Source organism: Solanum dulcamara, chromosome 10 (genome assembly GCF_947179165.1).
Source record: "Solanum dulcamara chromosome 10, daSolDulc1.2, whole genome shotgun sequence".
NCBI classification, from domain to species: domain Eukaryota; kingdom Viridiplantae; phylum Streptophyta; class Magnoliopsida; order Solanales; family Solanaceae; genus Solanum; species Solanum dulcamara.
In genome coordinates this window covers 30,117,841-30,189,929 of record NC_077246.1, presented here as the reverse complement: position 1 = coordinate 30,189,929, position 72,089 = coordinate 30,117,841, and the positions used below count along the sequence as shown (strand labels likewise).

General features: G+C 36.0%; 1 protein-coding gene and 1 pseudogene across 4 annotated transcripts; both read right to left on the bottom strand.

Annotated features, from left to right (window-relative positions):
• Positions 1 to 24,990: 24,990 nt before the first annotated feature.
• LOC129870405 (uncharacterized) lies at positions 24,991 to 70,321 on the bottom strand. Of its 4 annotated transcripts, XR_008762081.1 has the most exons (16): positions 70,012 to 70,321; positions 69,762 to 69,930; positions 66,206 to 66,285; positions 65,804 to 65,842; positions 52,406 to 52,424; positions 50,287 to 50,340; positions 49,332 to 49,459; positions 49,185 to 49,256; positions 47,412 to 47,497; positions 42,908 to 43,017; positions 41,419 to 41,469; positions 31,109 to 31,167; positions 29,701 to 29,806; positions 26,576 to 26,620; positions 26,424 to 26,498; positions 25,347 to 25,405 (listed from the first exon to the last, which is right to left on the bottom strand). XR_008762081.1 is itself a non-coding variant. In XM_055945185.1 (15 exons), the coding sequence occupies exons 1-15, from the start codon at positions 70,165 to 70,167 to the stop codon at positions 25,250 to 25,252; spliced, it is 1,299 nt and encodes a 432-aa protein (XP_055801160.1). In that variant the 5' UTR covers positions 70,168 to 70,318; the 3' UTR covers positions 24,991 to 25,249. The 4 variants fall into 4 exon arrangements, 2 of the variants coding, with proteins under 2 accessions (XP_055801160.1, XP_055801161.1); XM_055945185.1 differs by lacking the exon at positions 29,701 to 29,806 and having other exon boundaries at positions 24,991 to 25,405; positions 70,012 to 70,318; XM_055945186.1 differs by lacking the exon at positions 29,701 to 29,806 and having other exon boundaries at positions 24,991 to 25,405; positions 49,185 to 49,253; positions 70,012 to 70,318.
• Positions 66,455 to 66,551, bottom strand: LOC129871834 (U6 spliceosomal RNA; annotated as a pseudogene).
• Positions 70,322 to 72,089: the final 1,768 nt, after the last annotated feature.

The following is a 72,089-nucleotide window of genomic DNA, read 5'->3' as shown; positions in this document are numbered from 1 at the left end:
TGGACAATCAAGGTCACAAAAAAATCAATGACATAATGAAAGGGTGTACAAGGCCAACTTAACTAATAAAGCACTAGCAAGACGACAAGGCTTCAACTAAATCATATATACAATAAGCCGACAAGACTATAAATAGAACCTGATTAGGAAATGGTCCCAACAACACCAACAACTATATTCTAAACTCAAGTATACAAAACCTACAGACAACCAATAGCTCTAGAGAGAGTGGAGCTTACCATTCCTTAGTTGACGCAACACCCTCTATTGCAAAGGCCAATTATGACTTCCATTTGAACCTGTAGCATGACATGCAGTTTCTCAGGAAATCGGGACTTTAGTACAAATGAAAATATACTGGTATGTAAGGAGGAAAGTGAAATCATAAATAGTTGAGATAAAAAGGGTAATAGAGATACCACCTTAAATTGAAAGTTTGATAGCTTCCATGACTGACATCTGACCTCATAATAATCAAATATGCATGGTATGCTTATGTAATCGTATACCGTGAATACATATATATATTGATGTAAATACATGACATACCCAACCAAATGCTAGCAATGGCTATCTCTTTCGATAGCTAAACAGTATCATATTTCCAACATGTTGAAATCTATACAATATACATAGTCTTATGGAAAAATAGGCCCATTTCCATTTGATTATAGCTCGGATTCCATGCATAACATGCCGTGTATAATATGAACTTTGAAAGAACATAGTAGGCCATAAAAACAACTTAGCCAATCTTGGCTCATTAGTGCTCTTATTCTCATAATCATGTAACCACTTCGTATAACATGCAAATGTCTTGTAGAACCTTATATTTTTTACAATAAACTTGCACACTTAACTCGACTTTAGGAAGGTAACTTAAATTTGACGTTGTTCATAAAGAGCTTAAAGTGATTAAAGAATGTCATCGTGACTTCATTTAACTTTCATATGACTCGAAGCTTTGGACTCGGCTTCAACTTAGAAAATTAATCACTTGGAAACTAAAAGGAGACTTGATAGACGACTTGATTTACTATAAATGACTCCAAATTGGTGATAATATGTGCCTTTTTAGCTTGACAAGTATATAAACAAAAGAAATAGAGTACAAGATCTAGACTGAATATAATTTTCAAATAACATTTTCGTAAGAGCTTCTGACGAGAAAGAATGGTTTAACAATCCCTCTTAGATACAACATAATAGGTCTCCATCATTTTAGCAATAGCTTGATAATAGACACAATGAATAAAAAACTCTATGGGAAATAACTTTAACCATCAAACATACTTCACAATAGTACAAGCACAGTTATGATACGATAAAGTCAAGATATAAGATCAGTTGACATCCCAATGCCCTTCACAGAGGGTCTTCCTAGTAATAAAAGAGTAAAAATGACTCGTTTAATAGATTTATAATTCTTGGGGTTCGTGTGATATGAAATAGAGATTTTACTTGAACATACCTCGAATGCATGCTTAAATAACTTGATACAAACAATTGATTCTCTTTCGATAATTGAATAATTCTTGAAAAGCATTTTCCTCCACAATTTCCTTTATACGTGAACCTACCAATATACACCAGCAATTTATGAGAACTTATCATTTGTGAAGATTGAATTAGACTAGTAAATTATATGTGTGTATAATAACACATAGTTTTGTTAGTAAGAATAATTGATGAAAATAGTTTTGAAGTACAGATGTACCCATGTGTACAGTAAATAAAAAATGGTTGGCTTTTCATTACCAATTTTTACTAATTTAATAAATGCAATGTTAAATAAATTATGTCACACTTAGGACCGTTGTCTAGTGCCTCTATTTGCATGTGGAAGTAGAGGTGGCATTCCCCCGTCTTTCCTTATTCCATTATATATATTCGAATACTGCGTAGTTTTGTGATAAAATACATATAACTTTTTGAATATATCATAATTAATAGAAAATTATTTTGGATGAATCTTATCTCTTTACATAACTTAATTTACTATCTACATTAAAATATTAATAATTTATTAAACTCTTATAAAATAAATACGTATGCAATAAAGAATTTCAACAAAATATTTAGAATATATTAGGAAGAAACTAAAAACATATTCTTATCAAAATTCAATTTAAAACCCATATTTTTGAATACAAACAATGTTATACTAAAAACTTTAAATTTAGACTTTTAAGCCTTCAATAAGGTACGAAGGTCAACGGTAAGCAACTGAGATATTACAAAGAAGCCTGAACTATGCCCCTATCATTGTTATGCTCAGAAGTGTATAGGATGGCTTCGAGATGTGACCCTCCAATATGTGTCAAGGAAAGAAAATAAGAAAGTAGACGCCCTAGCTGCCCTCGCTTTAACTCTAACTCTTCTAGATAAAATGCAAGTTAATATCTTCCAAAATGGGTAGTACCACTTCCAAATGAGGATGAATATTCAAAAAATGAGCTTGAGCATCTCGTCGCATTTTCTGAGGCCGCAAAGGAAGATTGGCAACAACATATTACCGACTATTTGTGTTATGGGATACTTTCAGAAAATTCTAGGAGAAGGACTGAGATTCATCATTGTGTGCTTGATTCCTATACTACAAGGACACATTTTATAGATTATCATTTGAGGGACTACTCTTGCAATGTTTGGGAGGGGAAGAACAAATCCAATCTATACAAGAAGCGCACTTAGGAGTATGTGAATCACATCAATCTAGACCAAACTTCCACTTCCACATAAAAATAACAGGGTATTACTATCGAACCATGGTGAAAGATTTCTTAGACTATGCTTGAAGGTGCAAATCTTGTCAATTTCATGCAAATTTCGCACATCAGCAGCCTGAAGTATTAAATTCCACTATCACATCTTGGTTATTCGATGCTTCGGGGTTGGATGTTGTTGGATCACCGCTGTCACACGCCGAGTCTACACCCTAGGCATGGAAGGCACTTGAAAATTATTAATAGTTCCCAAGTGAACCCTTGGCCTAGCTGACTACTAAGCGGAAGACTTTCACTTGATAAAGATTGTTTAAAAGCAGTGAGCAACTTAAATACTTAGAGAAATCTCGTAATATGTCTGAAAATATTCTGGATAGAAATAAATAATTGCTTAAGACATAGTCTCTAAAAAACTGAAAGTAAACCTCTACTCAGACTCAAAGTAAAAGTATTAAATGCATTATTACTGAAATTCATTTCGAATCATAATGATTATACTCAAAATCAATGAATGAATATTTCTCAAAGTCAAAATCATGATCAAACTCTTAATCAATTAAATGATTTAATGTATCATTATTTTATCTCAATTTAATGCATAAAATATAAATAATGTGAATATACTCAACTGGGGTTCACGTGAATGTAGGCATGACCGATAATTCAAGAAATAAAATTATGGAAATTATCACAATGTATTTATATATACAAAGAGCTCAATAAAAAATTACATAGATAAGCCAAGAACTGCATTTGACAGGATTGAAACAAGAACTAAATTCAATACTTGATTGAATAAAGATGTAGAACACAAGGACGAACTTATTCACACATTGTGATTAGCCTTATATACCTGCAAGATTAATGATCTAAGAAAAACTTGAAGAATTTGGTTGTAATGCTTGAACCCTAGCTTTTCTCCTTCTCTCCAATCCTTTCTCTCAAAATATTCTAAGTGTTAATGAGATAAAGGACTCATCGGGGATAGATAAGGAGCTTATTTTAGTCACAAAATGTCATGTTTTTAGTTTGAAAGAGGTGGAAAAAGACTAAGCTACCCCTCACTTAAAATTGGGCTTGGGCTATTAAAGGCTCTTCTACAGACCGTAGAGCTTTCTACGGACCATAGAATACCGATCATAGAACCTGGCTGCCAAAATAGGACTACACTATTTTATAGTGCATTGGATCTATGAACCCTGTTTATGAGTCATAGACCCTATGATGGATCGTGAACATGAATCATAGAACTTTACTGATGATTTTGGGGATTGGAACTACGGACCGTCTTATGATCCATAAATTTCTTACGGGTCGTAGGACCCTTATATGGGCTTTAGTGCACATTCCAGTAGATACTAGAATGTGTCACTTGACTCTATGAGTGACTCTACTGATCATAGAATCTCTTACGGGTCATAAAAGTGGTTCTTGACCACTATAATTTGGCTAACTGTGGAGGGGTTCTATGATACCCTCCTACGACTCGTAGGACTTCCTATGAGTTGTAGGTCCTCTTGTAGCTCAGTGACAGAGCACTATTTTCTAACTTTCTCTAGGCTCCTCGAGATTAATCTAAGTTAGAATAGTATGGGGCGTTATAATATCTCTCCCTTGGGATCATTTGTCCTCAAATGATGTCCAAGCTAAGAATGTAGTTAATGCACGAATATAATGCAAGAACTCAAAACTCATACTCAATACTAACAACTTAAATACTTAAGAAAGCACTAAACTCTGAGATAGGAATAGGGATATTACCTTTAACATTGATATTAGGAGGAACGAATAGATGCAGGTACTTGGCTATTATATCCTCTTCGGCTGAATTTACAAACTTGAAGATCATGAATTTCGACATGAATCTCCTCATAGGACAAGCTATCTTTCACACCAATGATTTATGTAGGAACAATGAGTGAAGGTTTTCCCAAACACTTCTTAAGAATCAAAATGTGTAACACTGGATGAACGACCACTAACTCTGATGGAAGCTCTAACTCATAAGAGACATTACCAACTCACATGATAATATAATAAGGACCAATGTAACGGGGACTAAGCTTCACTTTCTTACCAAATCTCATAACACCTTTCATGGGCGAAACTTTCAAATACACTCAATCATTCACCTCAAACTTTGAGTCTGTCCTCCTAACATCAGTTCAGGACTTCTGATGATTTTGCGCATTTTTAACCTCTCTTGAATAATTTTCACTTTCTCCATAGCTTGATGAACCAAGTATGTCCCTATCAACTTAGTTTCACCAACTTTAAACCAACTAATTGGTGATCTACATCTCCTCCCATAAAGGGCCTCATAAGGAGCAATTTGAATACTCGAATGAAAGATGTTTTTTTATAAGAAGAATCAATAAGAGGCAAATGGTCATCCCAATTACCTTTGAAATCAGCTATAAAAGCTCTCAACATATCCTCAAGATGCTGAATTGCACACTCTTCTTGACCATCTGCCTGAGGATGGAAAGCGGTACTAAGATTTACCTTTGAACCCAAACCTTTCTTAAATGACTTCCAAAACTAAGCAATTAATTGAGTAACTCTATCTGAGATGATATACAAGGGAACTCTATGAAGTCAAACTATCTCTCAAATATACAACCTCGCATAATCATCTGCTGAATCTGTAGTCTTAATAGGAAAGAAGTGGGTTGATTTGGTCATCCTATCTACAATCACCCAAATTAAATCATGTTGTCTATGAGATTACGATAAACCTGTGATGAAGTACATATTGATCATCTCCCACTTCCACTCTGAAAACTCTATATTCTGAGCCATACTACAAGACCTTTGATCCTCAACTTTGACTTATCGGCATTTTAGGCACGTATAAACAAAATCTGCTATATCTCTTTTCATACCATTTCACCAATAGACGTTTCTTTAAGTCGTGGTACATTTTAGTACAACTAGATGAATTGAATATCTGGAGCTATGAGCCTCTGCCATTATTCTATCTCAAAGACCATCAACACTCGGAACACTAAGTCTACCTTAATGTAGTAGAATAGGGTCATCACTTTCTGTTTGTTAGCATCTTCCTTCAATTGTAGTAGAATAGGGTCTTAGTCTTGCTTTTCCTTTACTTTCACAACTAGTGAAGATTTAGCCCCATTTTACACAATCATACCAACCTCATTTGAGTCCACAAGAAGAACTCCCATATGTGGAAGTATATGCACTTCTTTAGACAACTCTTTCCTTTCTTCCTAAACATGTGCAGTACTCCCCATGGACAACCTACTAAGAGCTTCAGTAACAACATTAGCTTTACCTTGATGATAGAGAATACTCATGTTATAATCCTTGATCAACTCAAGCCATATCCTCTGACTCAGGTTCAATTCTTTCTAACTATACACATTTTATAGGCTCTTTTGATCAGTTAACACATCCACATGCATGCCATAAAGGTAATGACTCCAAATCTTGAGAGAAAATACTACTACTGCCAACTCTAGATCATGAGTCGGATATTTCGTCTCATGGATCTTAAACTATCTAAAAGCATATGCTGTAACTTTACAACTCCATCAAAACACAACCCAATCCAACTCTGGATGCATCGCAATAAATCACAAAACCATTTGTTCCCTCGACTAAGGACAAAATTGGAGCAGTAATCAACCTAGTTTTCAACTCTTGGAAACTTTTTTCACAAGCATTGGACTATTGGAACTTAATATTATTCTGAGTCAACTTAGTCAATAGAGACGATATGGATAAAAATCCCTCAACAAACCTCCTATAGTAACCAACCAAACCCAATAAACTTCTTATGTCTGTCAGGAATATAGGTCTAGACTAGTTCTTTACCGCCTTGATTTTCTGTGAATATACTCGGATACCATCACTAGAAATAATGTTTACTAAGTATTCTATCGATACAAGCCAAAACTCATAATTCAAAAATTTAGCATACAACTCTCGATCCTTAAGAGTTTGGAGAATAATGCTGAAATGGTTGGCATGTTATTCCTCGCTTCTAGAGTAGATCAAAATGTCATCAATAAACACTATAAGAAACATACCTAGATACTACTTGAACACTCTATTCATGAGGTCCATGAATGCTGAAGTAGCGTTAGTCAAATTGAAGGGCATAACTAGGAACTCTTAGCGACCATATTTGGTTCTAAAGGATGTCTTCAAAATGTCACTTCCTCTCACTTTCAACTGATGATAACTGATAAGAGGTCTATCTTAGGGAAACAAGTGGCATCCTAAATTTGGTTGAACAGGTCATTGATTCTTAGAAGAGGATACTTATTCTTTATGGTGACCTTGTTCAACTAATGATAGTCAATACACATTCTAAAGGAACCATCTTTCTTTTGCATAAATAGTACAAGAGCGCCGTAAGGTGACACTCGGCCTAATGAATCCCTTCTCTAAAAGATATGTTAACTGCTTTTCAACTTTTTTAACTCAGTTGGAGAAATTCTATGTGGCGGAATAGAGATAGGTTGAGTATCAGGAAAAACATCTATCCCAAAATCTATCTCCCTATTAGGAGGGACTCTAGGTAAATCCTCAGAAAAGACTTCAAAAAACTCATTTATGACTAGAATTAACTGAAGGGATGGTGTCTCCACATTATCATATATAAATCTAATAGTGTGGTAGATACACACCTTAGAGACTAACTTTCTATCCTTAAGGTATGAAATGAATTAATCCTTAGGCATTGCTGGACTACCTTTCCACTCTATTACAGGCTTATTTAAAAGTAAAAATTTGATGAGTAGAGTTCTACAGTCGACTGAGGCATAACAGGCATAAAGCCAGTCCATACCTAGAATGACATCAAAATCAACCATATCCAAATCAACTAAGTTAGTTGTGGTGTCCTTAAGGTAGATAGAAACTGTGCAATTTCTATAGACTCTTTTAGCTAAAATAGACTTACCAATAGGAGTAGAAACACTGAAGGTCTCTAAAAGATGTTTGGTATGGATCCCAAACTTCGTAGCTATATATAGAGTCACAAAGGACAAAGTTGCACCTGGATTAAGTAAAATATATACATCAAGAAAAATGACTTTAAGCATACCAGTGATGATATATGGCAAGTTCTCATGATCTTGGCGACAAGTCATGGAATACAGATGGTTTGAACCATCGTCTGTCCATGAAGTAGTACCCTTTTGGGCCACTCTACCTAAAAATGTCACAGATGATGATTGGGCCTTATTTCCCTACTCTACTTTCCCATTGGACAATCCTTCAAAAATTGACCTACCTGACCACATTTATAGCAACCATTCGAACCGATAAGACGTTTCTCCAAATAGTTCCTACCATACTTACCATACTACAGATGTCGGGAAGACCCTTGAGCCACGTTCTTTGTGATTAAGAACCCTAAGACCTAAATTTCTGAGGCCTTTGATCATTTATGTTTCTAGGTGTAGGCACACTAGCCGATAATGGTGCAGGTCTAGATGGCTTTTGCTAAAAAGGTTGGTGATTCCCATTTATGGTCCCTACTTGCCTGTCTCATGGTTTGATGTCTTAGCTCTCTTATTGTGAAAATTCTCCCTATCCTTTAGTTTATCCTCCTTCACTTGCTGCACATGAATTATCAATCTAGGTGTTACCATATCCCCAATTAGCATAGCTGCCTTACCCTTCTTGATCAATAGATGAGAGAGTATCTACACAAATAAGCTCATTCTACTTCTCATGTCAGCTACCATTTCTAGAGCATAACAGGATAGTTTGGTGAATTTGAGGTTGCACACTCACATAATACTGTTTCAAGTTAAGGAATTCTCTTACCTTGTCTTCCTTGAGCTCTCGAGGAAGGAAATATCCCAATAAGGCATCTTCAAACATATCCCAACTTAAGAGTGGTGCATCATCTCCCCTTGTCTTCTTCCACTGATCGAACCATACTCCTGCTACACCCTAGAGCTAATATGTAGCTAATTCAATATGCTCTACATTAGTGATATGCATAACCTAAAACACCTTTTGTAGCTCGTACACAAAGTTCTCAGGATCCTCATTGAGTGCAGACCCTGTAAACTCCGATGGATTCATTCTTAAGAACTCATGAACTCTTGAAGTATCTAGAGCATCCTGTCGGCCTTTTCCCTATCGGTTAACTTGAGTTGTCATATCCTTAGCCAACATCTAAATAGAATTGGAAAAGTCAACATTGGTAACTTCGGCATGGGGTGGCTACTCAACCGGCATAACGGGAACCCTTAGTCCCTCGAGAACTTGAGGCTCTTGTTGATTTCCATCCTATCTGGTAAAACGTCCTTTTCTCCTAGTTTACATTGGGCATCCTACTTCTCTTCTTGGAGGCATGTTCTATAACACGTGAATGCACAAATTTAGAAGAAGCTTTTATAGACTTAAACTATATCTCACGACCTGCAGTATGAAAGAAGGGAAACTTTTCTTAAATGGCCATAGTCCCTCATCTATAGAAGTGGGTCCCTGACAACAATAAGCAAGATCATACTGACATGGCTTCACAGACTTCCTAGGATACTTGAACTCTGTACTTTGATACCAAGTTTTTCATGCCCCGTGTCTACACCCTAGGAGTGGCGGCACTCGAAAACCATTACTGGTTCCCAAGCGAACCCTTGGCCTGACTGACTACTAAGTGGAAGACTTTAACTTGATAAAGATTGTTCAAAAGAAGTGAGAAACTTAAATACTTTAACAGATCTCATAATATGTCTGAAAAATAATCTAGATAGAAATAAATAAATCTTTAAGACATAATCTCCTAAAAATTGAAAGTAAACCTCTACTTAGTCTCAAAGTAAATGTTTAAATGCATTATTACTCAAACTGATTTAGACTCGTAATGATTATGTTCAAAATAGGTGAATAAAGACTTTTCAAACTCAAACTTATGCTCAAACTTTTTCTCAATTAAAGAATGCAATATATCATTCTTTTATCTCAATTTAATACATAAAATATAAACAATGTGAATATACTCAACTAGGGTTCATGTGAATGTAGGCATGAACGATGATTCAAGAACTCAAATTATGGAAATCATCAAAATATATTTATATATGCAAAGAGATCAATAAGGAATTAATTAGATAACTCAAGAACTCAATTTGATGGGATTGAAACTCAAACTCAAACTCAATACTTGAATAAAATGAGGATGTAGAAAACAAGGATGAACTTATTTCAAATTTATGATTAGTCTTGCATACCTAGAAGATCAATGATCTAAGCAAAACTCAAAAAAAATGGTTGAAACGCTTGAACCCTGGCTTTTCTTCTTATCTCCAATATTTTCTCTCAAAATATTATAAGTGTTAAGTGAGAAAAGGTTTATTGGGTACTAATAAGGGAATTATTTTAATTCCAAAATGGTGGGAAAAGACCAAACTACCCCTCACTTAAAATTAGATCTGGACCATTACGGGCTCTTCTACAGACCGTAGAAGATTGGTCATAGAACCAGGGTGCCAAAATAGGACCCCACTAATTCGTGGTGCATTGGGTCTACAGACCCTCTTTATGGGTCGTAGACCCTATGACGGCTCGTGAATGTGGATCGTAGAACTTTATTGAAAATTTTAGGGCTTGGGACTACGGGTCATCCTACAATTGATAGAAATTCTTATGGGTTGTAGCACCCTCTCGTGGGATTCATTGCATATTCCAGTAGCTACTAGAATGTGTCACTTGACTCTACGAGTAACTCTACGGATCGTAGAGTCTCTTACGGATCATAAAGTAGGGTCGTAGAAGTGGTTCTTGACAACTGGAATTTGGCTAAGTGTGGAGGGGTTCTACGAGCCCTTCCTATGACTCATAGGACTTCATACAGGTCTTAGGTCTTCTCGTAGCTCACTGACATGCACTATTTTTATTCAATTTTCTTCAAGAATTCAAGAATCTGAATATATTCAATTCAATTTGCAAGTTCATAATCAAGTTTTTGTCTATAATTTTTAAATTGTGATTTTCAAATTATGAATAGTTAAACTACATAACTCGGTTTGTGGGAACCATGATGAATTATCGAAGTAAGTTAATGTAAAAAGTGATTCTTGAATGGTTTTTATGCATATATGGGTTTTTCCTTCGCTTTAATTGCTTTTACCGGTTTAAATGTTAGAACTCTTCTTATTCTTACTTGCCGAACCAAAGAGGTAACGAATGGAAAATGGATTATACAATGGAAATTTGAGACTATCAACCTCATCTAATAGTTTGACTGGACCAAAAAATAGCTAATTTGGGATCAAAAGTAAGGGTTAGTAAACATTAGACCCATAGACAGACCAAGTTGCGTAGTGAAATTCACTTATTTAGGGACCAACACTTAGGTGAACTTAACTTATTGATCTTCCATGCTAAAAACTAAAATAGCTCACTAATGCAATATTCTTGCTGACTTATAAAATCACGTGGAATACATTCCTAGTTACTTCTAATAATCTAAATACAAATAAATATTTAGTTCCAAGCTATTTTTATTCTTTTTATTTTTATTTCAATTTAAATCAACCCCCTTTTAAAAAACAACTATCAAGTTAAATTTTGATATTGATAATATTCTTCCATATTCTCGATGGGATCGATCTCGACTCATAATTGAGTAAATATATTTCAAATAACCATTTATATTTTTTTTTGAGAAGTATATTTGGACGTTATCAATTATAATATTAAGTTAACATTTCAAGCCAAGTCTTCAAAAGATAAAATATTTTGACAAGACTTGAAGCAGGGGGCATTTATAACCATTTAAAATTTATTTGATATAAATTCACAAAATGATTCAAATTATTTTAAATTCAAGATATATTAGTCCAAAAAATATAGTGAATTAATATAATTGAATTAATTATTTGAGTCTAATTAATATGGATTTAATTAAAGTCCAGTTTTGCTGGACTAGTCCACTGATTTGTTCTACAAATGATGAGCCCACTTTACTAATCCCAAAATCGTCATATCTTAGAGGCCTATTTTACTGCCACGTGTCAAATCATGTGGCATGCTAAGTCAAAGATAGAAGACAATAGGATCATGCCATCTCACTTAAATCTAATTGGCTGAAGTAAACTTGTTCTTATTACTACTCCTCTGCCATATAACTTAAATTTGATTGGCCGAAAGGAAGCCTTTTCTCAATATAATTTCTCCATTCTACAACTATAAATAGGTCCTTATAATTAAGGAATCACACAAAAATTCTAACAAGAAGCTAAAGAGAGCTCGAGGATCAAATGCCACAGATTTCTCTAAAAGCTACAAGTTCAGCAATTCAAGCATCCAAACATTAAAGTTCAAGAATAATTCATGATCAAGACCACTAGATTCAAGAAAAAGCACCCACACATTCAAGTTCAAAAATAATTCAAGATCAAGAACAATAGATTCAAGCAAAAGCCCTTGAATACAAGTACAAGTTAACATCAAGTTCAAGAACAAGCAAGATCAAATCCATCAAGTTCAACCAAATTCAAAATCAAGTATCTAATCCCTTGAATATATGTTTGAAAGGATGAATCAGAGGATTTATAGTTATTGTAATACTCATATTTTGAAATTAAATAAATACGATTGTGGCAATATTTTTCGTACTTGATTATTATTTTCTCGACGCAAATTTTATTGTCTATAAATGGGTTGGTTATTTTTATCATCTCAATTTTTTGGGTATTTTATAATGGATAATTGAAATTAAATTTTATAAAGCCATCCCAATTACATCGGTTAAATTTTGGGTTTTTTACTGTTAAAATATCTCCTCAAAATACATCATTACTAAAATATTTCTTTCACAAATGTGTTCTTGAAGAAGCACTTCAATTCTTCACCAAGAAGTCAAGAATGTAAAACCTTGTCACTTTATTGTTTGATCTAAAACTTTCAATAAAAGAGTTTGCATAAGTTTTTTTATATTGTTTGATGGAGTATTTGTGAGGCCCCGAAAGTTGAAAGGTCGGAATTTTTAAGTTAAATAGGAGAAATGTGAAAATTGGAGCCTGAGTGGCCCTTGGCGATTCACCAAGTTGGAAAGGAGCTTGCCCCTTTAGTCTAAAAGAATATGCTTAGGGAAGGAACTTTTGGTGAGTAAGAGTGAGGTTTGGTGACACGCCAAACATGTTATGCGAGCTAGATGATCTCGCCAATAAGTGTAGAGAAATTGGCAAGTTATGGAAAGATTGGGCGAGGGAAAAGTAACTTTAGCGACACGCCAATTGGGATAGGCGTGTTTAGATCAAGCTCGAAAAAGGTGCATGGGACATAGGTTCTGGACGTAGTAACTTTTGGAGAGAAGGCTCTTAAATGGCGAACTGCCAAATTGGCAAGTCTCTCATTCAGAGTTTTGATTCACGTTTTAAGTCCTTGCTCAATCATGGCAGCTCAAGATAATCGAGGGGTAGTTTATTTCATGAACACAATTGTGGATATGTTTGTGAAAAGGGTTCATGGTTTCATAAGGATGAGTCCCTAGGGGTTTCATGGATTTAAAGTCAACACAGATCCACAAGAGTTCGTAGAGAGTATTCATAAGACTGTATAAATTATGGGAGTTAGTCTGATAGAGATGGTGGAGTTGGATATGTACTAATTGAAATAGGTTGCTAAGATTTGGTTTGACCAATGGAAGGTGGATAGGGCCAAAGAATCGGACCCTATCACTTGGGATGAGTTCAAAGAAGTGTTTTTTGACCGTTTCTTTCCCCTTGAGCTAAGGAAGGCGAAGATCCAAGAGTTTATTAACTTTTGGCAAGGTAACATGAGTATGAGAGAGTATGCTCTTAAGTTCACATAATTGTCAAAGTATGCACCGTTCATGGTATCCGACTCAAGGGCCCGAATGAGTAAGTTTATATCGGGTGTTTCAGACTTTGTGTCCAAGAAATGTAAAACCTCCATGTTAATTAGGGATATGGATATCTCAAGGCTCATGACCTTGCCAAAAATATTAAGGATGAGAATCTTGGGAGAAGGCAAGAGAGACTAATAGGGTAAGGACCAATAGTGGTAACTTTTCACACTCTGGATTCGGAAATGGTGTTCGTCCTTAATTTCTCCAAGGGTATTCGGGCCAAAATTCTTCAAAATCTCCTTCACCAAATTTTAATAAATATAGGGTGTCTAACCCTAAAGTCCAAGGAGGATCCCCAAGTGGCCAAGTCATCCCTCAATGTAAGAAGTGTGGAAGGAATCATGAAGAAGAATGCTTAGCAGGTTCGAATGCATGCTTTAGGTGTGCCAAGACAAATCATAAAGCTAAGGATTGTAGAAGTGGTAGTCGAACCCAAGCTCAAACTCTGGCTATAGGGAATCTGGCTCAGTAGGGTGCTACTACGGATGCTGGTGGCAGTCAGCACCACAACCGATTCTATGCTCTTCAAACTAGGAAGGATTTGGATGAGTCTTCTGATGTTGTGACGGGTATGTTGAAAGTCTTTGACTTTGATGTTTATCCTTTATTAGATCTTGGTGCTACTCTATCTTTTGTTACTCCTTACTTTGCCATGAGATTTGTTGTTGATCCTGAGATTTTGATAGAGCCTTTTTTAATTTATACTCGAGTTGATGATTCGGTCATGTCTAAGAGAGTCTATAGAGATTTTCTGGTCTCAATTTCTCATAAAGTTACACCATTTGATCTTATAGAACTTGATATGATTGATTTTGATGTAATTCTTAGTATGGATTGGCTTATACATGTTATGCTTCCATATGTTGTAGAACCCATATGGTCAAGTTTCAATTTCCTAATGAGTCAGTCTTAGAATTGAAGGTTAGTAATTCCATGTTTAAAGGAAAATTCATCTACTACCTAAAAGGTCAGAGAATGATTTTCAAGGGTTGCATTTTTCATCTAGTTTGGGTTAGGGATACAAATTCTAAAGTTTCTACTCTTGAGTCAGTTTTGATTGTTAATGAGTTTCAAAAATATTTCCTTGATGATCTCTTAGGTGTCCCTCACGAAAGGGAAATAGACTTCGGTATCGATCTTCTCCCTAATACCAAACCTATCTTTATTTCTCCTTACTATATGGCCTCGGTAGAGCTTAAGGAGTTAAAGGATCAATTAAACGACTTGCTGGATAAGGGTTTTATTAGACCAAGTATCTCTTCTTGGGATGCTCTGGTTCTCTTTATTAGGAATAAAGATGGTTCTCTTCAGATGTGTATTGACTATCGACAATTGAATAAGGTCACTATTAAGAATAAGTATTCCGCTCTAAGGATTAATAACTTGTTCGATCAACTTCAAGGAGCAAGTTATTTTTCAAAGGTTGATCTTTGATCGAGTTATCATCAACTCTAAGTAAGGGAATGTGATATTCCAAAGACAGCATTTAGAACTCAGTATGGCATTTTGAATTCTTGTTTATGTCTTTTGGACTAACAAATGCTCCTAAAGTTGTTATGGATTTGATGAACTAAGTATTCAAGAAATATTTGGATATGTTCGTTATCGTGTTTATTGATAATATTTTGGTATACTCTCGAAGTGAAGAGGAACATGCCAATCATTTGAAAATTGTGTTACAAGTCCTCAAGGACCGTCAATTGTTTTCTAAATTTAGCAAGTGGGAGTTTTGGTTGAGATCGGTTGCGTTTCTTGGTCATATTGTATCCGGTGAAGGTATTATGGTTAATCGTAAGAAAATTGCTAAGAATTGGCCTAGACCTTTATCTCCTTTTGATATTCGAATTTTCTTGGGCGTAGACGGTTTGTAGAAGGCTTCTCTTCCATTGCACCTCCCTTGTCTACTCTGGCCTAGAAGAAGGTGAAATTCTAATGGTCCGAGGCATGTGAGAAAAATTTTCAAGAGTTGAAAAATAGGCTTACTTTTGCTCCGGTGTTGACCCTAGCAGAAGGTTTGGATAGGTTTATTGTGTACTGTGATGCTTCAAGGGTTGGTCTTGGTTGAGTTTTGATGCGAAATAGTAAAGTTATAGCCTATGCCTCTAGGCAACTTAAGGTGCATAAAAGGAACTATTTTACTCATGACTTGGAGTTAGTGGCGGTGGTTTTCACCTTGAAGATTTGGAGACAATAACTTTATGGTGTCTATGTTGATTTATTTATCAACCATAAGAGTTTGAAATATGTGTTCCACCAAAAGGTGTTGAACCTTCGTCAATAGAGATGACTTAAATTGTTAAAGGACTATGATATAAGTGTGTTGTACCATCTAGAAAAAGCGAACGTGGTTGTCGATGCTCTTAGTAGGTTGTCTATGAATAGTGTTTCTCATGTTGAGGATAAAAAGAAGGAGTTGGTTCATGATGTTCATAGGCTAGCTCATTTGGGAGTTTGCTTGGTAGATTCGGAGGATGGTGGTGTTGTTGTTCAAAATGATTTTGAATAGTCTCTTGTGGCAGATCTTAAGGCGAATCAAGATAATGATCTTACCTTGGTTGAGTTGAATAAAGCAAATGCCAAAAAATCCATTGAGGCTTTCTCCCGAGAGGGAGATGGTGTATTGAGATATCAAGGCCGATTGTGTGTTCTCGATGTTGATGGCTTGAGGGAAATGATATTTTCCAAAGCTCATAGTTCACGTTATTCTATTCATATGAGTTCCATAAAGATGTATAGTGATCTGAGGAAAGTGTATTGGTGGAATGACATGAAGAAGAATATTGCAGAGTTTGTGGCCAAATGTCCTAATTATCTACAAGTGAAGGTTGAGCATCAAAAACTGGGAGGTTTAGCTCAAGACATTGAGATCCCTACATAAAAGTGGGAAGCTTTGAATATGGACTTCATTACGGGCTTGCCTCATACTCGTAGGCAACATGATTTGATATGGGTTGTCGTTGACTGAATAACTAAGTAGGCGTATTTTCTTCCCATTAAGACTTCCTTTTCAGCCGAGGATAATGCGAGAATATATGTTCGCAACTTTGTTAAGCTTCATGGTGTTCCTTTGTCTATCATTTTGGATCGAGGAACACAATATACATCTTATTTTGGTGGTCTTTCCAAAATGGTCTTAGTACTAAAGTTAAGCTAAGTACCGCTTTTCACCCTCAAATGGATGGTCAAGCTGAAAGGAAAATTCAAACTTTGGAAGACATGTTAAGGGCGTGTGTTATTGATTTTAAGGGAAATTGAGATGAACATATACCATTGATTGAGTTTGCCTACAATAATAGTTACTATTCTAGCATCCTAATGGCTCCATTTGAAGCTTTATATGGTAGGAGATGTAGGTCTCCTATTGGGTGGTTTGAAGTTGGTGAAGTTGCTTTATAGGCCCCGAGTTGGTATTTGAAGCTATGGAAAATGTTAGACTCATTTGAGAGAGGTTGAAGACCACTCAAAGCCGACAAAAGTCTTATTCAGATGTAAGAAGGAGGGAACTTGAATTTGAGGTTAATGATTGGGTTCATTTAAAGAAATTTCCCATGAAGAGTGTGATGTGTTTTGGGAAGAAGGGAAAGTTTAGTCCCCGGTACATAGGCATGTATCAAATTTTGAGGAGATTTGGCAAGGTGGTATATGAGTTATATTTGCCTTCGGAGTTGGCATCGGTGCATCAAGTGTTTCATGTGTCTTTATTGAAAAAGTGTATTGGTGATCCTAGCTCAATTATGGCTTTGGATGGTGTTGGTGTGTAGGATATTTTGTCTTATGAGGAGGTTCCGATTGAAATTCTAGACCGACAAGTTCAAAAGTTGAGAAATACGGAAATTGCATCCTTTAAGGTGTTGTGGAGAAATTAAGAGGTTGAAGGTGCTACATGGGAAATCGAAGATGATATAATGTCATGATATCCTAATCTCTTTCCTTCCGTTTCTAGTTGAGGTACTAAATTCCTTACATGGTCACTCCTTCAAAATTAAGTGTCTAACTTATTCTCATATTTTCATATGCATGCATATTCATGAAATTTATTTTTAAAGCTATGATTTATATTAAGTTGAGATTCTCATGGTTTATGCATTTCAAATATCATTTTGCATTCATGTTGGACTGCTATATTTCTTTTCCTACTCTTTTCATGCTAGTTGAGTCCCATTCAAGGACGAATGTTCCCAAGGGGAGATATTGTAAGGCTCTGAAAGTTAAAAGGCTGAAATTTTTGAGTTAAATGGGAGAAATGTAAAAATTTAAGCTTGAAGCTTACCTGGTAGACTTGGCGACATGAAGAGTGGCCTTGGCAATTCACTGAGTTGGAAAGGAGCTTGCCTTTTTGTTCTGAAAGAATATGCTCTGGGGCAAGAACTTTTGGCGAGTAAGAATGAGGTTTAGCTATACACCAAACATATTATTAGTTCTAGTTGATCTCACCAATAAGTTTAGAGAAGTTTGAAAGTTGTGGTAAGATTGGGTGTGGGAAAAGTAACTTTGGCGACACGCCGACTGGGATCGACGAGTTTAGGTCAGCTCGCCAAAGGTGCATGGGACATAGGTTCTGGATACAGGAACTTTTGGAGAGAAGACTATCGAACGGCGAACCGCCAAACTGGAAAGGCGAGCAAAGTTGAGCTTGCATAAAGGTTTAGAGGAATTCCCTCAGAACTAAGGAATATCAATGAGGTAGTAGGGGAGAATGGCTATTTAATGACTGGGTCGGCGAGCATGGCTTATCTCGCTCAATTGCCTTTCGCCAGTGTTAAGTAAGGGCTATTTTTTCCTTTACGGCTTATTTAATTCCTAGATTTTACATCGTTTTAAGCCTAATTCCTAAGACTATAACTATCCAAACCCTTTGAACTCCCCTCATTCACTCCCCAATCCTCTATAGCAATAAGCTTCTCTCTAAAACATTCTCCCAAGGGTTTCATCTTCAAGCAAGTTAGGATTGAAGAAATCTCAATTTCAAGTCTCCAAAATCTTTGCATTCAAGATTCCATTGATCAAGATATGTGGGAGTTCACCAATGGATTTCATTCATCCATTGGGACCCAAAATATCCCAACTCTACAAATTTAATTTCACCCAATTTATGAGAGTTTCATGTCAAATTCTTCATGGGTCCTTGTTGTTTGATTTTAATCAATGTAATTCTTCATTATCATGTATGAACTTATTATGATACATGATTTCTAATTTATTTCACATGGACCCATGCATTGAGCTATGATTTTAAATTGTAAATGTTGAACTTATGAAATTATGATCATGAATTTTGATGATATATTTTGTGAAGAGATATGATGACCATGTGACCAGGAGGTCACGGGTTCAAGCCTTGGAAACAGCCTCTGGCAGAAATGCAAGGTAAGGCTGCGTACAATAGACCCTTGTGGTCGGGCCCTTCCCCGGACCCTGCGCATAGCGGGAGCTTAAGTGCACCGGGCTGCCCTTTATATGATGATGATGAATTATGTTTCAATGATGTTCCAAGAAATGTATTGAGAATTGTGAAAAGTTTTCTCACAACTCATGTTTAAGAGGTGAAAGGTTTTTCTCATCGACTCATGGATTCCTATGAATCACTCATGTAATGAGCTACTCTTATGATAATTTTATGATGATGTTTTAATGAATTTCATTAGGAGCACTAAGAGGACTTTTAGGTGGGGTTCGATCCGGTAGCCAAAGTAGATATCCAAGGGAATTCTAGTAGCAACCTATAGTTCCTAACTACATTTCCACCGTAGGTTGCCTTATTAGCTTGGCTAGTGGATCCATGTATAGCTCATGATGTTAAAATGTCCTCACGGAGTCTACCTTGGCAAGTAGCCTCTCTCTTTTCAATGTGGGAGTTATATTGGATTTCATGCTATAGATCGCATGGTCTTAAGTGTCAGTTAAGGTCCTATCTCACACAAATGTATATGCTATGATATGATCTCTTATGTCAACTTTATGATGCATTGACCATATGATTACGATGTTTTAAATGTTTTCAAGTTCTACTCATGCTTTCAAAGATATTGGTCATGCATTCCACGTTCATATTTTTTATGTCCCATTATTATTATTCGTGCATGGTTCTCACATTCTAAGTGCATTTCATGTACTAACGCATACGTATGCCTATATTTTATCATATTGTAGGGTCCGATAATCACTCTCCTCTCGCTCGTGGCTAGAGTTACATTGATTGCTATCACTTGATTGGTGAGTCCTCATGTCTTGAGGGCGTAACCTCACCAATATGAGTTTATATTCTTTTGTCTTGACATTTTCTTCTTTTATGGGTGAGCTAGGAACATGTCTTATGCCCCCAGCTAGACTATGTAGAGGCTTGTTTAGACTATCATGAGTTGTAGTTTTGATTGCTCGGGCATGTTGCTTAAAGTGTTTCTCTTATTGAGGTTTTATTGAGACTTACCTTCCACATATGTTTTTCCTTGATGTATTAAGTTACCTTATGTATGTGATGAATGCTAAGAGGCTTAGTTGGAGTCCCTCGGGATTCCGATCGCTTTGTCATGCCTAGGGCCTAGCTTGGGTCATAACAGTATCTATTATAGAATCTTTTAATTTTAAACTTAATTAATTAAAGGCTAATTAAATGACAAAGGCCCAAAGTCGTCCATTCACCAGAGGTCTAAGACCTAAGTTATTATTATATTTAAAGATATTATAAAACATATTTATAATTAAATTTAATATATTGTTAATATATAAAATATATTTGCTTACATGTAAGGTTATTTGGTTCGGTTCGATTTGTAATTTTTTTGATTTTTTTATAAATTAAAAATATCATTCTAATTATTCGGGATGGTTATACGCTTAAATAAAAGTCCATAATTTATTAGTAAAATGATATAAATTAGTTCGGTACGATTAGATTCAGTCGGTTTGATCATTTTTTTTCATTTTTTTGACACCTCTATATAAACTATATCAAACAGAAAAGGTAATAGAAATTGTACCTCAAAAAGTGTAGTAGACTATAAAGAAAATTCTTTCTTCTCTCTCATCCAAATCCCTACACTCACAATTGAAACCTACAATTCATGTTGTCGTGGCCACTGATTAGCAAATGTCGGTGGCTAGCCAGTCCTCTTTACACCTACATTACAATGACAACCACCAATTGATAACCTAACACAACAAACAAAATCAAATATGTTATTCTATTGAAATTCGACACACTATTATTGGTAAGTTCTCATATGCTTGACTTGAGTTGGAAGAACGACGTACGATAATACCAATTCAATGCAATATAAAAGTAGAGATAGTATATGCCCACTAAAGCTAATGATTGGTTGTTCATTAATTGTTGTTTTGGGATTTGAGAAAATTCAAAATAAACACTCTCTTTGGGTTGAGAAATTTTGGGTGTAGTTAAGACCAAGGTTGTCCATGCAATAATTAATTCTAAGGCATTAGTCAATACCTATTAAAGGCTTACCCTATCAAATGCACATCCCAAGTCTCTTAAATTTTGATAAAATACAATCTTGTTATGCGTGTGATTGCAAAAAAATCAACTTGATACTTAATTCAGGGGCTTCAGCAAGAAGCCAAGGCTTAAGGCCCCAATTTTTAGAAATTGTAAATTTACAGTCATCTAGATTTTTTCTTTTGAAAAATATTGAGTACTTTAAATATTTTCTCCATCTCATATTAATGTTGGTTAGCTCTTAAAAAATGTCATTAGGAATTTAAGACCAAAGTTGACAATTGTTTTCAATTATACCATGAATAAAAAAGAAGATTTATGTTTAATATTGCTCAATTCTTAAAAAAACAATAACTAATAAATAAAAATTACTTAATAAACGATACCTTATATTTATTATTTTCCTTAACAGAGGAACAGAGGGAGTAGAAAGGTAAGAAATATTTTAATTAGGTAAAATGATTTTAGGGATAATTTCAGAGACCTCCCTCTAGTTTCGCTCTATAACACTCACCTCTCCAGTTTCGCTCTATAACACTCACCTCTCTTATTTTGAGTTTTTGATAACTTATGTAACCATTAATATGAAGAAATTAATATTAAGAACGGAAAATTTATCAAATCATAATTAATTTATATTTAAAATTAAGTTTAAAGAATGGTTACCGAAAAATTAAAATAAAGGAGGTATGCGTAATATCTTAAACTATGGGGGAGGTTATTGTTATAGAGCGAAATCTGGAGGAAGGTCTCTGAAATTAACCCAAGATTTTATTATTTTCCAAATGCATATATTGCTTATGGAGTTCCTATAACAATTGTTTCGGCAGGAAAAAGTTTCGTAAAACTAAAATTGATAAAATTTTAATTAAGATCAACAACATCTGAAGAGAAATTGAATGAACTTGATATATTAATTGAAAAGGATTATTGGGAGAAATTAATCATAAGACAAATTTATTCATAACTTTGCACCTCAAGAAGCTATAAATATAAAATTTAAATAAACAATATAATAAAAATCTTTTTTTTCCTTGAGGAAAAAAAATTAAGGAATCAGCTTGAAATATTGATTTAGGCCACATATTATATTGAGCGGCTCCAGACTTGATTCAAATAATTCCCCCTATTTATTTTATGTTTATACAACACGCTTACTCTTGTAATTTGAAATATGAATTTTGGTAAAATCATACTTCAATTCTTGTGGATTCGACCCTAACTCAAAAGTTGGTTATTATTTTACATCGGGCATTGCCGCCTTCTTAATCGGAGAATTGTACTGGACGTTACCAACTTACCATCTAGCATGTGGATTGTGTTGTTAATATCATATATCACCCTTCTAAATGATCGTCCATATAACATTGTGTTTCTTCTCATTTAAATATATCATAACATGACTACTAGTACTAGGGGTGTACATTGGTCGATTTGATTTGATTTTTCACTATAAAATAACTAAATCAATTATGTTAATTTATTAAATCTGTAAACTAAATCAAATCAATATAAAGTCATTTTTTTGATTTTGATTTTAGTCGATTTGTTTTTATTTTCTTATTTTTTCAGTTTTCTTATAATTATGTAGTGATTAAAAAAGAGATTAAATATATTTTCACTTACTTGTGCAATAGGCTAGAACTTAAAACATTAATTTATTAGGAATCTTCAAAAAGACTTAAAAATTCACATGACTACAAAATACTTCCATTGAAATATCAACGTTCCATATGTTAAATTAATAAGATTAAAGGTTGCAATCATACTGAATAAAAATAAAATATTTACAAATATTTACATTAAAAACTATAAACTAATGTAAGATATATTAACAAAGAAGATTAAATTAACTATTTTTTATGTATAAAAAAATTAAAATTATATATATGTCAGTTTGGCTTAAGTTTGGTTTGACTTTTTTTCTTTTAATAAAATCAAATCAAGAGTGGTCGTTTATTTTCTCAACACCAAACCAACCAAACCAAATCACAAGTTGATTTTTTTTTTTTTGATTTAACTTGGTTCATTGGTTCAATTTGACTTGATATTTCGGTTTGTACACCCCCTAACTGGTACAACTAAAAATGAATCGTAGTCATTGTTTTCATATTCTCAGCACTTATGAATTGTCTGTTTTACTTGTATGAGTGGACCATGAAGTCCAGATGCACTTGGATAATACTTGTATACTCTTGTTGCAAAATCTCATATTAGAAAAAGATGATCCATATTTTCTAGTTGAGGAGGACAACACAAATATCTTGATACCACTGAAACTCCATATCGAGTCAGTACTTTATCAATAGGTGATTTTGCTTTACATATCCTCCGTAGAAAGAAAGAGATCTTGAATGAAATTTCTTTAACCCATATGTTCCTATAAACTGTTGTGGTATAGTGTGTTTATTCCTCAATAGTTTTCAGGCACTATACACTTGTAAATTTTGCAGAATTTGTCAACAACCATCATGGATGATCACATTGATCTAAAATAATAATAGACTATGCTTGACATACTCTACTATATTAGGAGGTAATGGTTGTTGAATCCTTTCATAATTTCATCCTTCATCACCCATTAACTCCTCTACCTTTTCTATTGCTTCATTTATTTGAATGCCTAGCTACACTTTGTGGTGAAATGGTTCTAACTTGATCCAGTTATCAAATCAAATACTAGATGATCCACTTTTTGGTTCCCACCACATCTTGAATAAGTTTTTACTGTATTTGTTCCACATGTTTTCAAATTCTAAATCTTCACCAGAGCTTAGGATACATAACTTTTAAGCTATTAAACATAACCCGAGTCCTACACCACATTCTTACTTTGATAAACACATATTTACCTAACATGACCAGTGTCTTCTCTTACCTTCTTTTTTGTTGTTTCAGAAAATAACTTTGCAAATACCTTATGCAATTTAGTTAGCACACATTTGTGAGGTACTATTGCAGAAAGAAAATAGATTGGAATAGCACATTGTAAAATAAAACTACTTTCACACCATATGATAGGATCCTTCCTTTCAAGCATGTATTTTGTATGCATCCTTTTTTTCGTAATTCAGTGTAATATAACTTCCTTTCTGGAAAGAGTTATTGGATAGTCTATATGTGAAAGGAAACTGTCCTCTAGGCATCCCAGTACATTTCTCAACTTGTTGGATTAATTTCAGTGCCACACTTTGATGCATGCAAAAGACACTTTTATCGTTATATCTTTATTAACATTTTAGCCTGATTGTACATCATAAGCCTGCAAAGTAGTCATGATCATCTGCATAAAACATTTTTCAACAGAGGTAATTATGATTGTATCATCTACCTAAGCAAGACGATTAAAGTATGCACTCTACTTTGGCATGTCAAAATCTATGTGCAACCCCTTGTCAAATAAATCATTGAGTGCTCTGGTTAGTACCTCTGCAGATAGAATGAAGAAAGCTGGAGAGAAGAAATCCCCTAGCTTCATCACAAGTAGAGTGGAAGAAACCTTGAGCTTGGCCACTGATTAGTATTGAATACCAACTATTTACATTACCTCTTCCACCACATAGTGAGACCACCTTAGTATGAACTTTTCAAATAGGTTTCAACTATCAGACCTTGTTTGTTCTTCACCATAACCGATATCTTCAATATATTCCTCAATGCATAATTTCAAGCCTTGTGTTGGAGGGTAGGAGTACATAAATAATGTGAAATGTCGCTTGTGGAACTTGATTTCCCTAGTTCCACTAGAAAAGTCATTTTCTTCATTTTTTAAAAGAAAATTCCTACTTTCTCAAGCAGTGTCATTTTCCACATCAGATGAAACAATATATTGAGATAAACTCGACTCTTGACACCATGTCAATTGCAGCTATTCTAGTTGAGAAATGAAGGAATCATTTACATGCAATCCATCTACAGCCTTCATATTTTAGGAGTTGCACAGAGAGTGAAGAAAAGATGGCTCATTGTATTGATTCTAAAAGATGGGCGTAAATGCACAGCCAAATCAGACTAGTTACACATTCAATGTATCTTTCCTAACTGGTTTAGAAAATTACAGATATGCTCTTTAGTGTTACGCAATTATAACAATTACATTGCTAAACTACTCTTTAGTATCTCAATATAATATATGTACAAGCCAAAAAAGCTATAGACAGAACTGGGACCTCTTTACATCGCCAGTTTTCAGGACTCGAGTCTCTATCAGGCTGATACAACTTTTTGGTGAATGGTATCTGCAGTTTGCTTCTCAAGTTTCTTCCACAAATACAAAGCTCTTCTAATTATGTTATCTGCAGAAAATCCTTCCGCATAAGCACTAATAGCCGTTAAGAGGCTAGTAAATTTCTCCCCGTCATCCTGCATCAAAAATCTCAGCTTTCAGATTGTAGCAAATATCAAAGCATCAGCACTAGTTTTATGTTTTGACAAGTTCCTGAACTGATTTTCTAATGCTTGTTGCCAACTATATAAATTCAAGCTTCAATATAATATACACTCATAGGAAAAAGCTATCAACGGACATAGAGCCAATCTTGGAAAATAGAAGTAGCCCACACAAGGTTCAGGCATCAGTCTAATCAAAACTCTCGCAACAAACACTAAGGAAGACAAGGTGCTTTTAAATGTATGGACTGCTCAAGCTGCTGTCAATGTAGACCTTAAAATTCATTGATGTGGACAGAGGCGAATCTAGGATTTCTAGAACATAGACACACCACTAAAAAAAAGGAGGAAAAAATGTATACAATGGGAATTGATCCCTGATCCTCTAGGTAAACAACTCAATATTTAACCAAGTGGACCATTTGACCGTCTTGTATCACAGGAGCCCGCAGATAATTTTATACCAACTTTAGAAAACAGATATACATAAAATACCTAGTTTTACAATAGACCATAGGTTCACGTGCCCCATAATTTGGCCTATAAATTTGCCATTGGATGTGGAAGATGTATCGTTGAGCAATGTGAAGTCATATTACAAGTCAAATTTTTATCCTTCCAAGGAGAATCTATAGGCTGAAAAAAAATTCCACCAAATTTGGGCTAGAAGGCCAACATACCTTCCAATTAATAACTATGTTAATATTAGAAATATGGTGCAAGAAATTTAGAAGTCCAACTCCCTGGAGTTCCCTGTCCTCACTCTAGGAAATAGGAAATCCACTTTACTATTTGCCACCCACAACTAAGCAGTGCAAACTTGGATGGTGGGATGCTAGCACTCTAGTCAACACTAAAATAGCTTCTAAACATCAACGAACAGGGAGATACTTCTAGGGCATTGATTCTAAGTGAATTGCTGAGTTGCACCCAAACATAGACAGCATTTAGATTAATAGAGGAAGAGCGGGAAATATTAAGATTGATTCACCTCTGGTTTCTCAAATATCAAGTCATCAGGGGCAAAAGGAACCATGTAAGATGGAAGATCACATCGTAGTATTGCCTGCAAAATTGACAGAATTAGTCAGCGGGATGAATTATGAGGTCAGAACAACATATCATAGGGAAAGAGCTACATACTAGATCCTTGCTAAGTCTAGCCAGCTCTGCATTGGATAGCAATGTCTGAAAAAAATTAACCAATCAAATTAAGAATTTAATTTATCACTCATCTACTCTTCAGAAGCAGAAGAATCAAGAATGTGGAAGGAATCACATACAGATAGGAGGAAAATGAGTAATTCCATGAAGAAATCATTAGCACAAAGAAGAATAATTCTGTGCTTATCTTGAGATTAAAAGAAAAGGAATCATGATTAAGGAGTTCCTTTTGAAGAAGAAACCAGGGAGCTACTTAAACCATATTGCCAAATTGACATTGCTAGAGGTATTATTACAGATCCCAACCCAAGGATAAATAAAATATTATTTCCTGAAAATGTCATTATGTCATACTAAAAGGCCAGTAAGTTAATGCAAATTTAACTTTTAAGATTTATGAGAGAAATAATTATGAAGAGAACTTTTGACTGCTTCTTGTCAAAGAATGCAGTACATAACCACTTCTGATGGAGTAAAAAAAACAAGCAAAATACGAGGAGCTTAGTGTTTATAAAATTGTCAAGATTTGTAGGTATTTCACTTCATGAATGGAATGGTCGTAATCTGGACAGATTGTGGACATTGGTTTTTCCTAAGATTGCATGTCAAGACTCAGATGGAACTTCTCATGGTGGAGAACATGCCAGCCTCTATAAAAAAGGAAATAAAAGAGTAACTAAGCTTTCATACCATGAGAAAGAGAAATATGTTTGAGGAGAACTCTTTGATTACTTCCTGTTGAAGAATGTTGTACACATTTTCTTATTATAGAAGAATGAAGATGAAGATCAAAATACTAGCAGTGAAAACTGCTACTGAATCACAGATAACCCTACAATTAACTTTCCTAACTTTCTAGATTTGAATAAATGGTATGGAAAATAAAATCAGCACGTCTCTGAAACCAGCACGTCAATATCTACTGATTTGGTGATATCCTAGTTGAATCTCCTGTTCTCGAACAAACTTCAAACAAGCAATCAACTAATCTACTCAGGCTTATTTTATTCCAATATTGAATAATTGGACTCTTAAGGCAATTTAGGAGTAGAGTGTTGTCTTGCCTTGCGAAGGTTTAGGCTTGTTAGTGCCTGTCGTCGTACTAGTCGTACCCTTGTAGTTCTGGCCAAATGTTGTTTATTGTGTTTTGATTATTACACTATTTTGTTATTGTTATCATTCTTTCTAGTAGACTTTACACTGCTTTTCTTATTAACTGCTATGCTTTCTTCATTGTTTTCTTCTTCTTTTACTTGAATTTGATGCACTTGAGCCGAGGGTCTTTCGGAAAGAGTCTCTCCACCTCCACGAGGTAGTGGTAAGGTCTGTATATACTCTACACTCCTCAGACCCCACTTAGTGGGATTTCATTGAGTATGATGTTGTTGTTGTAGTTGTAGTTGTAAGGTAATTTAGGAGTTCTCTAAGACTAGATTTACGTACAAGTCTCTAACAAAACTAGAGGAAAATACAAGTATTAGATTACCTAAAAAAGAATAGAATCTAATTTTACTTAGGTTTATATTTTAATCTGACAGGCCCTACAAAAGGAAAATCTGCCAAACCCTTTCTAAGACTCAACTGAAAGAGTTCAGATGTAAGACGGTTGCATACTTCAGTTGCTCCATTCAAAATTGAAATTGCTGCAATAGAGATGCAACAGTAAAATTGTTTTGGAGGGGAAGGGAGACAAACATATGAACACAATGTTATTACTATTTTCAAAGACTGGCCTAATCCAAAAGATTGACTGCTTCTACTCACTATAGCCTGCTTCAGGTTATGCACATCCTATAATTTGGTGAAATGTGAAATACAAAGCCAACACTGACATGCACATGCTGTGATTCCATATACAAAGGGAAGTAACTCAAATTCCAGAAAGATGGCATTTGGCAGATAAAGATGCAACAGTAAATAATGTTGCCAATATTTTGGAGCTAGCTGAGATCCTAGGATGCAGAACTGCTGGTTTTCCAACTACATACTTGAAGTTGGGCCTACCTCTCGGTGCCAAACATAGGTCACAGGGGGTATGGCAAGGAATTGTGGAAAAATTGGAAAACAGGTTGGCAAGCTGGCATGAGTGATAAGACAGTACCTCTCTATGGGTAGCAGGCTGACATTGATAGGTAGTATGTTGGATAGCCTACTTTATGTCTCTATTTCCTATCCCTTCTAAGGTGTTAAAGAAGTTGGATAAATCAGGAGGAACTTCTATGGGAGGGATGCAATACTCAACAGAAATTCCACTTGGTCAAATGGAATCCAGTGTTATCACCCAAAAAACGGGTAGGTTTTGGAGTAAGAGACTACAACAACAGCAACAACAACAACAACATACCCAGTGACATCCCACAAGTGGGGTCTGAGGAGGGTAGACTATACGCAGACCTTACCACTACCTCATGGAGATAGAGAGGCTGTTTCCGGAAGACCCTCGGCTCATAAGAGACTGTGGTACATAATAAATGTTTGCTTATGAAATGGCTGTGGAGGTACTGTATACAATATGAAGCTTTCTGGAGGAAGATTCTAAAAGCAAAATGTGGAAAAAGAAGCTGTTGGGAAACTAAAGTCTCTTCATCTCCCCATGATGCTGGCCCTTGAAATTCATCAACTGTGGGAGGAAATACACTAAATGGAAGGCTGGGAATGGTGAACCGATCAAATTTTGGAAGGATAAATGGCTAGGAAATCACTCTTTGCAGGAGGTATTCCAGAATCTGTTCCCTTTGGCATCATCCCCACAGGCTACAGTGAAGCAATTTAGAGAAGAAAATAAATGGAGCCTATCCTTAAGGAGAAATTTTCATGATTTGGAATGGAGGAATTGACAGCTCTAACTACAAGATTAGGAGTTTATCTGGACCCTAGCAAACAAGACAGGATTCTATGGAACTACAGTGGGAAATATGTGTTCTCTGTTAAAGCTTGCTACAAACACATGCACATGAACAACACAGCATTGATGAATCGACATGGAAATTAGTTTGGAAAGTCAAAATCCCAACCAAAGTGGCTTACTTCAGCTAGGAAACTCTTTAAAGGAGGTTGTCTGACACATGAAAATATAATAAGGGGCCATCAGCAGCAGATGCTACCTATGCCTGCAAAATCCTGAGGACTCGTGCCATTTGTTTTTGCATTGCCCAGTTGCAGCTGATACATGGAATATGCTCCTGTCTTTTCGGCAATCAGTGGATTATGCTTTATAACATCAGAGAAGAATGCAAAAGTTAGGGACACCAGAATGTAAGGAGCACTATCAAAAAGCCATTGTAGACTGTTCCAGCTTCTATTTTTTGGTGCCTATGGCTAGAAAGGAATAGAAGATGCTTCGAAGGAATCACTTCTCCTATTCATGTTTTGAAGTATAGATGTCTTACAAACAATTTTTGCTGGAGTAAACATCATACCCAAAAAAATTAATCAGCTTTTCAATTTTGTAAGGCATATAGGAGGATCACTGTTCTGGAGCAACAACTTTTTTTTAATCCTTTTGCTTGTAATTTTCTGATATACTGGATGCATTTTAAATGAAATTACAGCTTATTTTATCACAGAAAGAGATGCAACAGAAGAATTGTTTTAGAAGGGAAGACAGACAAACATATAACTGCCATATTCTTACCATTTTCAAAGATAGCTTTCATCCATAAGATTGATACTCGCTATAGGTTTGATCCATAAAATCCATTTCTTTACATGGTATCAAAGCAGAACTCCTCCCAAATCTTACTACCCGATGTTGGGCCACCATATTTTAAGAAAATGTCCATGCTTCAAATGTCCAACCCTGGACAGGGAGTGGGGGGATTGAAGAGTTCCCACATCAAGGATTTACAGGATAGGTGGTCTCTTTAAATGATTTAGGCAATCTTCCCCTCTTGAGCTAGTTTTTGGGGTTGAGTTAAGGCCAAGATCCAGTTCCTTTCAAAATACTAAACCAACACAGACACACATATGCTGTGATCCATGTACAAAGCAAGGTAAAATCCAATTCCTAAAAGATGGTACTTGGCAGATACCATATCTTAATTGTCAGAAATCACAAATGATAAACTAGTTTTCTTATTCTCTTCTGCACACATTTCTCTTTTTTTAGCAGAGTGAATCGCAATGGTAGTCCATTGAAGAGACATGGTCTAAAACAATTGGGAAATTGAATCATAATTTAAGCTAACGGAATAAAATGGACAAAACTGTTAAAGTGTAAATAATTCACAGCCAGAGTAATTTGGATCCTGTTCACGTCACCAGTAATACTAGATCAGCAAGATGTGGATTCAAGACTATGATATACTACTTTAATAGAGTACTATTGAATCTAAGCTCAGCTACTGTTTTTAAATGATACCCTGGGATGAAAAATTTACATGGGCTTCCTCTGGAGGAGGCAATTTGAATGGACAAATTAAAGAAAGGATAATTGGAAATGGTGAATCTCATGTGACAAGTCACTACCAAGAGAAGCTAAATAAAGCACAATCATAAATTAGCAGGAATTACCTTCCTAATTCGCTCCACCTCAACTTGTTCAACACATTCTAACAAGTTTTCTAGTGTACCTATTAAATAAAACCAAGATAGAAACAAGTTAATACCAACCTAAATTACGACATAATTTAAGGAAATAAAACTACTAAATAAATGAAGATAGAAACACAAACACAAAAGAGTAGATTAAAAACCAATACCACTCAAAGAGATAAATGAATGTCTTATTTTTATTAACAAACAGTTCATTTTTTGTGAAGAACATTGTAACACTAACACACAGCAAAAATATTCTGATGACTGTAAGAACATGGTACCACATTTATAACATGATAATAACTTATTTTGGCCAAGGGGAAAGATGTCTGAGTAACGGTGGATTTTGGATTATACTAGTTGTGTACGAGAAGGGTCCAGGTCATAATACGCAGGTAGTTAGCTGCTTTCTTTGTAGGAAAAGGCCAATAATCCGTCTGTCCCATAGAGAATGGCCGGGGATTCAGAGTACAAGGATCAACTCATTTAGTTTCCATTGAGACTTTGAGAATCATCTCTTGGGTACTTGATGATGTGGATATTGAAGCCTTCACTTGCAGTTCAAGAAAAGCTTTCTATGTTTAAAAATTCAAAAGTAAGAGGTTCTAGTGGCTAGTAAAAAAGTGAGACTACATCAGGCAGCATGCAGAAATTATCATACTGTATCCTATGGTAGCTTGCACCATACTCCTTGCTACTTTATCAGTTTTATTCACTCCTCCTAGAGCTATGACACCAAGATATACTCAATAAATGGATTCAGACTAGTAAAAGGAACGGGACTTGTTTGAAAGTGATAATAATTTTTGAGCTAAAATTGTTTTTTCCTACTAGACATTGGGTCAGTCGGTTACCTTTATTTTTTCACCTTTGCAGCATGAGAAATTAATTTTAGCTGTTGTTGTTAAATACTCTCTTTGTCCCAACTGAATAGTCCTTTTTGACTCAGAATGGTTATTAAGATAGGATAAGGATGAGTTATTTAAAAGAGGGTAATATTGTGAGTTGCTTGGTATTTATTGTAGGTTAGTATATTAATGTTTATAGTGTCTCAAATGGAAAAAGGTTATTATATAGTGTCCCATAAGGAAAAGGATTACGAAAAGGATTACTATGTACTTTGTAGAATACGTATAAATAAGGTTCAATGTAATAAGGTAGTACACATCTTTAATAATATTTTCATGTGCTTTCTCACATGGTAACAGAGCCTTAGTGAGAAAAAACGATGTGCAAAATACCAGCGTCTTCCGAGAAGAAAATTTGAATCACCGTTCATTTTTTGGATGACCTAAGTGGTTGTCCGTGTCAATACCACTTTCTACCAGGGTATTGCAAAAACTAATAATACGATGAGACTCAAAATCTCCGACGCCAAAACCCAAAAAGCCACTCAAATAGAATCTCATCCACACGCCTACCAGAGCTCGGATGTCAGCGGCACATGAGGCCTATTTCAATCACTTATTTTAGCTGTTTTTTCTGCTATTGCCCAATCATTCCAAGCCAATCCCACCACTTTTATACATGCGCAATGCAATTCTGTTTCCGGCGAAATCTGTGTTTTCCGACTTGTCGAAATCAGATTCTTATACAACGGTCGCCTGCCTATTCAAACCTCACTCATCCCTGTTCCAACAAGTTCTGATCGGCACTTCGCTGGAAATAGTCCCGGGAATAGTGATTTCTGGCAATATAGTGATATTTTACCTTCTTTTTTTAACTGATTTTCAGCCACTTTTTTGGTGGTTTCTTCACTATTTTCACCACTTCTTTTTTGCGATTGATATTTTGGCTCCAAAACACGGGAATTGATAACTCAAGTCCTATGATTACTACAGAACCCTTAATGGGAAGTTCAGATTATTTAGTTTGGGCATTCTTTGATTGAGTTGTGCTGCAATGAGTCAAGAGGTGCAAGTGATTAACGTTATTGAGGGAGATGACAAGGCCCAGGCACCGTGTTAGAAGGTTAATGCTCAATTATGTTGCCTACTATGGGGATCTATCAATTCCTAGTTGATGCACTTGTTTCGTCCTTTCCAGACTTGCTATTCTATTTGGGAAAAGGCTCACACTTTACATACTGATGACATATCTCATTTATATGATATGATATCTCGGGTGACAAACTTAATGAAATATGAATTAAATATGTCTACTTACTTAGGAAAAGTACAGCCATTCATGAGAAATTTAAGAAGATCATGCTAGTAACTGCTAGTGTTTAAAAACAACAGAGCAATGGCAAACAATGTTCTAGTTCTTACATCTGTTGGACTTCCTAATGACCTTGATTCAGTATGAGATCAGATTTTGGCTAGTCTTCTTTTTCCTATAGTTTATGAACCAGATTACTTCGCCTTGCCGCACTGCTTAGTCACATAGTAATCTCATCACCAACGATTGACTCCTCTGTTCTCGCATCTCAGGCAATAAAAAATCAGACATCCTAGTCAATGGAGAATTGACAAGGAGGAGGTCGTTTTGGAAGATCTCAACCTAAGGGTAGTTATTGTAATCGGCTTGAACACATTCGTGACATATGTTATTTCTACATGATTGACCAGCCAAGAATGCTCATGTTGCTTAGACTGACACTACAGATAATCAGGGTTAGGGTTACCTTTTATCTGAAGGGGAATATAACGAGTTCCTTCAGTATGAGCAAGTAAGTTGACATCTCCACAAGTAGCCTCAATTGTTCAGCCTGATACTTCTGTTGCTTGTAATTCTTATGCTTGTGTTTCACAGTCTAATACCCTTGGACTGTGGGTCGTGGACTCAGGCGTTAGTAATTATATTTCTGGTAATAAATCGCTTCTGCAAATATTATTCATTCATAATCTCTTTACGTTGTTACCTTACACAAGGGGTTCCAAACAAAAGTAGAAGGAGAGTTGGACAAGCTAATCCCCTATCCTATATCACTCTAAACTTTGTTCTTTAAATCCCTAGTTATCCTTATAATCTTGTATATGTCAGTCGTTTGATTTGTGTTCTAAATTGTGTCATGATATTTCTTTATGATTCTTTTGTTATGCAGGACGGTGGTACAGGAGCAGACAATTGGTGCAGGGCATGAATCACAAGGACTTTACTACCTTACTTCTCTTAACTCCTCCACAACATGTCTAATTATAGATCCTCCAAACGTAATTCAACATCTGACTCTATCCAAGCTACAGAAGAGGGTGCCTAGTTAGTCTAGTCTGTCCACATTAGATTGTGAGTCATGTCAACTTGGAAAACACAGCTCTACCTTCCCACATAGTTCTGAGAGTCCGGCAGAGTCTTTTTTCTTTAGTTCATTCTAATATTTGGGGCAGGGCATGAATCACAAGGACTTTACTACCTTACTTCTCTTAACTCCTCCACAACATGTCTAATTATAGATCCTCCAAACGTAATTCAACATCTGACTCTATCCAAGCTACAGAAGAGGGTGCCTAGTTAGTCTAGTCTGTCCACATTAGATTGTGAGTCATGTCAACTTGGAAAACACAGCTCTACCTTCCCACATAGTTCTGAGAGTCCGGCAGAGTCTTTTTTCTTTAGTTCATTCTAATATTTGGGGTCCTAATAGAGTCAGTTCAACCTTAGGATTTTGTTATTTTGTAAGTTTCATTTATAATTATTCAAGATGTACTTGAATGTTCTTACCGAAAGATCGTTTGGGGTTGTTTTCTTCATTCAAGAGCTTTTGGGATGAAATACAAAATCAATTTGGTGTTTGTAATTTGTACTTTTTGTAGTGATGTCAAAATCCTTGTGAATGAATATATGTAAATATAGTAGGTAGCTTAATTTACTCCAATTGTAATTAGGTATTACTTTCTTTTCTTTTAGGATAAGTAAACATAGTTATTTAAACCCCAATAGCTTCAGGGAATAATCAAGTTGAGTTCTCTTTATTTTCTCTAAAACTTTGTTTCTGCCTTCTGCCTTCGTAATTGAACCCACATTTCAATCAGTCCAGTTTAGTAATCTGCTTCTCATTGATCTTTTCTTTGGATTTAACCGATGATTTTTCGTTCTACAGAAGAAATTGTCTCTTTTCCTCCATTCTCAGTATGATATCAAGTATCTCATGTTCAAGTTCTAGGTAAAATTCTTTTTTCCTTCTCTTGAGGATGCATATTCCTATGTTCAACAGGGAAAGAGTCAACGAGGGATCATGATTTATTCTGCACCAACTGAGAAGTCTGGGTTGGTTGTGTCTAATGAGCAACCAAGGGCAATCACATCTTCTGATAAAGATCATCTGCACTGTGATTATTATGGAAGGCCAAGGCACTCAAAAAAGACATGCTAGAAACTACATGTAAGGCCGACTATAGGTCATGGAGGAAAATGTGTAGGGCCATGAAGGGGTCATGCTAATATTACAGAAAATGTGGAGACATCCAAGGGAAACTACTGCTGGAAAGAAAAAGGCCCAACATCTTCGTTGTCTTTTTAACAAACTTGACTCTTCCAGTGTTGTGAGTTCCAATTATGTGCAAACAGCTACTGCTTTTAATAAGGTTAATTCTTGGATTATTGATTCTCGTGTGAATAGGCACATGAGAAGCTCCTCTAAAGCCTTTCAAAACTGCTCTCCTAGTCCCAAAAAGGGGATTATGTTAAGATAGTCAATGGCTCCAACCCTTGACTGTGGAAATGGTTTAGTCGTTTGTACCCTTGATATTACATTACCATCCATTCTTCATATACCTGAGTTTCATGTTATCGCTTTATCTGTTAGCTCTATTACCAAAGAACTAAACTATAATTTCGAGTTTCCCTAATCTTTGTGTATTTTAAGACCTTTAAACCAAGAAGAAGATTACCACTGGTAGATTGCTTGATTGCTATTCATGATCGATGGGACTCGAGATTTTGGAAGAAATTGGGATGTCAAACAAGAAATAATATGGTGACAGACAGTTGGGGCACCCACCATTTGTTCCTTTAAGAAGTTATATCCTAGTTTGTTTCTAGAACTGAGTTTGACTCTTTGTTTTGTGATACTTGTGAATATGCCAAGCATACTAGAAACTCTTATCTGGTGAGTCATAATAAAGGTATAACTCTTTTTAGGATTCAATATGACGTTTGGGGTCCTACTCAAGCAGTTTCTTTATCTGGTAGTCGATGGTTAGTTACTATTTTGTTCATTGGTGCACTTAGGATGAAATGAGTGTGTTTGTTAAAGGCCAAAAGTGATGTTTTCTCATGTTTTCAGTAATTTCATAAAATGATTTGTACTCGGTTTGAACCTAAGAAAAGATCTTTCAAACTGACAATGACACATAGTATTGGGATAAAACTTTTGGAGATTATTTGGAGTCTTATAGGATAATTCATCAAACTAGTTATCATTATACTAGTGCACAAAATAGAGCTGCTGAAAGGAAAAATAGATATTTGTTAGAAGTGGCAAGATCCATTATGTTTACGATGCATTGACGAAAACCATATTGAGGGATGCCATTTTAGTAGTTGCCTATCTCATCAATAGATGCCTCTAGAAACCCTCTATTTTTGGAGTCCTCTAGAAGCTTTAAAAGGTAGAAACAACAACAACAACAACCCAATGAAATCCCACAACGTGGGTCTGGGGAGGGTAAAGTGTACGCAGACCTTACTCCTACCAAGGTAGGACGGCTGTTTCCGAAAGACCCTCGGCTCAATAAAAGCATAAAAAGAGGTCAGATAAGGCTAAGAATTTCAAAGCGTTATGGGAAAGCAAATAACGAAACTGACACAGATAAAATAGAGTAATCAAAGTACAGAAAGTAATAGATAATAAACGAAATCAGAGCATAGTGCGCTAATGCACCTACTAATAAGGAAGAGTAACGAGACTATGTACTAGCCTTCTACCTTAATGTGGGTCCTCCACACCCTCCTATCTAAGATCATGTCCTCGGTAAGCTGTAACTGCGTCATGTCCTGTCTAATCACCTCTCCCCAATATTTCTTCGGCCTACCCCTACCTCTTTTGAAACCATCCATGGCCAACCTCTCACACCTCCGCACTGGGGCATCTGTGTCTCTCCTCTTCACATGCCCAAACCATCTCAGTCGCATTTCCCGCATCTTGTCTTCCACCGAGGTCACTCCTACCTTGTCCTGAATAGCTTCATTTCTAATCTTGTCGCTCCTGGTATGCCCACACATCCATCTCAACATTCTCATCTCGACAACTTTCATCTTTTGAACGTGAGAGACCTTAACTGGCCAACACTCCGCCCCATATAACATAGCCGGTCTAACCACCACTTTATAGAAAAGTTTTAAAAGGTAAGAATGAAAAAATTATTCCTCCAAAGGTGTTTGGGTATGTCTGCTTTGTTCACACTAGGAACTCTAGGAAACTTGATCCTAGAGCTCTTGAATGTGTCTTTATTGGGTATTCTCAAACACAGAAAGGATACAAATGATAGCATCCTCCTTCCATGAGATTCTTTGTCTGCATGAATATTAACTTTCGACAATCTGAGCCCTATTTCAGTATCACAACATCACCTCTTCAAGGGGAGATTAATAAGGAAGATTAGATGGTTTTCCCTAGCTCCATTGTAGAAATCATTACCACAAGGGAAAGCAAAATTAGAGAAAGAATTCAGGGAGAGACTATAGGGTGTCTGGATAGACTTGATTCACAAACTTACTCACGGAGAAACAGAGTAGAAGCAGAAAAAGAACATATAATTTGCCGAATCCACCTTCTTACTGAGTTATCCACATTTACTAATGAGTTAAATTTGTCTACTGCTCACAGGAAAGAAGTCAACTCTTGCACCAAACATCCTTTATCTAATTTTGTCTCCTCTATTTATTTATGCCCCTCCTATAGAGCCCTGACCTTGTTTATTTCTTCTGTGCCTATTCTCTGGAATTGGAGGGACGCGTTTTCAGATTCTAAATGGAAGTAAGCTATGATTGAAGAAATGGAGGTCTTGTCAAAAAATGAAACTTGGGAACTTGTCACATCACCATCCACCACCAGACAAGAAGTTGATTGGAATGGGTCTTCACGGTAAAACATAAAGCTGATGGTTCCATTGAAAGATTCAAAGCACGATTAGTGGTTAAGGGATTCATTTAGACTTATGTGGAGTATCAAGAGACATTTTCCCCTGTTGAAAAAATGAACAATATTAGAAGTCTTTTGTCTCGTGCGGCTAATCATGATCAGTGTTATCAAAGGCGAAAAGCGCAAAATAGCTCTAAGGTCCATTGGGTCTTTAAGCGCATAGCGCAAATAAAGTGTGGGATTTAATGAAAAAAGGCGCAAAGGGAGAAAAAGATATAAATATATATGTTTAGTCCAAGACCAATAATTATAAACATGAATGACAAATATATGACCAAAGAAATTGAAAAAATGGTATGATAAAGTGAAATATCAATTGTTTAGTGTCACTTCTTCAAAAGAGGCTCATTGGCAAGGAAAAGTATGCCTTAGAACCTTGATGACCATATTGAAGCGCACATAAAGCGAGGCAAAGCACTAAACACGTTTTGAGTCTCGCTTCAAGGCTTAAGCTTGCTTAAAGCGCGCCTTTGACAACACTGATCTTGATTGGGACTTAAAACAGTTTAATGTGAAGAATGCATTTCTTCATTGGGACATGGAACAAGATGTGTACATGGAGAATCCTGGATTTGGTACTGAACAAAGTCAAGGAAAGGTATGGAGACTAAAGAAAGCCTTGTATGTACTGAAGGAATCTCCTACAGTTTGGTTTGACAGACTCTGCAAGGCAAAGATCTCCTTCGGTTACCAGCAAAGCAATGTTGATCACACCCTCATTAAGACATCAAAAGGGTAAACTCACTCTTCTCATAATTTATGTTGATGACATAGTAATGAAAGCACATGACAAGGAGAAGATGACCCGATAGAAGAAGCTGTTGGCACTGGAATTTGGGATCTCAAGGATCTTGATAAACTACAATACTTCTTCGGAACTGGGTTGCTAGATCAAAAAGAGGAATCTTTATTTCTCAAAGAAAGTATCTTCCTGGCCTCTTAAAAGAAACAGGTATGACGGGCAGTGTTATCAAAGGCGAAAAGCGCAAAAAAGCTCTAAGGTCCATTGGGTCTTTAAGCACAGCGCGCAAATAAAGTGTGGGCTTTAATGAAAAAAGGCGCAAAGGGAGAAAAAGATACAAATATATATGTTTAGTTCAAGACCAATAATTATAAACATGAAAGACAAATATATGACCAAAGAAAATTAAAAAAAAAGGAATGATAAAGTGAAATATCAATTGTTTGGTGTCACTTCTTCAAAAAAGGTTCATTGGCAAGGAAAAGTTTTCCTTAGAACCTTGATGACCACACTGAAGCGCACATAAAGCGAGCCGAAGCGCTAAACACGTTTTGAGCCTCACTTTAGGGCTTAAGCGCGCCTTTGACAACATTGATGACGGGTTGCAAACCCGCAAAATCACCAACTGAAAGCAATCATAAATTATGAACAAAATTGGAAGGCACCCTTCAGGGTGGCCCAGTGATTTGGGCTTGGGACTTCCATGTTGAAGGTCTCAAGTTTGAAACCCCTTGCCAACGAAAGCAAGGGGTTTGCCTTCTGGTTCAAGCTCGACACACCGAACTTGCCTAGTGCGGGTTACCTCTCCTATGTGGTATGCGAGCTATTGCATAGGAGCGGGGGATTTACCTTATGCGCACCCAAAAGGATAGCGGTTGTGGGTTTCCCTTGTCATAAAAAGAAAAGGAGAGATATCAAAGGCGGGTTGGAAGACTCAATCTCTATCACACTAGACCAAACATAGTGTATTCAATAAGCTTGGAGAATCAGTTCATACATCATCCCCGAGATCCTCATATGCAAAGTTGTCTTTCACATTTTGCAGTATCTGAAATCTGCTCCATGGAAAGGTCTACCTTTTTTCAGACGCGTTCACCTCCAAATAGAAGCCTTTACAGATGCGGATTGAGCATAATCTCTAGATGACAAAAGATCTACCTATGATTACTATACACTTGTATGAGGAACTTGGTTACTTGGAGAAGCAAAGTGTAATCAGGTGCGGAGGAAGAATATAGAGCTATGGCCAGAGTGTTTAGGGACTTTTGTGGTTACAAAAGCTACTAGAGGAATTGAGATTGTCTGAAAAAGCAAAACTTTCCTTGTATTGTGACAACAACGTTGCCATCAGTGTAAGCTCATAATCAAGTCCAACATGACCGAAGAAAACACGTTGAAATTCATTGATTTCATCAAAGATTTGTTACGAGTGGAGTGTTGAGTTTGTTCCATGTGCCATCAGAAAAATAGCTAGTGAATGTATTTACCAAAGGCCTCAACAAACGGGGCATGTGTGACATCTTTGCATCAAATTGAGGGGGCGTGTTGATGGATTGATTTCCTAGCTAAATTATAATTTATAGGATTAAATTAATATTGTAATTAGATGTAATTGATTGAGTAATATTGTCTTTCCTTATTTAGTCTTCGGATTTATTGTATAAGTACCAATTCTCATGGGATGTAAATTCATCAATAAATACAAAGAAGCTTTTTCTTCTTGAAATCTTCATTTTCACCAAGTCTTTCACTGGTCCTCGAATAAGTTACATTTGTAACAAACTTTTTACATATGTGACTTATACCAGCTTGAGAGAAGTGTTAGACTATAAATATATATAGTGTCCCATAAGGACAAGGATTATTATAGCATCCCATATGAAAAAAATTATTATGTATCGTGTATTATATAACTATGAATAGGGCTCAGCGTAATAAAGATGATACACATCTTAATAATATTTTCCTGTGCTTTCACTCATTGTAGGAACACATAAGGCCTTGTATTACCTTCCATGTTTCTGAAGAAAAGAATAGAGGAAGAAGTGGCAGCGAGAAAATGTAAACATAGCTCAGAGTTCTTGTTACATAAAATGAATTTGAATTTTTCCTTCAAGGGAAGTGAGCAGAGCTAACAGAAATGGAGAATAAGATATTCTTTTTTATTCAGAGGGAATATTTTGCATGCCAGTCTGTTGCATCGCACAATTATAATTTGTCTAGAAACCAAGCAACCTATAGGCACTGAGAATCAGAATTAGAAGTAGGCATACTCCGGATTATAAGCATTATCACGTGCACTAAATTTGCGAACATTTATAAGTGCAGCAGTAACATGCAGGAAAGGAGGCCATCATGGAAAGGATTTATCCTTCAAAAGCAGGGGAAGCAGTTATAACTTCTAACAGCCCGTCAAAATTAAGGTTCTCCAGAGTATACTACTAACAACAATTAACATACCAAATTTTATAATAAGTTGAATTGCATGTACATCTCCAATCCCGGGAACTCCTGCAAAAGAAATAAAAAAAAGGAATATAGTGCCAGTTCTTTCGAAAATAAGTTCTATAAAATGACAGATTCCAATGGAGTACTACCATTAAGCTGAAGCTTATTTGTATCTACTAATAAACTACTTCCTATAAATCCAGTGAGACAGACTTATCCATTGTGTCTTGATATATTAGAAAAATACCAGAATCTGTCCGTAGGCAGAGCACATGTAACTAACAGCACCAATTTTTTATTAAGAGAATCTATACAGCAGCATTCTCAAGTAATGAGATATAGATATGGCATTTGTTTCTCCTCTTCATTTGGACTTTCACGATGAGAATGGAGGTGCCATGAACTTCCCAGTAGAATACTAAAATTTCTCAAAGTCATTTCCATTTTTAAGAACTCACCGCTTTTCTGTATCTCGTCATTGTGTCAGTCATTATTAAACTTTAACCTTCAGAATGCTTAAATAGGCCAGCAATGCTTTTTAAGTCACTCACTCAGACCTCCAATGAAAAAGGACCAAAGTATTTATTTACGGTCTCCTGTTATGGATCTATTTATGGGACGCTGTAAGATGAAATCTGATGTTTTCTTTCTATGACCTATGGTGGTGGTTCGTTAAGAGAGAACCTGCAACCTCTTGAGTTAAAGTACTCAAAAACTGGAATATTTTCTGCTTATCTTTCCATTGAATTCAAACAACTCTAAATACAACATTGGTGGATTAACCACCCACCTAATAACAAGGAAATAACATCCTACTGCCACTGAAATGAGAAATTGGAGGAACAACCTCCTTACTGCTAATAACTGCTACAAAGAAATGCAAAAACACAATTAATAGATAAGTTGTCCTTACTTTGTATAACTGCTACAGAGAAAACAGGAAAACATAATTAATAGCTGCTAAAGTAATCTACTTCTGATTAAATTTTCCATGCGTAAACTGTTGGTAGCCTAAAAGGGTGCGGATATATTTTGCTAATGCTTTTCTTTTGCTCAAGTCCTAAGGTCTTCTGGTGCAACGTTATACTTTGTTGACAGCACTTGCCAGAAAACTTCTGGGTAAGGGCGTTCAGAAATTGGAGGGGCTGAGTGAGTTTAGTTGAGAAAAAAGAGAAGTCCCTGCACAAGCTACCTTTATTTTTAAAAGATAATATTCAATAGGCAGAGCCTAATAACTTGTTTTACTGATTTAATCAGACAGGAAAATAAATCCAATTACGTAGTGTTCAAAATTGGAGTTGGCTAAAATTAGAAAAGCTAATGCTAAACTATGATTTACATCATGCGTTATATGTCTATCTATCTTGTATTTACTTGGTGTTATGTGAGCTTGACTGTACTGGTAACTTAATAAAAGATAGCAATGCATCTCCAGATACAGTGCATCTTCTGACTACCTTTTAATCTTATGAAAAGATTATATAAGGAAGCACAAATGCACCTGGTATGTTATCAGATTTATCACCCATAAGTGAGGTCAAATCAACAAACTGCGAAGGTTTCAGTCCTCCATATTTTCCAGCAAAATCCTCCATTCCAAATGAGACCATCCTGCCAAAAGGCCAGAAGCCAGAAGGGACTTGGTAAATATTTCAGACACGTGTCAGATGACAGAAAAATATACAATTTTGTGATACCCCCATTACCATGTATCTTCCAAGTGAAGAAGATGGAACTCAGAACTATCCATAATGAAACACCAAAAGACATCAAAATCATAGCAAAACTTATGGCAGAGGAGGAAAAGATTATCTGTAGCATTAACTATACCTTATCCTTAAAGATAACAGAACTACATTGTGGTTATATCTCTACCATAATGCTGCCAAAACTTTATGATACGCAAAGCTAGTCCAGGATTCACCTATCTCAGTCAATCATCAAAATCCATGCTGTACTTCCTTCATATGATATATGGGTTCATTAATTTCCCAATCCCCTTTTTGAGGAGATCTCGGGATTCAGAATCCATCCTATCAGCTTCAAAACACTTAGTTCAAGCAAAGTTCCCTGGACAGTTGTAGTGTGAGAAACATCAAAATATGGGAACATTAATAAATTTTCTCATACAGATGAATCAAATTCACCGTATCCGCAAATCCTTAGTCCATCCAATAACTGGAATGTCCCCCTTGTACTGATCAGAGTCACAATGACACTTGTTCATAAACAAATTCTGAAGAACATATATAGTTGATTTTGGGTATAGCAGTAAATTAGCTCTTCAGCAAAGTTGTTATCTCCGACCCTGTTCTAAGAGCATCTTGTAACACCTCGTACTTCCGAACTAAGGGTTGACCCATTCGAAATGACTAACTCAATCCGAACACGGAGAATATGGTTGTGCTCAAGAGTTAAGGTTCAATTTGGATGGGTTATGCGGTGTCGATAAGGATGTAAGATCGTAATTGATGTCGTTCTTGTGTCTAGTTTTCAATGCTTCAAACCATTCATCAATCCGAGCTCGGTACAAAAAGTATTCAATGAGATGGGACAAGTGGTGCATCACCCATCATGTCCAAGTTGGATGCATGGAGGTCACGGCACATTGCTCATTTTGACGTGACGCACGACGCAACGCAATGACCATCGCACCCAAGTTGGACGTAATAGAGGTCACACCGCGACCAAAGAGAATGAGGAGAAAAAATTGATCAAGTGTTGGACGCAACACCCATCGCCAGTGAAGCATGCGACACGTCAAAACCCAGGACCAGTCATTAACTTATAAATATGAACCAATGCGAGTTTTTTTCGAAATTTTACTTCGTTTCTCTAGACCCTGGGACAACTTTTCTCTCCTCTCCTTATCTTCCCACATCAAGTTAAGTCGAGTCTAAGTGTTTCTAAGCTATTCTATCGTTAGTGTATGGATTTCCCACATCAAGTTACATATATTCTAAGTGTTTCTAAGCTATTCTATCGTTAGTGTATGGATTGTTAACGAGAATCATCTCTCGAATCATAGGGTTTCAAGAAAACCCCTCTCAAAGGATTAAAAGTAGATTTTTTGGTGTTCTTCGTCAAAGTTCAGAGTTTCCTTCGAGTAATTTGGAGCAATTAAGAGTAATTTGGAGCAATTAATGTATGTAGGGCTAACTCTTGTCGTGCGGAAGCGTTATTGTTTTTCCCCTCATCGTGTTCTTCATATCCCGTGAATTTCTCCACTATGAGACGAGTTAGGGATTAAATTTCGAAACATTATGTATAGTTCACATATTTCATTATGAATGTCATGAACTCCTTATGATATCCCTAGATTAAAATAATACTCATGTCCCATGAATGTTATTGATTTCACTATGATAATGATGAACAGATGAACATATGATCTTCAAAAAATATGAACATGATGATTTTATGTTATGATAAACATGACGATGAATATGAAATATGATTATGAGCCCTTGAGCAAACTTTTACCACGGAAACATTTTGGGAGGATTATTGTTAACCGAGAAGGCATGAGTTCTTAAGACAAGTGGCCGAAACCGCGGGTGGATTTAAGTGGAGGAAGTGGGCTCATGTGAACCCATGCTCCCTTCCTTAGACTAGGTATAACAGTAGTATTTTTTCGGGTTAAATACTTAAATAAGGGCCTGTGAACACATGCTCATGTGACCTCTTTGGTTTGGCGGTCACTGAGTGCATCTTCAACCTAAAGGTCAATAGATTGATTCTCCATAATTAACTTTTACAAAACATTCTTCCATTTTTTCATTCTTTTCTTTTGTACCTTGGTTACTGTGTGATGGTCAATCCTTTGACTTTTTCATTCCATAATTGCTAGGGACATAATATTTTTCCACTCGGTTACTCCCGCTTTCTATAAATTTTCCCCTTTCTTTCTTTGTCTTCTGACTTGGGTTTCTTACATCTCCGAATATAACAATATACTTTCGTTGATTTTTTACTTCCCACATTTTTCTATTGGACATCTCTTAAAAAGTTATAAATAAGAAATAATGTTGACTAATTTGTCCTTATTTTTACAATAGATGTGTACTTAATTTATGTGTTTTATATGTAATCAATATTGTTTACTTTCAAGAACAATTAATATTAATGACAAAAGAGAAAAAAATAAAGAATTATATCTTATCTATTTTTGATAACAAAGGAAACCTGCAGCCTCTACCCTTTGGGTGCGCACAGGAAAAAAACGCCGCTCCTATGCAATAGCTCACAAACCACACAGGAGAGGTAACCTGCATTACGCAAGCCCGACGCGACGAGCTCGACCCAGAAGGCAAACCCCTTGCTTTCACTGGCAAGGGGTTTCGAACTTGAGACCTCCAACATGGAAGTCCCAAGCCCAATCACTGGGCCACCCCAAAGGGTAATTTTATCTTATCTTTCTAAATGATAAAGTATTTAGGACCAAATATTTTTAATAACCATGACTCTTCTCCTCAAACACTCTTGAAAATCATTATTGATAACGAATTAGGTGTGTTGAAGAATTTTTTTATGGTTTCTTAGTTTGGTATACAAAATGTAAGGTATTTAAAACTTTAAGCACTAATGCTATTATTGATAGTTTTCGAAGTATGAAAATTCATCGAGGGAAATTATAAAATCAATGATAGGTTTTTATAATAATAGTATTAATTATAGTTTGCTCATCAAGTTTTTGTCAATGTAAAAATTTATATAATCAAACTTATAATAATAGTATTAATTATAGTTTGTTCATCAAGGTTTGCTCATCATAAAAATTTATATAAGTAAATCGAAAATCTATCCTAAAGGTGATGGTGCACCTAGGGGTGTCAAATAGGTGGGTTGGGTTGGGTTGAAATTGGAGATACTAAAATGGGTTGAAATAGAAATTGGTTGGGTCATGACCTGCCCAAATTTACTTTGGGCTCATATGGGTTGGGCCCAAATGGGCTAAAAATTAGGTTGGATCATGACCCACCCAATTTGATCCGCTTAATCTCAATAATTTTAGCACATTGTTATTTACCTTTTATAACCTCAATTTTAATTTCAACTCAAGAAAATTAAAAAAATAAGTTACAAATGGATAGATAAATCCTAGAAGATATAAAATAGATAGTAATTCATACCTTCACTATGGGAACACATGGTGGATATGTGGGTTATTTAAGAAAACTCCCATAAAAGGGATACTTTATGAAAATGATGACAACGTTAATTTTATTCTGAGGTATGTGTTCCTTGATTCTCCTCACATTTTATTCATTATGCTTTGGGTTATCCTTTTTCCCTTCATTCATCTTACGTTTCTTCAGTTATGTTTTACATACCGAGTACTATTCCACATGTACTTACGCCATTTCCTTGGGAGCACTACATTTCACAATGCAGGTTCAGACACTCAGGACGACAAGGCTACTCACTAGGTTTCCACCCACTCAGCTATTAGTGAGCCCCACTTGATCTTTGGGAGTAATCTTTATTTATTCAGCTTTGATAGCTTGTTGGTATGTCGGAGCCTTGTCCCAATAAACATTGTTATCCACATTATGCTTAGAGGATTCATATATAGACGAGTCTAGGTGTTCAGTTATACATACTCTATCGGTTTTGATTTTTATGACATGTTTTGAATTTAAAGCAAGATTTATGAATGGAATTCTTTTAATGACTTTATCTTATGAATCTATTTCATCTACTTTATGTACGTTTCAAGTCCTATGTCATGTAGAGCTAGCTCGCTCGGGCAAGTTGAAGGCATTTAGTGTCTGTCAGCCCAGCCCAAGGTTAGGGGCGTGACACATGTCATGAAACCCAAATTTAGCATAATAGCTTCAGCAGTTTAATTAACTACAACATCTACACCAGTTATCCTATACAATCCCAAAGGTAAAAGAAAAGGATGTAGTGCTAAGATATTCATCAAGAAGCAAAGTAATATGAACTGATTCAAGTCTCAACCAGCACAAATTAGTCAACATGATGAAGTGAAGTGAACTAACTCAAATCCACGAGGAGCTATTCGTAGAAGGCGTAATGATGGAGATAGAATCTGGAAAAAATCTTTATCCGGTGAAACAACTCGCACCTGTATAAATAATAGAGCAAGCAACAAACATATCAGCTAGATAACAAATCAGGGTTCTTAAGATGTAACTTGTTAGCAAGAAAAACTGACCACATCGTTCCCTAAACTATAAGAAATGAACTATACGTAAGCTGATGAAATTCCGCAGCCCAAATTTGAGTATATAAACAAATGAGAAAATCAATGTAGAGATTATGAAAACTAAGAAGACATGTCAACGCTGAGAGATTAAGATGAAGTCACGACAAAGTACAGAATACTCATATTACAATTCAATATTTATGTCCAGATGACAGTAATTTTCATTATTAAACACAAAGTGATGTTGGAAAACGAAAAGCTTTTAAGAAGATCAATATACAGGAGAATCCTTTTCAGATTCACTTACTGAAAGGACCTCTTAGCCCACAAATACTTTGAGTACGAAATAACTTTTTACTGGCACTATCAGCTCTCTTCTCCAGCTAGGCAGCAGAGATACAAAAGGCCACTACTGTCCATGTGGCCACCTAACATACCTTTTTTATGTTACAATTATGGGTGTGACTGGTATCAAGGAAAATGATTTTCTAGAAAAAGTTTTCTTGGAGAATAAGTGAGTTTCTTACTTATTTTTTAGTGTTTGGCAAGTAAGCAAGAAAATATTATCCCTAGAGCATTTATATGTTATCTAGCAAAACATTATGGAAGCGGGATGGGATAGGGAGTGGGGGTTCGAGGGTGGCAGGGGTGGGATTGTCAAGGGGTGGGGGTTGGGGGATTAGGTGGGTGGGGAGGAGACAATAAACTTGGAATGCTACTTATGCAACTTGTTTTTCCTACTTCCATCAGGGAAGTCATTTTCCTCATTTTTAAGAAACTTGTTTTTCTAGAGAAAATATTTTCCAAACATAGGAAAATGGGAAAACATTTTTCCTCCCAACCAAACACACACTATATTTCAAATTTGTTTTTGGCCATCAATAGAGCTTCACTGATCACCACTACAATTTTTTACTTTTATTTCAAAGAGCTAAGTACATTTTTCCTCCCTACCAAACACACCCTATATTTCCAATTTGTTTTTGGCCATCAATAGAGTTTCACTGATCACCACTACAATTTTTTACTTTTATTTCAAAGAGCTAAGTACTTTGCTTCTCTATAATAAGATTAGTAAGGATTTACCTAATATCCTGAAAAAGTAAAATTTGTTGTACTTGTATGCTATGTTGGCGATACATGCCTATGGATGGGTGGGTGCACAGAGGCTCTGAGCCATCATGGTAGAGATGGGGTTGCAAGTGAATGGTTTGCAATGGTGATGTTGGCACATCTGCTCCACTCCCAGACAACTGCCATATCCCCATTCACTTTTCACCGGATTTCATCAGTTTTCTCGTAAAAAAATATTTTTTGCTTTCTAACATTTCAAGGAAAAGACAAGCTTGTTGAAGGAAAATGCAAATACTGTAAGACGAGGCCAAGTATTAATTCAGTAAACTAGTCAGAGAAATTCTAAGAAGGCTCAAAATTCTTTTCTTACGCCTAAGCAGTTTTTTTTATTTCTTTATTGTTTTTAAAGTAACAACTTGGATTCTAACAGTTAGGGTTGACATATAAGATGAAAAGATCGAAATGTGTATGAAATTCTTTATGTCTGGTAATTTTGTTCCCACTTAGCAATTAATAAAGATTCTTCATTTACCTTGAATCCAGCACGAACACTCCTAACAGCCAAGGTTCCAATTACATCATCTGCTTCAACACCTGCCACCTGCTGAAGAAACTAATGAACCTAGCATCTCGCAAGCTTAGAGGATTGATCTTTGACCCAGTGCTCGACAAACCTCACCTCAATCACCTTGATAGACATGGCCTTGAGGGAAGCTTTCAAAAATTGAAGTCCTTGAACAATTGTATCAGGTGTGGGAGAACGATTGCTCTTGTAAGAGGGGTACATATTGTGACGAAAATTCAGGCCTATGGAAATTAATCTAGAATATTAAGAATGGAACTATTGACAAGAGAATAATACTTCAAATGATTTTGGCATAAACGTATGACCTAAATTATCAACGTGGTCTGCAATGTTTGTCATTTGTTAATGCCTTTATCCCAAAAAAAAAATACACTAATTTATTAAAGGCACATTTGCACAATTGGAAGTAATATCTCCTATATGTATTACTCAACAGTTGCTACTTTCATTTTCTTTAGAAAAATTACAAATAATGCCAATGCACATGTAATCTTCTTCTCTTTACAAGCCATGCACCATCTATTATATTGCAACAATGAAGTTCATATATAGAAAATCACATCAACTAGCAAACCAGAAGAGAAACCTGCTAGAGAACAAATATCTTCAGTAGAACATTTTCAGAACTGAAATAAACTTGATTATCCTATTGTTTCCAGAAAGAACTTTTACCAACTTGAAGACTTTAAGTTATATATTAACATCAAAAGCTCACTGTTAAAGGTTAGTGCTCAAATTGACATTATGGTGTAGCATACTAAAATGAAATGAATTAATCATCAAGAAGATCAAATAAGAAATTGATATACTTCATTGCAGTACATGTTTTTTTGTATTTTTGATAGGATAATGAAATCCATTGCAGTTTATTTTAGGGACAGTGTCGCACTGGAATAGGCTTGTAATATGTGTTAATCTCATACATAAGATATTGTTCGAATCTCTAAAATCTCTAGCTGCACCAGTAGCAAAAAGAAACCCTTCAACTTGGCTCTCAGTGTAGTAAACTGATGAAAAAGGACAAAAGAAGAAATATAGTGAAACATACCTTTTGCAACAAAATTTTGTTTGGTTGAAAGAGACGTATGGCCAAAGGGAAATCCTGTAAGGATTTGGTTTGACAAGCATTATTAAGAGAAACTCGCTTACTCCCAGTTATTTTTAAAAACTTTAATCAATTATCAATGTTTGTGTAGATCAATGGTATTGCTAGAAAAATTGTATCAATAAATCGATGTGCCAAGGAACTATCTCGAAAAAAAAATTAAAAAAATCCACCTGAATTTCACCAACTGCATACCAATAAAAGATTAACTGTTCAAGACAGAAATTCCGCTGTTACTATAAAGAAATAAGCAAAAAGATATACACACTATTTGCACTTAAACGTCTGCACTTTTTAAGGTTCAGCTACTTGCCAGACCAATTTCTGAGGTTCCACTTTATATGTAAACTCTGAAAGTTATTGCACCTTATCATCATTATCAATCTTTTTAAAGCATATTTAAGTGTTATCATTGATCTTTACCGAAAAGAAAAGTGAGTACTGGATCTAGTTGATTTAAAAGCCAAACGAAAAGTGTTTACAACAACAACATCATCTAGTGCCCACAAGTGGGATGTGAGGAGGGTAGGATGTAGACAGACCTTACCGCTATCTTTATGGGATAGAGAGGTTGTTTCTGATAGACCCTCAGCTCAAAAGAAATGCAACCAACACGGGATTGTAAGAACAATAAAATAGCAAGATACAGGACATCGCCCCAAAACAGATATACTCGCCTGAATCTGACACGGCGGAAAAAATGACCTCCGATGCTCGAAATATGGAGACTGGACAGGTAGGCTCGGGAATTGACGGGAAAACACTAAACAAGAGAGACTCTAAAAAAGAATAAGTTGGTAGTGGCTTTACAAGCCGGCGCGTGACAGTTATTCATGGCTAGTGTCGGACCTTCTGGTGGAGCGTGGCGATGTGTCTGGGCTTGTTTCTAATAGTGGTTGGTCGGGGTATTAGTCATTTCACGACGATGATAAAGAATGTTCAGACGCAAACAACTTCAAGTGAGAGAAAATTCGACCTCTCTTTTCAGAAAAAGAACCCTAGTGTTATGAGGGAGAAAAATTCACCTCAAAAGGTAGCAATGGCCCTAATACTACGAAGATTTGGGAAAGAAAATTCTATTTTTCTATTTCTGAATACATATATTCAACATCCCATGAGAAGGGATACTTATACAATAAGTCATATGACAAATTAAGAAAAGAGAATAAATACAATTTAATACAACGGAATTAATATTCTGATCATCTATAATTAAGTTAATCAATCAAAGCACAATGACATAAGAATGTGTTGACTTGTCCCAACAATAACTTATGAAGAAAATTTTAAGAAAACAAAAATAAAAGGAAACTGAGGCAATAATTCCAACAGCGGCTTGAAGAGCTTTGCTTTCCATTTAACATAGAGCACAATATTAGAAAAATAAAAATAACAAGTAAAAAAGTGAAAATCATGTCTTTCCTTTATCCCGATATAAGGGAATGACAAGACAGAAAATTTGATCTGAATTTAGGGCTCATTTGCACGTATGAACTAGTTTTTCAAACTCGGAAAACTCAATTTCAAGTAGAAGTGAAAAATTGACTACAATGTATATACAAATAGCTTTTAGAGAAAAAAACAAGTTGAAAATTTTTTCCCTCACAAACCTTCTAACATTTTTTTAAGTAAAATGAATGTTCAACCACAAATACGCTTTTTTTCAATTTAAATTCAAATACTACTTTTTCTAAATATCAACAAATTCATGTTGAAATGCCTACTTAGTCACACATTCTAAATAACATACTACTTTTAATAAATAAAAATTACTATGATTCTAAATATACTGATTTAACAAGTGAATTAACAAGAAAGAATTGTGTCATAATAAAATGAGATAAAGCAAGGAACACACATATCAAAATTACATATGCCCCGTCTAATCAAAGAGTCACATGCATAGAACGATGGCAATGCAATAAGAGAAACTCTATCAAAAGGTTGTAAGTATTGGAAATTTGTACGAAAAACAAAGAGCGTGGTCACAAAAGCTAAACACATAATGACAACAAACTGAGAGTGGTAAAAGAGAAAGAAATGGTACAACAACAACTCTTACCGTCATGATCAAAAACAACCTGCAAAGAATACAACTAAAGTCAGAGCATGAGACAATATTTGTCACAACAAATGCAAAAAAGAAAGAAACTGATCAAAGAAATTGTACAAAAGAAGTCAAATGAAGAAGATATTATGAAGACTACCATTCGGTGACAAAAACTATTAATTGTCCATAAACCAAATAAGTTCAACTTCAAATAGATATTCTATGACGAGACTAGGAGAAAATGGACATTCCATCCATTTATATTTTGGGTTCTACAATGATACCAATATTTGAAATTCATTTGTTTTATTCTTTGGACACTAGGATAATGGCAATTAAGCTAGTCGTTGGAAGGCTTACTTTGAGCACTATTAGTGGATACCAAACGGGTTTTGAAGAGGATGTCAAGAAGCGCTCTTGGGGGGATTTGGACAAGGTTATGAGAGGTATACCGACAATCGAGAAGCTATTCGTAGTAGGAGATTTCAATGGTCACATCAAGACGTCTGCTAGGGGTCATGACGATGTGCATGAAGGTTTTGATTTCGGGGATAGAAATTAAGATTTTGCAAAACCAACTACAAATTTGAGTTTCCTAAAGAAGGAAGACCACTTGATTACTTCCCGTAGCTAAACTACTTACTCGTTAGGAAGGGTGATAGAGCTATGTACAAGGACTGCAAGGTTATCTCGAGAGAGAACCTTTCAACCCAACATAAGCTCTTGGTGGTGAATTTGGAGATCAAGAGGAAGAAGAGAACCTGGCCAAGGATTAGATGGGGTGACTTGACTTCTGCCAGAGCTCAAAATAAGGGGGAGAAGTATGTGGGATAGGACAGCTAGTTGCACCAGGGAAGTTGCAAGAAAGGTGTGGAGAGTTTCGAGGGGTAACTTTGGGGGTTGTTGAGGAGATAGGTGGTGGAATGGTGAAGTCCAACGAAAAATGAAAGAAAAGAAGGCAGCTTACGCGAAGTTGGTGAAGAACAACGACGAGGAGGATAAACAAGCGAATACGGAAAGGTATAAAAGTGGTAAAGAAGGAGGCGAAGTTGGCATTTACGACAGCAAAGACGACAACTTTTGAACGTTTGTGTGAAGAAGTAAAGGGACAAAGGCAGGAATAAGAAGTTGTATAGGCTATGCGAGAGAGAGGAAGGTCCAAGATCTGGACCAAATAAAGTGCATCAAAGATGAGGGAGGCAAAGTTTTGGTGAAGGAGACACTTATTGGCTAGAGATAGCAAGCATACTTCCCAAACCTCTTGAACGTAGAGAGGGACAGAGGCATTATGCTAGGAGCGTGGAGCACTCTGATAGACAGCTAGATTCTGGGTGTTGTAGGTGTATAAAGGTTGAATAGATTAAGGTTATTATTCATAGGATGAGCAAGAGAAGAGTAACCGCGCCAGACAAGATTCAACTGGAGTTTTGGAAAAGCATAGGCAGGTTAGGTTTGGAGTGGTTAACTAGGTTGTTAATTGTTACTTTAAAGACAACAATGCTGCTAGAAGAACGGAGGTGGAGTACGATGATCCCATTGTACTAAAAAAAGAAAGATGTTCAGAATTCCAAGACATTCCTCTCAAGGCTGATGAACATTCTCCCGTAGTCATTCGGTGATTTTACAATGTAGAAATAGATGATTAATTGTCTCTGCTATCTCACCACAGAGAAAGCATGTGGCGCATAACGTGATCTTTCTTTTTGCCAGATTCTCCTTAGTAAGAACAACCTCTCTTAAGATAAGATCCCATCCTTAGCCTGTTTTAAGTTCTGCAACAGTCTTATGTTGATGAAGTACTAAGCTAAATATGTCGGGAAAATTCTCTGGTCTACCTCTCCCAAGATGCTAAGAGCCTGTTTGGCTTGACTTTTGGCTTATTTATATAATTTTAGTTTAAAATCGTGTGCTTATAAGCACTTATGTAATTTACCAAAACACAAAAAAGTGCTTAAAGGAACTTAAATTAAGCCAATCCACACAGGCTCTAAATTGCCTTCAACTAGAACACAATATCGAGAGGTAAAGCATCTATCAAAAGGGAATCCTGCCTAGTCAGCATCCATGTACCAAACAATTTTCTCATATTGTGGATCCTTATACAGTAAACCTTTTCCTAGAGAGGATTTTATATACCAAATGCTCGGAGAAGTTATTGAAACCATTGTTTTCGTGTGAATGTGTGGTTGAACATTCTAGTTTACTACTATGTCTATCTCAATTTTATGTTGTGGTGGTTAATTGGGCATGGAGTTAAGAACAAAAAGACTTTTAAAATTTGTGGTCTAAAACAATCCACAGACATTTGTGTGGCTATAAAATATCTCATTCAAGGACTATTAACATTCTAAATATATATATATATATCATCAAGGGTAAAATAGGATGTATAAAATCATATTATTTCTAAATACAGAATGGTGTCCTTTTTTTGTACAACCTTAAAAGGAAAATGCGACATAAAATGGGACAGAGGAAGCTATTGTTGTTTCTCCCCATATACTTGATATGAACCACATGTCAATACTTCGTAGAATGAAGTAATAAGTGTTGTGTGTTTTAATTATTAAATGGACCCATTATTCTTCCTTGTGGCGATGTGTAGATCCATAATAAGAGTATTTGTATGAAGGGCTTTTGTTTGAAATCATGTTGGCTAAAATAACAACCACCGCAAAAATCTAGCCTATTGCCACTGATCTAGTCTGAACTAAATGTCATTCTCCACGATAGAAGCAACCAAAAGAAAAGAGGAAGGAGAGAGAAAGAAAGAAAAGGGCATGGAAGAGAGAAGATCTCTGGTGTTCTAAGGTCACCGAAGAGAGAAACCCCAAGGCCTAGAAGGGACCCTAGGGGATTGTCTTGGGAAAAGTGCCTGAGAGCATTTTATTTTCAAAACTTGTCTTGATGACCTGATATGTTCTCATACTTTGACTTGTTGGTAATGTGTATTTTAAGATGAACACTATGCCTTCATGATCTAGTCTGAACACCTCTAGTAAAGAATTAAAGTTCTTGTTTATTTGTTTAACCTAAAACCCAAAATGCACAAAAAGCTATTTACGACAAGTTGATAATAATAAAATCAAATTTGAGTAATTTTTTTAGAAGGCATTAAAGTGGCAGCAACACCACCAATTATACAGTATAGACCAGTGTTTTAAAAGGCAGAGGCGGGGCGTTTTACTTAGCATGGGGCGAGGCGTAAGCCCCATGAATCTTTAAATTTTAACTTATAATATAGTAAAATAGTGTAATAACTAAAAAAAAATATAAAACTTATATTAATAATTTTAAAAAATTAAAACAATATATGATCAAAGAACTCATAGAAAACAAAACTTCTAACATGATTTTATAAGTATGAATAATGCAATATAATAAAAGTTAAATCAACTCTAACATCTTAGCATTCAAGCAATAAAAAAAATTATAATTTATTAAAATATATTACTATCATACGATGCAATTTACCTCACTAAAAAAATAATCAATAAACTTCATCAATATTATAATATTTTTTTTGGAAAAGATAACTTGTATTATGAACAAAGGAATACTCCAAAAGTATTCTAGTAATACTTACAGCAAAATTACAAAGGGAGAGGTGACCCTACCAGTGCTTCATAAATAATCTAGAATACTAGGAATATCCTCTTCTTCTTGAGGATATTCGTGTTTTTACACAAAAAAAAGAGAAGGACTAAACAGTTAATCTTCAGTTTCTGCAGAGAGCATCTCTTGTTTTTGAAGCACCTCTGGTTCCTTTCCATCCATATAGTCCACCAAATGCATGCTGGGACAATCTTCCATCTCTCCTTGTGTCCTGACTGATTTCCATCTCTGCTCCAGTAAGTTAAAGCCTTTTTGATGCTCCTTGGCATAGCCATAACTTCATAGTTTCTCTACAATGTAGAAAGAGTTGGTTTATTGTCTCAAACTCACATTCACAAAAGAGCACCTAGAGCAAATTTGAAAACCTCTTTTCATAAAGTTGTCCTGGGTGAGTGTGGCCTGTTTGGCTAGTAGCCAAGTGAAGCATGCTACCTTGAAGGGTACCTTGACTTTCCAGATCATCTTCCAGAGCCAGCCACCACACTGTGAGACTGATCTCTGTGATCTCTTGTAAGCTGAACCAACTGAAAATCTGCCTTGCTTGTCTGGTAGCCAAAATAGAGTGTCCTCATTGGAGTTTAAATCTTTGTATTTCTCCAGAGTATTGAGTAGTTCAGCCACTTTGTTAATCTCCCAGTCGTTCAAGTGTCTCCTAAACCTGAGATCCCACCCCTGATTGTGTCTCATTTCTCTGATTGTGGATACCTTTTGAACGGTCAGATTGAACAGGACAGGATACTTGTTCTTCAAAATCTCATGTCCAACCTACACATCTTCCTAAAATAGTGTTTTTTCCCCATTTCCTACCTTTATTTTACATCTGTTAGCAAAACTGATCCACTGACTTCTGGTAGACCTCCATACTCCAGTCCCATAAGGTTGTGTGGGCATGTAGATAGTCCATTTGTTCTCCATTCCAAACCTAGCCTTGATTGTCTCGTTCCACAGTGCTTGTTCCTGTGATGCAAATCTCCATAGCCATTTCATCAGAAGGCTCTGATTCTGCAGCTTAAGATTCCTTATCCCTAGACCCCGTTCTTTTTTGCTTTGAAGAACTAGATCCCACTTTACAAGATGAAATTTGTGATCATTAGGATCACAGTTCCCTTACCACAAAAAATTTCTCCTAATGGCATCCATTCTGTCAATCACATTTGCAGGCATTGGGAAAATTGACATCATGTATGTAGGCATGGCATCCAACACACTGTTGATGAGTGTAACTCTTCCACCTAAAGACAAATATTTGCTTTTCCAATTCACTAGCTTCTTCTCATATTTCTCTAGAACATTGTTCCATATGCCTTTTGACTTGCTCTTATCCCCCAAAGGCATACCAAGGTACACTCTAGGAAGTTCTCCTATCTCCCCCCTCCCCTCAGAATATTTGCTAACACATTTATGTTGGACACCTTATTAACTGGGTAAATGACGTTTTTCCCCCAGTTAATGTGTAATCCTGGGATGGCTTCAAACAATATCAAGACAATTCTTAAATACTTTAGTTGAGAGATCTCTGCATCACAAAAAATCACGGTGACATTAACATATTGTAAATGTGATATGGCCAGACCCTATCTATCATTCATGTTGGCACTGTTATCCATCCTTTCATTTGAGTTGTCCTGAGCATGTCATTTAGTCCTTCCATTGCCAGAAAAAGGAGAAAAGGGGATAGAGGGTCCCCTTGTCTCAATCCTCTATGAGATGGGAAGAATCCTGAAGGAGATCCATTTATCAGAATGGAAAACTTCACAGTCGAGATGCAGAATTTAATCCATTTTTCACCAAAACCCATATTCTCCAAAGTTTCTGATCTTGGGTGCATTTATGTGCCCAATAGCAAATAAAACCCATAATTCATAGTCAAGTTGAGAGCAAATTCCTAGAATTTAGTTCATATCTCAGAATATTTGTGTATTGTTGTAACCAACCAACATGATTAGACACTTTCAGGGCTAATTGAGAAAGAATGGACATTCAAAACATGATCGGATTGAAAGTGGAGCTTAAAGGAGAAGTTGGGAACAAATGTGAAGAAAATGCATCATATTGGAGTGTGTCCGCGTCGCGCACTAAGCTTCAGTAATTGACTTCCAACACTTGGAATTTATTCGACATAACAGGATGGTGCGCGCCAGGTCCGCGTGGTTCTGGATAGAACAAATTTCACCAAAGAAGATAATGCAAAATTGCACTAAGCTGAAACAATTCCGCGTCGCAGACTTCAGTGCAGTTACTTTAACTCCACATTTTAGGTGTTATAAATAGCACCTTTACATATTTTATTATAGATCTAGATCAGATTGTCGGATTTGGACTAAAGGAGACGAAGGGAGAACTACTTTTTGGTGATATTTCTTCTTCTCTTTCAATTGAATTCAAGTTTTTATGTCATTAATGGTTTATGTGATTATGTTACAAACTATGAGTGGCTAAATCCCCTTGTTCTTGGGTTGTAGCCACAAGATGACGGTTTAAATCTTATTTGCTTTGGTGGAAAATGGATTTTGTATTTGATTACTCCTATATTCTTGTTTTTATTGTTTTAATGCTTGATCACCATTAGAATAAATTGTTGTCTACCCGGAACTCGAAAGACGGAAAGGAGATAGAACGCTAGAATATAAGGAGCATGTTTGTTCTAGAATTGCCTAGGATAATGCATGTATAAGATGCCTGTGACACATACCTATACACCATGTTTGGTTACTAAGCAGGATGATAGGTTTAATGCATTTTTGTTGGTTCATGCTTATCCCCGCTCAATGATGTAGTTAGGCTATCAACAAAAGTAGGCAATTAGAGGTCGGTAATTGTAAAATCAACCTTGTAAATCAGTAATCTAAAGACCCATTGAATACCAAAGTAAAGAATGTTAGACCGGAAATCTATAAGTGCAACAACCCTTGGACTCTCCCTTAAATCGATCAAATCTCTCTAATATCTTTAAATCATTTCCTTATGTCGTTTTTAATATAATCGTTTTAGATATAAACGAACTCATATTTTTGCAACACGCATGAATAATTTAATTCATTGAAAAGCAAACCAAAGCCTAATTAAACTTTCCTGTGGGTTCGATATCCGACTCTTAAAAGAGTCACTATATTACTTTTGAGACCGCGTACACTTGTGTGTGTGTTTGGACGCAACATCTTCTAGAGGAATCCCCAGCGAAGGTGGTCGTAGGCTTTTTCAATATCTAACTTACATAGGATACCTGGGACCTTGCTGATCTTTCTAACATCCATACACTCATTTGCAATCAAAATTGCATCCATGATCTGTCTGCCTTGTATAAAGGCCAATTGTTAAGCATCCACCAGCTTGGAGACTACTTTTTTAAGCCTTTCAGTCAGAACTTTTGATAGGATCTTGTAAATGCTTCCTATTAGGCTTATAGGTCTGAAGTCCTTCAACTCCTTTGCCCCTATCTTTTTTGGGATTAGTGCTATGAAGGTCGCATTGAAACTTTTTACAAAAAAGCTCGAGCATGGAAGTTCTGCACTACTGCAACTACTTCTTTACTGACCACATCCCAATAGGTTATGAAGAACGCCATGGTGTAACCATCGGGGCCAGGTGCTTTATCCCTTGCACATGCCATAACACAGTCTTTTATTTCCTTTTCGCTAAACTGTTCTTGTACAATGATGTTTTCCATCTCGTTCACCATAGTACCAGATCTGGCATTGAATTGGGGTCTCCATCTTTCTATTTCAGCATATAAGTTCTGATAGAATTTAATGATTTCTTCTTTGATCGTTGTTGGTTCCCAGTGCATTCTCCATTGACAGACAGCTTGTCAATGTTATTGTACCTCTTGTGACAGTTCGCAGTTCTATGGAAAAACTTAGTGTTTCTGTCCCCCTCTTTTAGCCACAAAGCCCTGGACCTTCGTCTCCAAGCAATTTCTTCCCTCTTTGCATTTTCTTCAAATTCAACTACAAGGACTGCTCTCAAATGTCTCATCATCTGTCAATTGTCTTTGGTCTTGGATCCCATCTAATTAAGCCAATTGATTTAGGATGCATTGTTTCTGCAATCCTAAATTTCCTTGTCTTGTTTTACTCCACTCTTTGAGTTTATCTTTCAAGTATCTCAGTTTACTGGCTAAGATAAAATCAGGCTTTTCCCTAACATTGAGTGAGTCCCACCAGTTTTTGACCATCTCCTTGAAGTTTTCAGTTTGTAACCACCAGTTCTCAAACTTAAAATAAGAGTTTGATCTTTCCCAGTTCCCGCATTCTAAAATCAATGGACAAAGATCAGAAATAACCCTATGCATAATTGATTGTTTTATGTTTCTGAAGGAAGCCTCCCATTCTTCTAATATCAAAAACCTATCAAGTCTTGCTGCAGAATCATGTCTTTCCCCTCTCTTCCAAGTGAATTTATCTCCTGCTAACTGAGGATCTGCTAGCTCCATATCTTCAATAAAATCTGAGAAGTCTTAACATAGCCTTATTGAATCTGGTACAGTTTCTTTTTTCAGAAGGAAATCTGACTGTGTTGAAATCACCCACCACCACCCATGGACCTGAGAAAAGCCCTCTCACTGATGTTAGTTCCCACTAGGCCTATTCTCTCTCTTCTCTGTTGTTTGGCGCATACACTCCAGACATGTACCAACTAAAATCCATTGTTTTCCCCACGAATTTGCAAGTAATACAATAGGCCCCTCCTTACATACTTCCCGCTCCCAGACTCTACCATCCCATAGAATTAGAATTCCCCCTCTTGTACCACTAGCTTCTAATTGGGCATATTTCACCCATCTGTTAGCCCATAGTTCTCTTGCAATGCTCTTTATATCCCTCTGCATCTTAGTCTCCTGGAAGCAGTATACATCAGCCTTCCAAGTGTGCAACAAACTCTTGATCAACCACCTCTTTCTCACGTCGTTGAGGCCCCTCACATTCCATGAGACTATGTTAATCTTCATGAGAACGATCAATATTACATCCCCCTCTGCTTCTTGATCCATAGCTAAAAAATTTGGTACCAGATTCCAATTTTTTTAGTTCCTTTGCTCCTTTCAGTTTAGGTGTTGCTGGAATCAGATCTTTTGTAGCTTCGACGAAAATTTTCCTCTTACCATCTATTTTCATAAATAACTCCTCCGCTATTTTCTCGTATCCGTGAAAATTAACCCCAAATTATTTTCCCAGTGCTAAAATATTTTGCCGATCCCAAAGTGGTATGTTGGGTCTGGGTTGGTTCGATTGTCTCTGGTAATTCTGTTGAATTTAGAGGGATGGCTTCCTCAATATTCAGAGCTCCCACTTCTCTGTTCTCTAGCTCTGCATGTTCCTCTATATCAAATCTACTTTCCACCTGGATGATTGACATAGCATCGTCATCTGTAGGTGTTGTAGCCTGGAGTTCCTGATCTAAATAGTCTCCCTCATCTCGTGTTTCCTCTGTTGGAGTGGCAAAATAACTCTCTCCTCTGTTCGGTAGAAAGAGAGGTCCTTTGGTCTGGTTTGCTAGAATTCTATTAATTAAAGGAACAAAAGGGCTTATTTCACTTGGGTCTATCCTTTCATTTAATCTTACTTGGGCAACTAGGTCAAAGCCCAAATTTCCCCAGATCAATATTTTTTCCTCCTTCAGAGAAATATCATCTACCATATTCCCCTCACATAAGCATATATTTGATTGGCCAACTGGAATATTCAAAATTTCCTGCGACAGTGGCGTGCCCACGTGACCTAACACCTCTGTTTGACCAGAAAAACCCCTACCCTCCATAAAATAGGTTTTCTCTACAGTCTATTGGACCAAAGACTTCTCTCTTTGTCCAATGGTTACAAATCTCGTCGGAGCCTCCACACAGATCTAGATTTTGAAGGTGTTACTGTCATGGACCAGTTCCACCACCTTTAGCACGGAGTCCTCATCACCTCTAACCTTCAGTCTGGCCCATTTTAGATGGTTTCATAACTCTTTTTTCTCCTACGTCTGAATCCACCCACCATAGAAATCGTCGATCTCCCGAAAGATCTTCTGAGACCAGAATTGGAGTGGAAGACCTACCAATCTTATCCAAACCTAATTCAATCTTTCTGCGATGGAATTTGATGTTGGCGACCACCATTCAAACAGGAATCTGTGGGATTTCTAGGTACATTCACCCTTCACAATGTGATCTGCAACTGTCTTAGTTGGAAACTCAAATAGAAACTGATTGCACTCCATTTCATAAATGTTTATTCCATGATGATGCTTCCAATAAATATTTGCCCACCGGCATATCTCAGAGAGGTGTACATTTGCAATCTACTCCGACAGGCTTCCAAGCTCCTAGTCAAGAGTTCATTCTGAGCTTTTCCAGAATCTTCAGAGATGATTAAAGATTTCCCTTCCCTTTCTACCTTAGCATCATTCATTTCCCTTGTAGCCCATTTACTATTCTTTACAGTATCCGCATAAAGAAGCCCTTCCTCTGTCTTTCGATGTAATAAATTGACTGTCCTCTTTTTAACAATTATGAAGTTGGAGATTTTAGTAGCAATGTCTAACCACCCAGAATTAAATGTCCATTCTAGTATTATAATGACTGCCTTCCTCTTTCCCAGCATATTAATGATACTAAAATAACGCCCAAACTTATTAAAGTTTCTCGAACAGAAAAACTCTGAAAAATGGCCATGGAACTTCCATCTCCTAACAGAATTCCCCTGTGTTTTCGAAGTTTCTTCTAGGTGCATACAAGACACTCCATTGTCTTCTGACTGAAACTCACCCTAGTCATCATGTTACGACCTCTTTCCACCCAATCGTACCAAGTCTCACCCCTTGTGATGTCAAACGATTTGAAACCTATGGCGAAGTAAAGGGTGTCATTACCCATGTCGAAAGATTAGTAGAAAAAGATGGTTGGAAAGGAGATGGGGTATTCCGATGGAAGAAGTCAACTGAAATAGGGTTCCTAAAGTCCAGGAGGGATCTTAAGTGTTTACCTCAATATTTGTGTCTAGGAGGGACCTTAGGGACCTTAAAACATTATGTTGCTTTTACTCAAAAAAAAAATTATAACTAAAACATCACTCCTTCATTAATAAAAACCAAATACTTTCAAAGGGAGAAATAATGAGTATGATCATTTTACATACTTTTATAGACTCTTGAATGAAGGGGACAGAGACTCTGTGTTGGGTGATTTAGAGAACTCAGAGAGTCATCAAGATTTTGGTTATCGTAGGTGTTACAAGGTTGAGGAGGTTAAGGATGTTATGCGTAAGATGAGTCGAGGTAAGAGCGACAGGACCTGATAAAATTCTAATAGGGTTTTGGAAGAGCACAGACAAACCAAGTGTTAGAGTGGCTGATGGGGTTGCTTAATGTCATTTTCAAAAACCTAAAATGCCCGACGAATAAAGGTGGAGTACATTGGTTCTATTGTACAAGAACAAGAGTGATATTCAGAACTGCAACAATTACAGGGTTATTAAATTATTGAGTCACACCATGAAAATTAAGGAGAAGTTGGCGGACATGAGGGTGAGGAGAGATGAGTCCATTTCTGAGAACTAGCTTGGATTCATGTCAACGCGTTCAACTACTAAAGCTATTCATCTTGTGGGGAGACTAATGGAGAAGTATAGGGAAAGGAAGAAGGATTTGTATATGGTGTTCATTGACCTTGAGAAGGCCTACGACAAAGTCCCGAGAGAAGTTCTTTGGCAATGTTTGGAGTCTAAAGGTGTGTCGGTTGCCTACATTAGGGTGATAAAGGACATGTATGATGGAGCCAAGATCGGAGTAAGAACAATGGGAGGAGACTTGGAGCACTTCCGATCGAGATGGGGTTGCACCACGGATCAGCGTTTAGCCCGTTTCTATGTCTTAATGATGGATAAATTGATGCGGCATATTAAAGGTGAGCTGTCATGGTGTATGTTAATTTGCAGATGACATTGTTTTGATCGAAGAGACTCGTGGTGGAGTTAACGATAAGTAAGAGGTGTGGAGACAGACTCTGGAGTCTAGAGGTTTCAGGTTGAGTAGCACCAAGACAGAATATTTGGAGTGTAAATTCATTGGTGTGACGCATGAGGCAAACATGGAAGTGATACTTGATACACAAGTTGTCGCCAAGAGAGAAAGATTCAAGTATCTGGGGTCCCTGATCCAATTAAATGGGAAGATCGACAATGAGGAAATTGGTAGACACACTGCTCTTAGGAAGCAATGCTAATGCATCTCGATTCGAGTCCTAGTGGCGGCATACCATCTTCTAAAAAGGATAAATAGATCTTATAATGAATTCAATTCTCGATTTCCATTTTAGAATTACATAATTAAGGGACTCTTCTTTTTAAAGATATTTTTATGACATTTTCAACCTTAGAGCATATATTAACTCACATTTCCTTTTCAGTCGTTTCAATTGTAATTTCAATTCATTTGATAACTACACATTGTATTGGTGCGGCATGGATGAAGTGGAGGCTTGCACCCGGCGTCTTGTGTGACAAGAGAGTACCACCAAAACTTAAAGGTAAGTTCTATAGAGTGGTGGTTAGACTGATTTTATTGTATGGGGTAGAGTGTTGGTCAGTCAAGAACTCTCAGGTTCAAAAAATGTGAGTGGTGGGAAAGAGAATGTTGAGATGAATGTGTTGGCATACTAGAAAGGATAGGATTAGGAATGAGAATATCTAAGGCAAAGTGGGAATGGCCTCCGTGGTAGACAAGTTCAGGAAAGGGAGACTGAAATGATTTGGACATGTGAAAAGATATGTGCAGATGCCTCGGTGAGGAGGTGTGAGAGATTGGATAAAGTGGGGTCGATGAAAGGCAGAAGTAGGCCGAAAAAGTATTGGGAGGGGGGTGGGATTAGACACGATATGGCACATCTTCAGCTTACCGAGAATATAACCTTAGATAGGGGGCCTGGAGGTCGCAGATAAGGGTAGAAGGTTAGTAGGTAGTTACGAGTTGTCCTATTACTAGCTTATTCATGTATTTGGTTCAGTGGTAGTATAGAGCACCGTGTCAGTTATAGTATTTATGTAGTCTTTGCCTTTAGGTATTTGATATCATCTGCAGTTCACTGGGTTTAGGTGATCACACTTTGTTGTTGTTGCTACGGTTCCTTGCATATATGCACAGCAATATTTTGCTATTAGTTGTCATGTTTCCCCCCACTATCCTTTTTTTGTTTTATTACTACTATGATTTGCTTGAGCTGAGGCCTTTCGAAAACAGTCTCTCTACCTCAAAGAAGTAGAGATAAGGATTGTGTACACTCTACTCTCCTCAGACCTCACTTGTGTGTTCACTAGGTATGTTATTATGATGAAATATGATCATTTTAAAACATAGGATAAAACATGAAGACTAATGACAAGTGAAGTAGTACAATTCGTCTATGTATGTTTAAAAGAAATATTAAGTGATATTCATCCTCACGGTGTTCTTAATATATAGTAAAAATGCAACACTACGACTTGTTATTGTTACTCTCAATCTTCTTATTTCTATAGATGAAAAAAGCTATTAAGCATCATTCATTTAGGCGAGCCCCAGGCATTGGGTGTTAGGCATATTTAGGGCATACAATCAGGTGCTTATGGCATGAGCCTCACATGTAAGCCTCAAGGTGTTTTGCCAATATCCTCACAACTTAGCCCTTCTTGCAGTAATTAAATAACCCAAAAAAAAAATTGAGTGTTTGCTTGCAGATTTGAATGCAATTTCTCAGAGGAATTTAAAATTAAAGAAGTAAACCAATAGGCTAATACTAAAGAGTATTTTTTATATCAAAGAGAAGAAAAGGTTTACCGCTATATGTGAAGGAAGAAATTCCAGGACGTCAATAATCTGAAAGAAAAGCATATTGTTAGATCAATATACGAACCATAAGCAAAAGAAGACGACAAACATAGATCCATATAGTAGATCTAAACAACTTCAAGCAGCTAGGGAAGAGCTAACATTTGCAAGTTGCTTAAGCTAAAATGAGCAATTTAAAGATATCTGGGAATTCTTAATTCTGGATTTACTAAATTGTTTTTTGGAAGTTCACATTGGTATTAAACAAGTATGGAGGCATTTCTTAAGACAGAAAAACTCTTCATTTAGGGTATACAGGGTAGTCCCACAACGTAGAAACGAAACTGCGTAACTTTTCCCATGTTAAAAAATCACAGGGAACATCAGGAAGCTAAAGAAGCGCAGACTTACAAGTGACAATGCTGTAAATATAGTCAGTACCCAATCTCCATTGCCATCAGCATGTGAAAGATGACCGTGGTGCAGTTTAGCTGTTCAAACATAAAGAAATAATTATCACTAAATGTAGACTTCATCAGACTTGAAGAGGAAGAATACATGTCCATATGCAAATAGGCTCATGATAAAAGGTCCAGCTTGACTCTCAAGTTACCAAGTCAATAACACAAAACCCTAACACGCACTAACTTTTTTTTCTTTAGAAATTTGGACCATTTCTCGATTTGTGCCTGTCACGCAAGGGCCATGCTAATCTTCTTTGTATCATTCCAATTTTACCAGATGTCCCTGAAGGGACTGACATGCACTAACTTGACTCAAGTGTTCTCTAATTTCTTTTTTCAGTTTTCAAATCCAAGAAATTTAACTATGTTTCAGAATCAAAATATGCATCCTCATTGATGTCTTAGCAAAGGGTAAATTATTGTGAAAAAAATCTACTAAATAAGCCAAGTAGAAGAAAGTGTCCAGCATTCAAAGTTAGTCTGGCAGTAAAGCACAAGAAAAAAAAAAGGCTTCGACTTATGCCATCTAGCAAATCAGACATGGCTTAAAATGAAAATTAACATATTAGATAGAGTTGGACTGTAAGTATATTCTACAAGATACTAACACCTCATCTTTTGAAAATTATGCAGGCAATAATTTTAAACCCTTTCGCAGAAAGCCTCATCAACTAATAGAATTTGGATCACATTATTGAAGTCACTTCATAGGTCTATTAACGATGATAACATACTTCAGGTTAACAACTTGTATTTGAGAATATGACTTTCCGTCGCCCTATTTTTAGAGACTCTGTCCTTACAACATTACTTTAAACCAATGTTGGATTTCAATGTCTGGTACCAGTTTTAGAGCCTGTTTGGATGGACTTATTTTAAACAGCTTATAAGCTGAAAACTGCTTATACGTAGGCACGGCTCAACTTATTTTTTTGACTTATAAGCTGTTATCAACTTATAAGTTGCTTAAAATAAGTCCATCCAAACAAATCCAATTATTTATTGGAGCTTATTTTAAGCACAAAATAATTTTAAGCTAGCTAGTCAAACACTCGAAAAAAGCTGAAAACAGCTTATAAGCAGCTTATAAGTGAATCCAAACAAGTTCTTAATATCAACATGTGAAATAATTGAATTAAGCTTTAATCAATACTCTCACCACAAGATTTAATACTAAAGTCTAAGCAAGAAAAGAAAATTTCTTCACAAATTCTGAATACAAGCACATATAAACTAAAGTTGATAAAATGACGGTACCATATTAAGAAATCGTGTTTGGCTAACCACCCAAAAAAGGAAAAAGGCTTCTTGCTAACTCTTTTGCTTTTCTTGGTTTGGGCCTTTGATCCCCCATCCAGTGCTCCATATATAACTAAAGGTTTTTATTGTTCTTTTATTCAACTTATCCTAACTCGTCAGGAGGCAAGCAAATACAAAACAAGGGAAAAGACAACAACAACATACCTAGTGAAATCCCACAAGTGGGGTCTGGGGAGAGTAAGATGTATGCAGATCTTATCACTACCTAATGGAGATAGAGAGAAAAGACAAGTTTTTATATAAACATAATTCTTTTCCTTTTTCAGTTGGACACAAAAAGTGCCATATTCCTTTCACCTACTTAGTGACCAAAGGAAACAAGTCAATGCTTTGAGAAAATTACAATCAAAAATATTTGGGTCATCTAGTTTACAAAATATATACACAATGGTAGTACATATTATATACAAAATATGCATAAATATACATACACATACATGAGCCCGTTTGGATGGGCTTAAAAAAAGTAACTTTTATGTATGAAGTGTTTTTAGAACTTTGAAGTGCTGAAAGTTATTTTTATAAATAAGCAGTTGAGTGTTTGAATAAAAGTGCTTAAATGAGGAAAATGATGTGAATTTTAGGGTTAAAAGAATAAAAAGGGTAGTTTGGGAATTTAGTTAAAATATAAGGGATATAAAAGTAATTTTTATGGTCAAAGAAAATGACTTTAAGCACTTAGAAAAAAAAAGTTAAGAATCCTAACTTTACATTTTTGATTGACTTTAAGAACTTTATGGCTTAAAGTTAGCATCAGGCAAACACGTCCAAAAGCTAAAAAGGGGCTTTAAGTTGGTTTTGACCAACTTAAAGCCCATCCAAACGGGCTCCATATACATATTACATATAATAAACATATCTATAAATACTTATACACATAATATACATACCTACATACATATAATATACATACATATACACAACATATACAACAGAGTGTCTATGTAGTGTATACTTTCTTCATGTTTGGTAAACTAGATGGCCGAATGCTATATATTGGTAACTATCCCTGCTGCTTTAGTATCCTTTCCATTTATCTCTTCATATTCTCTTAAACCAAAGATAGGAAAGAAAATGTCCATTCACTTCATTCTTCATGTTTTCTTCTACCTCTTGTTCCTTCCTCTCTCTTTGTTCCCCTCCTCTCCAAATATAAAGCTAACAAAAAAAAGAAAAAGAATTTTTGTGCATTGCAGCAGGAAGAAAAGAAGTTACAGCAACAAACATAACAATGGCTTTTTTCACAAAATAATAATTAATGTGAAGGTCCTAGAGGCTCCCACGGAGAGTATTTGGCACCGGAAAATTATTGGGAGCTCGAGGAGGTAATTATTGATCTACTATTGATTGAGTAACTTTCAAATGTGTAGTTGTTAGCTGAAGATAGATTCCTGCTACTTCTCGCTATCAATGGAACTTCAGAGCGTATGCTTCTAGCCTGGAAAACCCTTTAATTGAGGACTCAGCACTTTCGGGATGTGTTGTTTCTTATGTTTTAGAATATATTACAGGATTTTCTTCAACAATCACTTGATTTCATAGTACTTCTGTTCAGTGAAGAGGTCAAACATCTGTCATCATTAACTGAATGATCAGTGCATTATTCGCTCCTAAAGAAGCTTACTGATACTTGATCTTACCAACCAAAGAACTTTTGCTTTTTTACAAGGTAAGAGTTTTATCAACATAATAGGGAAATATCCCACATACAAGGCATACATAAAAATGTGATTCTCCAAGAGATCATAAAACTCATTAAGCAACTTCAATGATCCTTTCCTCCAAAATCTTCTTCTCTTTCAATTTATTGATTTTTCCACTAGCTTGTGTCGATTTTGTTCTTCACCTCAGTCCACCCCCTCCCCTCCCTCACTTCCTTAGTTTTCTACATTCTCATATTGCAGAAGCAATCAAACAAAATGTGTCATTAATCTAAATACCATTTAAACATAACAAAATGCCTTTAAGGGTGACTTTAATGAGACCTAACACCAACTTCCAAAACTATTCCGATGTATAACAATTTCTTCACTGTTGGAAAACTAAGGTCATCAAGATATATTGACTATGTCATGGATGGTTAGTAGATGTAATACAGCACAAACGTCTACAAGAATAAGGATGATCAAGTCAGAAGTTGAAGTAAACATTATGTATAAAGCAAAAAATAGACAAAAACATACCAAGTAGTCTGTAATAAGCTCGATATATTATTGAGGTTCCGTCAATGAGCATGAGTCTGCTATTGGAATTGGGTGACCTAATTTGAGTATAGGGAGAATCAAAAAGTACATCTCTGGGGTCTGAATCAATATTATTTGCATAAATGGGTTGTGAGAGCCTGCAGTAACCCTAACCAATATTGCAAAATAAAGCATTAGAGTTGTTAAGAAAAAAGGAGTTGTTAAATGAAGATGAAAGTTTTCCATTTACCCTATTAAGAGATGTGGATAAAGGAAAAATGGGATGTAACTTTCGGAAACGGGAACTGGTCAAACTGCTCCCATGCCATTGAGCGACCCGTAGCTTACGAAATACAGTCCTCCACAGAGATTGAATTTGACAATGTGACAGTTGATGGCATGCCATATATCAACAACAAAATACTGTGAAATTCGAAGTTACTAGTTCTGAAGGAAATCGTTTATCATTCAAATATAGATGTCTTTTTTTTTTTTTTAGAAGAAACAATACTACCCAGATTGAATTTAGAAGGGCAAACATTTGGATTGCAGCAGGGACGGGCCACTGGAAAAACGTTTTTGGATAGAATGTAGTTTGCACCCGAACATGTACCACTTTTGGCAATTTGCACCCTAAACTCTTACTTTTAGCAATTTGCTAACTGCCCTCTTGCGTTTGTCTCAAAATCACATAGCTGTTTATGAGCCCGTTTGGATGGAATTAAAAAAAATAACTTTTATGTATGAAGTGTTTTTAGAATTTTGAAGTACTGAAAGTTATTTTTATAAATAAGCAGTTGAGTGTTTGGATAAAAGTGTTTATACCGAAGAAATAAGGAAAATAATATAAATTTTAGGGTTAAAAGAATAAAAAGGATAGTTTGGAAATTTAGTTAAAATATAAGGGATATAAAAGTAATTTATATGGTCAAAGAAAATGACTTTAAGCACTTAGAAAAAAAAATTAGAAATTCTAACTTTTCACTTTTAGCTAACTTTAAAAACTTTATAGTTTAAAGTTAGCATTAGGCAAACACCATAATAAGCTAAAAATGGCTTATAAGTTGGTTTGACCAACTTATAAGCCCATACAAATGGGCTCTATTAGGTTACACGATCAAAAACACTTCTCCACCATACAAAAAAGAAGGGAAAAAATATTTTTCTCGACATTTTAAAGGGAAAATTACATAAAATAAACCCAATTGTGAATTATTTATCCAAATTAGACCCAACACAAACTATTTATTCTTAATCGATTCATGATCCAAACTATTTATCCTCTGACCCCACTTTCTCCTTTTTAATTTCGTGTATGATGTCATACTGAACTGCTATGAAAAATCATCTATGACTCCATCGGTATATTGATGCCATATCGATATCATATCTTGATTTGAACTGAACACATATTACACAATCAAAGAGAAAATAACATTAGTTTATCAATTTTTGTTTGAGTTTTACGTTATTTTTTATTTAAAGTTTTTTTATATTTTAAGTAACGTCTCAATTGCACATGTTGATACTTCTATTATGTATATTAAAAGTATGAAGCTTCAATATAAAATGTTAGACTAATTGTTTTATCTTGTGAAAGTTTCACAATCCAAAAACCGAGTGTGATGGCACTTGACTTATCCCACCTAGACAGGTAAGTCTAAAAAATCTCTACAAGGGTAATTGCCAAAAAAAAGAGAAACCAAAGAACTAAGAGAAACACAATGAAAAATCCATAAATATATAAATAAAACATTTTTCAAAATCTAGTGTCACGTGTACAAGCTACTAGATATAATAAGAGTCAAAGGAATTACAAGTCTAAATGTCTCTGTATCAAGAAAAAATTAAGGACATAATGTAAAAGGTATGTGACGGTTGCTGAAGCAACTAACAGCTACCTCACGTACTCCAAAATGCAAGCCTTAGACACTGATGTAGGAAGGAGATCAGAATGAACGGGGCATATGACCTACACAAGTGTAGAAAAAGCAAGGGAGTGAGTACTAAAACAACAACGGATATTCAGCAAGCATCCCTAGCTGACCCTAAACAAAGTGATGAAGAGCACCCTAAACCCTGTTACACCATCCGAACCTCCAAATACTATAACTTGCAAAGAAAATCAACAATCAACCAATCCTAGCAAATATCGTAGTAATAAAGAATGTAACACATGATGAGTTGATGTTTTACCAACTCGTTACACTTGAATTCTTGAATTATTTTCTTGTTTTAATGTTAATTGAAGGGGTTTTAGGCCGTAGTTCTTTATTTGCAGGCATTCCTTAGAAAAAGCAAGTTTAAGAAATTTAGAGCTAAAAACTA

Coding starts and splice junctions, on each gene's coding strand:
- LOC129870405 (XM_055945185.1), bottom strand. CDS start 70,167: ATGGCATGCCATCAACTGTCACATTGTCAAATTCAATCTCTGTGGAGG. Junction 66,286..69,761: donor AGCTTATTACAGACTACTTG/GTATGTTTTTGT, acceptor ATGTTTGAACAG/CTAAACTGCACCACGGTCAT. Junction 49,460..50,286: donor ACAAAATTTTGTTGCAAAAG/GTATGTTTCACT, acceptor TAATTTCCATAG/GCCTGAATTTTCGTCACAAT.